Source organism: Aquarana catesbeiana, linkage group LG05 (assembly GCF_042186555.1).
Source record: "Aquarana catesbeiana isolate 2022-GZ linkage group LG05, ASM4218655v1, whole genome shotgun sequence".
In the NCBI taxonomy this organism is placed as follows: Eukaryota; Metazoa; Chordata; class Amphibia; order Anura; family Ranidae; genus Aquarana; species Aquarana catesbeiana.
Genome location: NC_133328.1, coordinates 573,650,627 through 573,722,715, shown reverse-complemented (window position 1 = coordinate 573,722,715; position 72,089 = coordinate 573,650,627). Strand labels below are relative to the sequence as shown.

General features: G+C 43.5%; 1 long non-coding RNA gene and 1 pseudogene across 1 annotated transcript; one reads left to right on the top strand and one right to left on the bottom strand.

Annotated features, from left to right (window-relative positions):
- Positions 1–17,025: 17,025 nt before the first annotated feature.
- On the bottom strand, positions 17,026–39,848 carry LOC141146147 (uncharacterized). Its single transcript, XR_012244729.1, has 5 exons — positions 39,750–39,848; positions 17,888–18,015; positions 17,719–17,790; positions 17,231–17,282; positions 17,026–17,110 (listed from the first exon to the last, which is right to left on the bottom strand). It is a non-coding gene; the product is annotated as an uncharacterized lncRNA (long non-coding RNA).
- Positions 39,849–41,152: 1,304 nt separating this feature from the next.
- LOC141146146 (large ribosomal subunit protein uL13-like) lies at positions 41,153–50,537 on the top strand (annotated as a pseudogene).
- Positions 50,538–72,089: the final 21,552 nt, after the last annotated feature.

Below are 72,089 nucleotides of genomic sequence, written 5' to 3'. Positions count from 1 at the left end.
CAAGAAGAAAGGCGCCGCTGTTTGCTGCTCAAGCCCCTCCTCAGAGAAAGAGAGCAGCTGCCAGCCGGAGATGACATCGAAGGCAGAGCGGCTGGTCTCTGCGTGGAGAGAGACCAGCCGCACAGTGATGTCACACGGGGGGGGGGAGCGAAGCGGAGGAGCGGTCCGTGCCTGACAAATTCTCCTCTCTGTGTCTCCCACTCCTGCCTGCTTTGATCTGCTCTGCTCTCCACCCGGGTGGCGCGGCTGGCTGCACACTGTCCTCTCCTCTCCAGCTGCCGCCCGGGTGTATGTATGTACACTAATGGAGGGGGGGCTGTACTAATGGAGGGGGGGCTGTACTAATGGGCGGGTCTGTACTAATGGAGGGGGCTGTACTAATAATGGGGGGCTGTACTAATGGGAGGGTCTGCACTAATGGAGAGGGGGTCTGTACTAATGGGGTCTGTACTAATGGAGTGGGGTCTGTACTAATGGGGGGGTTCTGTACTAATGGAGGGGGGTCTGTACTAATGGGGGGTTCTGTCCTGGGGGGGTCTGTACTAATGGAGGGGGGGTCTGTACTATTGGAGAGGGGGTCTGTACTAATGGGGTCTGTACTAATGGAGGGGGGCTGTACTAATGGTCGGGTCTGTACTAATGGAGGGGGGCTGTATTAATAATGGGGGGGCTGTACTAATAATGGGGGGCTGTACTAATGGGGGGGTCTGTACTAATGGAGAGGGGGTCTGTACTAATGGGGTCTGTACTAATGGGGGGGTCTGTACTAATTGAGGGGGGTCTGTCCTGGGGGGTCTGTATTAATGGAGCGGGGATCTGTACTAATGGGGTCTGTACTAATGGAGGGGGGTCAGTACTAATGGGGTCTGTACTAATGGAGGGGGGTCTGTACTGGAGGGTCTGTACTAATGGAGAGGGGGTCTGTCCTGGGGGTCTGTACTAATGGAGAGGGGGTCTGTACTAATGGGGTCTGTACTAATGGAGGGGGGTCTGTACTAATGGGGGGGTCTGTACTGGGGGGTCTGTACTAATGGAGGGGGGGTCTGCACTAATGGAGAGGGGGTCTGTCCTGGGGGTCTGTACTAATGGAGGGGGGTCTGTCCTGGGGGGTCTGTACTAATGGAGAGGGGGTCTGTACTAATGGGGTCTCTACTAATGGAGGGGGGTCTGTACTAATGGGGGTCTGTACTAATGGAGGGGGTCTGTCCTGGGGGGTCTGTACTAATGGAGAGGGGATCTGTACTAATGGGGTCTGTACTAATGGAGGGGGGTCTGTAATAATGGGGGGTCTGTACTGGGGGGTCTGTACTAATGGAGGGGGGTCTGTACTAATGGAGAGGGGGTCTGTCCTGGGGGTCTGTACTAATGGAGGGGGGTCTGTCCTGGGGGGTCTGTACTAATGGAGGGGGGTCTGTCCTGGGTGGTCTGTACTAATGGAGGGGGGGTCTGTACTAATGGAGGGGGGTCTGTACTAATGGAGGGGGGTCTGTCCTGGGGGGTCTGTACTAATGGAGGGGGGTCTGTACTAATGGAGGGGGGTCTGTACTAATGGAGGGGGGTCTGTCCTGGGGGGTCTGTACTAATGGAGGGGGGGTCTGTACTAATGGAGAGGGGGTCTGTACTAATGGGGGGGTCTGTACTGAGGTGGGGTCTGTACTAATGGTGGGGGGGTCTGTACTAATGGGGGGGTCTGTACTGGGGGTCTGTACTAATGGAGGGGGGTCTGTACTAATGGAGAGGGGGTCTGTCCTGGGGGGGTCTGTACTAATGGAGGGGGGTCTGTACTAATGGAGGGGGGGTCTGTACTAATGGAGGGGGGGTCTGTACTAATGGGGGGGGGGTCTGTCCTGGGGGGTCTGTACTAATGGAGGGGTGGTTTGTCCTGTGGGGTCTGTACTAATGGAGAGGGAGATCTGTCCTGGGGGGTCTGTACTAATAGAGGGAGGGTTACCTGGGGGGATCTGTACTGAGTAAGGTCTGTACTGAGGGAGGGGTTTATACTTAGTGCGGGTTCTGCACTGACGGAGGGGGGTCTATATGTAGTGGAGGGGGGTCTGTACTGAGGGGCGACTATAGTTGGTGGAAGGGGGGTGACCCTAACCCTAGTGAAGCCAATGCAGCTGCGGGCTCTCCTTTCCCCCCTCCCTCTCCTTTCCCCCCTCCCTCTCCTCCTGCGTGCTGCTGTACTAGTGAGCGGTGCTTGCCAGCACAGCTGCCCACTATGTTTCTTCCCCCGCCTTCATATCAACCAGGGAGGAAACAGAATAGAAAAAGTAGCAGAGAAGAGGATTGTGGGACATATAGTCCCGAGGACTGTCAGCCCCACTGTAACACGGAAACTGCAGCCCACACAGCAGGCTCAGCTGAATGGGAGAGAGAGAGAGAGAGCCAGGAGCCTGGGAAAGCTTTCAGGGAAGTACACCCAGGACTCCAGAGGGAGAGGACAGTGCAGAGAGAAGACCATCAGAGAGAGAACCCCACTGCCCTGCGCCACCAGGGGAAAGCCACACAGCCTAGCGCCATCCCTGGCAGAGAAAGGAATGGAGTCATTGCAGGAATACAGATCTGGGTGCTACCCAGCGGAGTCACCATGGGCAATTCAGAGTAAGCTGACTCCTGATCAGAGGAACCGTTGCTGTATCGCTGGGTCAGGTGAGAGGGCCGATCGGCCATTATGTACTAGTGTCCATAGGAACTGCAGTCTCTGACCATCTCTTGTAGTATGTCTGCAGTCTCTGACCATCTCTTGTAGTATGTCTGCAGTCTCTGATCATCTCCTGTACTATGTCTGCAGTCTCTGACCATCTCCTGTATTATGTCTGCAGTCTCTGAGCATCTCCTGTACTATTTCTGCAGTCTCTGACCATCTCCTTTACTATGTCTACAGTCTCTGACCATCTCCTGTTCTATGATTGCAGTCTCTGACCGTCTCTTGTATCATAACTACAGTCTCTGACCATCTCCTGTACTATGTCCGCAGTCTCTGACCATCTCCTGTACTATGTCTGCAGTCTCTGACCATCTCCTGTACTATGTCTGCAGTCTCTGGCCATCTCCTGTTCTATGATTGCTTTCTCTGACCATCACCTGTACTATGATTGCAGTCTCTGATCGTCTCTTGTATCATAACTACAGTCTCTGACCATCTCCTGTACTATGTCTGCAGTCTCTGGGCATCTCCTGTACTATGTCTGCAGTCTCTGATCATCTCCTGTACTATGTCTGCAGTCTCTGATCATCTCCTGTACTATGTCTGCAGTCTCTGATCATCTCCTGTACTATGTCTGCAGTCTCTGATCATCTCCTGTACTATGTCTGCAGTCTCTGACCATCTCCTGTACTTCATCTCTCATGCTGTTGAGATAAGGTTAGTAAATTTGTTAGGGATGTGTTGAGTAATTATTGTGCTAGGGGACAGAATGCCTGCTTTCCCCCATGTAATGTGCTCTCCCTCTTGTGCCCAGTGCTCACCATGTCATGTGCTGTGCATTGCAGAGCCCACTATGTTATGTGCAGTGCCCACTATGTCGTGCTGTGCCTTGCATGTAATGTGCTGTGCCCACCGTGTCATGTCATGTGCATTGCAGTGCCCCCCATGTAATGTGCTGTGTCCACTATGTCATTTGCTGTGCATTGCAGTGCTCACTATGTAATGTGCAGTGCACTGCATTGCCCTTCATGTGATGTGCAGTGCCCACTATGTCGTGCTGTGCCTTGCAGTGCCCACCATGTAATGTGCAGTGCCCGCCACATCGTGCTGTGCCTTGCAGTGTCCACCATGTCATGTGCTGTGCCCACCATGTCATGTGCTGTGCCCACCATGTAATGTGCAGTGCCCACCATGTCATGTGATGTGCCATGCAGTGCCCGCCATGTCATGTACTGTGCCATGCAGTGCCCGCCATGTAATGTGCAGTGCCCACCATGTCATGTGATGTGCCATCCAGTGCCCACCATGTCATGTGCAATGCCCACCATGTCATGGGCTGTGCCATTCAGTGCCCGCAATGTAATGTGCCGTGCCCACCATGTCATGTACTGTGCCTTGCAATGCCCGCTATGTAATTTGCAGTGTCCACCATGTCATGTGCTGTGCCATGCAGTGCCCACCATGTCATGTGCAGCTCCCACCATGTCATGTGCTGTGCCCACCCTGCCATGTGTTGTGCTCAGCTTGTAGTGTGCTGTGCCCACTGTGCAATGTGCTGTGCTGTTCAGCAGTGCCCACCATGTCATGTTCCTAACATGTAATGTGCAGTTGCATTACCCACCATGAAATGTGCTATGCCATGCAGTGCCCACCATGTAATGTGTTGTGTCCACCATGTAATGTGCTATGCCATGCAGTGCCCACCATGTAATGTGTTGTGTCCACCATGTAATGTGCTGTGCCATTCAGTGCCCACCATGTAATGCGCTGTGCCCACCACGTCATGTACTGTGCCATGCAGTGCCCACCATGTAATTCGCTGTACCCACCATGTAATGTGCTGTGCCATGCAGTGCCCACCATGTCATGTGCAGTGCCCACCATGTAAATTGCTGTGCAATGCCCACCATGTCATGTGTTGTGTTGTGCCCACCGTGTCATGTGCTGCGCCATGCAGTGCCTACCATGTAATGTGCTGTACTCACCATGTTATGTGCTGTACATTGTCCATCATGGCATGTGCCGTGCAGTACCCACAATGGAATGTGCTGTGCAGGGCTCACCATGTCATATGCGGTGTCCACCATTTAATGTGCTGTGCTCACAATATAATGTGCTGTGTCGTGCAGTGCCCACCAATGTGCCCAATGGAATGTGGTGTGCAGGGCTCATCATGTCATGTGCGGTGTCCACCATTTAATGTGCTGTGCTCACAATGTAATGTGCTGTGCTGTGTTGTGCGACGTGCAGTGCCCACCGTGTCATGTGGTGTCATGCAGTGCCCATCTTGTCATGTGCTGTGCCCACCATGTCATGTGCAGTACCCACCATATAATATTATGTGCCCACCATATAATGTGCTGTGCAGTGCCCACTTGTAACGTGCAGTGACCACCATGTAATGTGCTCAGCTGTGCCCGTCATGTCATGTGCTGTGCCCACCATATAAGGTCCTGTGCCCACCGTGTGCATGTGCTGTGTTGTGCCCACCATGCAATGTGTTGTGCAGTGCCAACCATGTCATGTGCTGTGCCCACCATATAATGTACTGTGCCTACCTTGTAATGTGCTGTATTGGGCAGTGCCACTGCCAACCGTGTAATGTGCTGTGCCCGCCATGTAATGTACTGTGCTTTGCCCACCATTAAAAGTGCTATATCCATGTATCCACCATGTAATGTGTTGTGCCAACCATGTAATGTACTGTGCTATTCCCCCCCCTGTGTAATGTACTATGCTGTGCCCCCCACAGACTCACCCCCTCACTCTCACCCCCCTCTCTGTTTCTCTTTCATCTCCCTCACCCCCTCTCTCTCTCATCCCCTCTCTTTCAACCCCCTATCTCGCAATCACCCCCTCCCTCTCTCTCTCTCTCTCTCTCTCAACCACTCTCTCACACCCCTCTTTCTCTTTAATTTAAATTTAACAAAAAATTGTTTGCGTTTTCATTTCATTTTTTTTTCATAAAAAGGCCCGCCAAAATCCTTAGCACCAGGCCCATGATGCTCTTAATCTGGCCCTGGTCTCTGGGCATCTCCTGTACTATGTCTGCAGTCTCTGATCATCTCCTGTACTATGTCTGCAGTCTCTGATCATCTCCTGTACTATGTCTGCAGTCTCTGACCATCTCCTGTACTATGTCTGCAGTCTCTGACCATCTCTTATATCCTGTCTGCAGTCTCTGATCATCTCCTGTACTATGTCTGCAGTCTCTGATCATCTCCTGTACTATGTCTGCAGTCTCTGACCATCTCTTGTACTATGTCTGCAGTCTCTGGGCATCTCCTGTACTATGTCTGGAGTCTCTGATCATCTCCTGTACTATGTCTGCAGTCTCTGATCATCTCCTGTACTATATCTGCAGTCTCTGACCATCCCCTGTACTATGTCTGCAGTCTCTGACCATCTCTTGTACTATGCCTGCAGTCTCTGGGCATCTTCTGTACTATGTCTGCAGTCTCTGACCATCTCATGTACTATGTCTGCAGTCTCTGATCATCTCCTGTATTATGTCTGCAGTCTCTGACCATCTCCTGTTCTATGATTGCAGTCTCTGATCGTCTCTTGTATCATAACTACAGTCTCTGACCATCTCCTGTACTATGTCTGCAGTCTCTGGGCATCTCCTGTACAATATCTTCAGTCTCTGACCATCTCCTGTACTATGTCTGCAGTCTCTGACCATCTCCTGTACTATGTCTGCAGTCTCTGACCATCTCCTGTACTATGTCTGCAGTCTCTGATCATCTCCTGTACTATGTCTGCAGTCTCTGACCATCTCCTGTACTATGTCTGCAGTCTCTGACCATCTCCTGTACTATGTCTGCAGTCTCTGACCATCTCCTGTACTATGTCTGCAGTCTCTGACCATCTCCTGTACTATGTCTGCAGTCTCTGACCATCTCCTGTTCTATGATTGCAGTCTCTGATCATCTCCTGTACTATGTCTGCAGTCTCTGACCATCTCCTGTTCTATGATTGCAGGCTCTGACCATCATCTGTTCTATGATTGCAGTCTCTGACTGTCTCTTGTATCATAACTACAGTCTCTGACCATCTCCTGTACTATGTCTGCAGTCTCTGGGCATCTCCTGTACAATATCTGCAGTCTCTGACCATCTCCTGTACTATGTCTGCAGTCTCTGACCATCTCCTGTACAATATCTGCAGTCTCTGACCATCTCTTGTACTATGTCTGCAGTCTCTGACCATCTCCTGTACTATGTCTGCAGTCTCTGATCATCTCCTGTATTATGTCTGCAGTCTCTGGGCATCTCCTGTACAATATCTGCAGTCTCTGACCATCTCCTGTACTATGTCTGCAGTCTCTGACCATCTCCTGTACTATGTCTGCAGTCTCTGACCATCTCCTGTACTATGTCTGCAGTCTCTAATCATCTCCTGTATCATGTCTGCAGTCTCTGACCATCTCCTGTATCATGTCTGCAGTCTCTGACCATCTCCTGTATCATGTCTGCAGTCTCTGACCATCCCCTGTATCATGTCTGCAGTCTCTGACCATCTCCTGTATCATGTCTGCAGTCTCTGACCATCTCCTGTATCATGTCTGCAGTCTCTGACCATCTCCTGTATCATGTCTGCAGTCTCTGACCATCTCCTGTATCATGTCTGCAGTCTCTGACCATCTCCTGTATCATGTCTGCAGTCTCTGACCATCTCATGTATCATGTCTGCAGTCTCTGACCATCTCCTGTATCATGTCTGCAGTCTCTGACCATCTCCTGTATCATGTCTGCAGTCTCTGACCATCTCCTGTATTATGTCTGCAGTCTCTGACCATCTCCTGTATCATGTCTGCAGTCTCTGACCATCTCCTGTATCATGTCTGCAGTCTCTGACCATCTCTTGTATCATGTCTGCAGTCTCTGACCATCTCCTGTATCATGTCTGCAGTCTCTGACCATCTCCTGTATCATGTCTGCAGTCTCTGGCCATCTCCTGTACTATGTCTGGGGGCTCTTTCTAACAGACTCTCTAACAGAAGCCCTCTTTGTGTGCATCAGAGAGACTCCCCTCCAGGTCTCATTAGTGTACGCTCTTCCTGTATTTTTTTTATTGTTAAAAGATCATGGGAGGATCCTAGGGTAACAAAGACTTCTTAGGGGAGCATCTCTGTGTTTGAGTCGTTGCCATAGAAACATTTATAAAGGGGAGGAGTTGGTAAGATGACCACGCCCATGTGGGGGCGCCAGAAATATTTCTGCACCCAGGCGCCGGTAACCCTAGGATCGGCCCTGTCTACTGCAAAAATTACTGCCCTCGATCTGACCTTCGTGGCGATACCTCACATGCATGGTGCAATTGCTGTTTACGTTTGACGACAGACCGCCGCTTGCGTTCGCCTTAGCGTGAGAGCAGGGGGCGACAGGGGTGCTTTTTTTTTTTTTTTTTTTCTTTTTCTTTCTTATTTTTTTGCTTTTTTTATCTTATTTTTAAACTGTTCCTTTCATTTTTTTTTTTTTAATCATTTTTATTGTTATCTCGGGGAATGTAAATATCCCCTATGATAGCAATAGGTAGTGACAGGTACTCTTTTTTGAAAAAATTGGGGTCTATTAGACCCTAGATCTCTCCTCTGCCCTCAAAGCATCTGACGACACCAAGATCGGTGTGATAAAATGCTTCCCCAATTTCCCAATGGCGCTATTTACATCCGGCGAAATCTAAGTCATAAAATGCTAGTAGCTTCCGGTTTCTTAGGCCATAGAGATGTTTGGAGCCACTCTGGTCTCTGATCAGCTCTATGGTCAGCTGGCAGAATCACCGGCTGCATTCTCAGGTTCCCTGTTGAGACAGGAGAGCCAGAGAAAAACACGGAAGACGGTGGGGCGGGGGACATTCCCTCCCACGGCTTGTAAAAGCAGTCTAGAGGCTAATTAGCCGCTAGGATTGCTTTTACATGAAAGCCGACCGCTGGCTGAAAAGAATGATACCAAGATGATACCTAAACCTGCAGGCATCATTCTGGTATAACCATTCAAAGTCGTGAATGGCGTACCTGAAGACAAAAAAATGGTTAACAATAAAGCACAGTAAACGGTAAAGTATAAAAAATTGCATACCTGAAAAGCAAACATGATAAAACATAATAACAATAAAACATTGCAGAATAGAATACAGTAAAAAAGAGCAGAACAATAGAGAGAGAGAATAGAGAGAGAGAGAACAATGAAACGACAACTATTTTTTTTTATTTTATATATTTTTTTTTTTTTTACACTTTTTTTGTAACTGTAACTTTTATAATGGTAACCGGTTCCAGGTTCGGGTCTCTCAAAATGCGATGGCATCTTGGGAGACCCTGTGAAAGTGTGCCTAGTCTGTGGAATGCTGTACCCTACGCTAATACTCAACTAATGAATGGTAGCGTTCAAAACATTCACCAATGCAAAGACCAGGATTGTCAGGACAGGAGGGACAATAATAGCGGGTGTCACGCCTATATCCGCGCTTGCTGCAGACACAACATCTTTTTTCGGGGGGTTCGTTGGGTAGGGGTACTCGGGAGGACATAAAGAAAATGCCTCTCATGCAGCCGACTGCATTTGGTTGGGGATGTGAATGGGGGAAGTACGGGCGCTGCAGAAGCGGTGGGTTCCCAATTAGGATTGGCAAATGCAGCAGGAAGGGCACTATGGGCACGACGGGCCTGTGTTTGTCTTCTTGGTGGCAGCGGGACACTACTTGTGCTTGCCACCTCACCAGCTTGAACTGCACTTATGGGACTCGCCACGTCACCAAGTGTTACTGCAGTGCTGGTTTGACTACGACCGGGGTGTACTAGGCCGCTGGCGCTTGCCAGTTCAATAAAAAGCTACAAAAAAAACTGTTAGCGATCGCAGGGATCAGGCCTGACTCTGCGAACGCTGCAGTTATGCGTTAAGTGTTTTGTAAGTGACAGTGATCGATCAATACTGCACTTGGGTGGGCTGGGCTGGGCCGGGCGGAGGGGCAAAATGCAGGTGCTAGCAGGTATCTGGGCTGATCCCGCTAACACTGCGTTTTTGGGAACCCTAAACTGCTGGGGACGCTAGTATAGATCTGATCGGATCAGATATTGATCCGTTCAGATACTATACCACTAAGGGAGGCGTATGCTGCGTGCGTGGGTGTTAGCGGTACTGGCGCTAATCTGACGCTGCTTGGGGCTGGTGCTTGCCAGTTCACCAAAATACTACCAAAAAAACTGTTAGCGATCGCAGGGATCAGGCCTGACTCTGCGAACGCTGCAGTTATGCATTTAGTGTTTTGTAAGTGTCAGTGATCGATCAATACTGCACTTGGGCGGGCTGGGCTGGGCCGGGCGGAGGGGCAAAACGCAAGTGCTAGCAGGTATCTGGGCTGATCCCGCTAACACTGCGTTTTTGGGAACCCTAAACTGCTGGGGACGCTAGTATAGATCTGATCGGACCAGATATTGATCCGTTCAGATACTATACCACTAAGGGAGCTGTACGGTGCGTGCGTGGGTGTTAGCGCTACTGGCGCTAACCTGACGCTGCCTGGGGCTGGTGCTTGCCAGTTCACCAAAATGCTACCAAAAAAACTGTTAGCGATCACAGGGATCAGGCCTGACTCTGCGAACGCTGCAGTTATGTGTTTAGTGTTTTGTAAGTGACAGTGATCGATCGATACTGCACTTGGGTGGGCTGGGCGGAGGGGCAAAACGCAGGTGCTAGCAGGTATCTGGGCTGATCCCGCTGACACTGCGTTTTTGGGAACCCTAAACTGCTGGGGACGCTAGTATAGATCTGATCGGATCAGATATTGATGCGTTCAGATACTATACCACTAAGGGAGGCGTATGCTGCGTGCGTGGGTGTTAGCGGTACTGGCGCTAATCTGACGCTGCCTAGGGCGACGCATATCACCGCCGGGCGATCAGGGGGCTAAACCTTTATTCGGTAATAAACGGCGGGTGCCCTGACACTAAAAAAAATAAACAAACTAACCAGCGTCACCCGTAACAGTTATACGGTGATCAGTGGTGAAAGGGTTAACTAGGGGGCCATCAAGGGGTTAAAACATTTATTCGGTAGTATATGGGGGTCCCTGACGCTATAAAACGCTGACGGCGAACATAAATATTTAGGTCCCTAACTAGCGTCACCAGCGACACTAATACAGCGATCAGAAAAATGATCGCTTAGCGACACTGGTGACAGGGGGTGATCAAGGGGTTAAAACTTTATTAGGGGGAGTTAGGGGGGTATCCTAGACCTACAGGGGGCTAATACTCACTGTCCCAACACTGTAACTGTCACAAACTGACACCAATGCAGTAATCAGAAAAAAAAAAAAACTGCTGGTGTCAGTTTGTGACAGGGGGGGGGTGATTGGGGGGGGATCGGGGGGCGATCGGGGTGTTTTGTGTGCCTGGCATGTTCTACTGTGTGTGTGTAGTGTCGGTGCACTCACATACCTGTCTTCTCTCCTCGGGCCGGAACGGAAATTACCGAGCCGAGGAGAGATGACATCATTTCCTTTGCTGCTGTTTAGCATACAGCAGCAAAGGAATGATTCGATTGGCCGGCGGCGATCGCGAGGGGGGGGCCACGAACGGATGGCCTCCCCCTCACCTCTGATCGCCGTGGGACAAAAGACGACCACCTCGGGCACTGGGGGGGGGTCCGATCGGACCCCCCACCCGTGGAAGGCAAATCACGTATATGTACATGATTTTGCCTGTCCATGCCACCTTGCCGACGTACATCGGCGTGAGGCGGTCGTCAAGTGGTTAATACTGCAATGGCTACTTTTGGGGGTTTAGGTGCCCACAGAAAGGAGGTGACTATGCTATCTATTCTCTTGAAATACGATTTTGGTACCCAAGTGGGGGCATGCCGTAAAAAGTACAGTATCACTGGGAGAAGTTTCATTTTAAGCAGACTAATCCTGCCTATTAAGGATAGTGGTAAGTTTGTCGATGCCTGAGTTTTTTGCTTAAGCAGTGTCAGTAGTGGAAGCAGATTAAGGGGAATGTAGTCGTGGACATTTGCTTCAATTTTGACTCCTAGATATTTAAAGGACGTGACCCATTGAAGTGGCAAATTGGGATGCGCTAATTCTTTGGCTCCAGTATCTATGGGGAGAACAGAAGACTTACTCCAATTTACCTTCAACCCGGAATACTTTGCAAACATTTCAAAATACCCAGCGCTGCTCGCAAGTAATCTCCCGGATCACTAAGAAATAAAAGCATATCATCAGCGTATAACGCAGGCGATTCCTTTATCGTACCTATTTTAATAGCCTGTATCTCCCCTGACGACCTAAGTGCAACTGCAAGTAGACATGTGCATTCGTTTTCGTCCGAATTTCAGGTATTTTCGTTATCGTTTTAACAAACGATAACGAAAGCGCAGATTCCGAAAAACGAAAGATCCAACATAAAGAAATGCTTTATTTTCGTTTTCATTGCGACAACAGTTTGATATAGATAGGAGATTCGACATGACGCTAACAATAACAATTTGTGTCTATCGAACCTGTGGTCGAATGTGCCTAACCTTAACTCTATAGTCTATCCACCATAGTAGTCCAAGATTATTCAAAAAGATTCGACATAGAGAGAAAAGATTCGACATAGAAAGAAAAGATTCGACATAGAGAGAAAAGATTCGACGTAGAGAGAAAAATTAAGTAAAATAAAAATAATGATGATGATGGGTGCACACATTCTGCATTTAGTGGTCAAGGGTGCAATCCCAGTGGAGAAAAACAACAAGATTGCTCAAATCTTGGACCTTTGCAGAAAGATTGCAGGGCATTTCCACCGCAGTGTAGGGGCTAGTCAACTGTTGAGGGAGGAGCAAGAACAATCAGGGCTCCCCATACATCGCCTGAAACAAGATGTCAGCACCCAGTGGAACTATACCCTGGAAATGCTGGAACGCATTTTGGAGCAAAAGACAGCCATCCACAATCTATCATCCCGCCACAGCATCGGGATTGATTCCACACTGGGACGTAATGACTGGTGTATAATTGGGCAGCTCGTTTATGTCTTAAAACCCTTTGGGAATGTGACGGAAAACTTGAGTCAGAGCAATGCCAGCCTAGGACAGGTCATACCCTTGTTTACCTACCTCATAGATAAGATGGGATCGTTCCTAGAAAACAGTGAGCCTGTTTGTGGCAGCCCACTTCATGCCGATGTAGCATCTTTCATCAGAAAGCTACAAGCTAACTTAAAAGATCAGCTAAATGACCGTGTCCGCAAAAGCCCTGAACTCATGCTGGCTTCCCTGTGTGATCCCAGGATCAAAGGTAAACTGGCACTCAGAGACAACAGCCTCTCCTACTGGAAAGAAAAATTGATTGAAAGGGTCCGGAATTTGCAGCAACAGAGATGTGCGATGGATGAGGCCGGTTTGGAAGATTCACCTGCCATGTCTGCTATTCCAAGGCCTGGCACTATCAGTCAAAAACAACAGAGTGGAGCATGTGCATGTTGGGTAGAGGCACTTGACAATCTGGTGGATGCAGGTCAAGCAGCAGGTAATCGAGAGGAGAGCAGTGCCTATGAAGCACCTTTGCTTCCTGCAGAGGACCCTTTGACCTATTGGGATGGTAAGAAAAGTTTGTGGCCTGGTCTTTGCCTGGTTGCCCAGCAACTACTATCCTGTCCTCCAACCACTGTGCAAAGTGAGAGAGTTTTCTCTATTACTGGAAATATCCTTAATCCACACCATTCACAACTAACACCCCATTTGATAGAACAAATAACTTTCCTCAAATTTAACCTCCCCAAGCTGGGTTACCCTACTCTTAACTTGTGAGACCTGAATCATTGTTACCATGTGAAGATAGGTGGGACTAGAGTGACTTGAGTGTGTGTGATTGCATGAATTAATGTTGTGTGAATGGACAGTGAAGATAGATGGGACTCAGAGGAACCATCCAAATGTTGAGGAAAATAATTTTTTTTATTTTCTTACCACTTGACACAATAGCAGTTGTCTACTTGACTTTGGTGTGACTCCAAGATTTAAATAGAATTATATTGTTTTAAGCAATACAAATTTTTCCCTTTATTCCTTCCACCAACCTTTTTGTAATGAATGTTGTGTAGAGTGACTAGAGTGTGCGTGATTGCATGAATGAATGTTGTGTGAATGGACAGTAGCAAGGGTTGAAGCCTTGACATGGCGCTACTGCTCACGTGTTGCTGTCTTTGTAAATACAAATAGCAACATGTGCTAATTTAACCATTTTTGTTTGAGGGTCTGGAAATAAGAGACAATGATGACCTCAACAGCATGACAGTTCCTCTTGATGGAGAGACTGTCAACTCAAGGATCAGAATATGTTACCAGCACAACATAGCACAAAGAAGCATACAGTTGGAAACATGATTCTATGCAAGATAGATTAGTTGGTCACTGCTGAGCTGCATCCAGATGCCCAGGACCCCTCCCATTTACCATCTCTGACCCTGGGGACACCAGGGCCCTCTCTGATCCTCCGCCTGTTTCATGACCATCTGCAATTGTCCAAAGTCACCAGTGTGAGTGAGTAATCTACCCTGTTGCCATGTTACTCAAGCCCTGGAAATGATGACTGCCTGTCAGGTCACCTTGAGGCTAGGTGACAGATGCACTCTGTAGGAATCGGAAGTGCACCGCTAGGTAGTGGACCCTAGGACTGACTGCTGTGGATTGAACCCTGGGAGGTTCAGGAAGCAGGTCTACTGGATCACTAACACAGATCCCACTGGGAGCTAGAGCATAGATTCCCCAGGGCGCGAAGTCTAAGAGCCAGCAGGTGTTCACCAGAGCCTCTAGTGGTGAGGATGGACTGCGCTGTAGTCTGGCTCCAGATCGTGGCCCACAGGGTCTCACAGCTCATGCTCACGGTAGACTACAGGAGAAGAGGAAAGAGGCAGCAGGCTGGAACAACAAGCAAGTAAGGGATAAGCCAAGGTCGGGGCCACAAGCAGACAAGGACAACAGAGTACACGCCAAGGTTCAGGGTCACAGGCAAACAGGGATGGTCAGGGACACACCAAAGGTAAGGGTCACGAGCACACAGGAATAGTAGAGAACAGGCCAAAGTCAGTTAACTGGAATCAGACATAGGAAACACAGCCAGTACACACGAAAGCTAACACACAATGGTTGATCAGCACTGCTGGCTTGCAGTGCACAGGTTAATATAGGGTTCCCTGATAGGAGCTGGGGTGGAGCCATGCTAGAGGAGAGCTTACAAAAGCAGTCAGGTGAGGGTCAGCTGGTCTCTAGAGATGAACACATGGAGACAGGTATGCTGACAGACAAACTCTATTGCATAACCATGACACTGCCCTTTGAACTGTTGCCCCTTGTGATTGCGTTAGCCTGTGAACCTCTGTCCGGTTAACTGTTGCCCTCATGATTGCAAGCCTGCAACCTATGTCCTGTGAACTGTTGAGGACTGTATAGTAACCCCTGCTGTAACTATCTGCTGTGTATTCTGGTGGAGGGAAAGCTGAACGGCGTGACTGTACACAATACATGGGATTACCCTTTGCACATTGAAATAATGTAGAGAGAAATCTCATCAATTTTCTAAGTTCAGCCTGATGGTTAAATGTAGAAAAACTACAATTATAAGGCCTCTAGTAAGTTAGTAACAATATATGGACTAGTTCATTTAGATAAACATCACACAAATCTAACAAGGAAAGCAAAACTCAAGAAAACAATTATTTCTGAACAAATTTTTTTTATTTTTAACATAAACAAAACAAACAAAAAATTAAAAAAAAAAAAAAAATTAAAGTACATTCTCCCCCAACCAGGTGACCAGTCGCTGTAGGGACATATTAATTCCAGCCAACTGGTCACCAAGGTACCGCGTAGCCTCCAGGTGTCTCCTGAGGCTACGTTGGTACCTCTCCAGAGCCACATAGTGACAGAGCTGCCGGCGATTGTGGAGGGCCAAAGATTGACACAGCCTCCGGGTTAAGGCATATTGTCTCTCTTGGACCTCCACAATGCGCCGCAGATAATCAGTCACATGTGGCTCAGGAGGGTGGGGGATGTGTACTTGTTCTGGAGCGGGTGGAGAAGGAAGCACTGGGAAGGAGGCACCAATGGGTGTGTCACTGTCCAGGTGGGGGGATGTTGATGAAGGGTGGAGGAGAACATGCTCTGTAGAAACCACCGGGGAGGAAGGACAGTCAATCCAACCAGACGCAGGCAGGTCCAGGCCTTCATCCACAGGGTGCAGCTGAAGGATGAAGACTTCACCTGTGAAGAAAAGAAAATACATTAGATAGATAATACAATACACATGGCTTCTTCACCGTAACATTATATAAAGGCAAAGATCTCCCAGCCCTTGTAGACAATCCTGTAACATCTTGAGATGTTTTCACTTCCATACCAGTTTTCCATTTTTGATATTTAGTGAGATGCACCTAATCAATTTGTGTGTAGGAGATAGTGGTGTCTGTGTCAATTCGCTGCGTCATACCAAGTTTGCAGAGCTGTGCAGGAAGGTGCAGTACTACTTTACTGTACTCTGACCGGGGCGGAGCTGAGTGTCCTTCCCGGCCAGAGTACAAAGGGATTCCCCTCTACACATCGAGCAGTGTAAAGGGGAATCTCCCAAAGATTATATCCGCTTGGTCGCACGGGCGGCTGGAGAAAATCTTATGGTGTAATGGACGCCTAAGTGCTAACTAATCTACCTCATCCAGACTGACTGACTTTGGCAAATATGGAAGATCAGTTGCACTTGCAGAAAAACATATCAGCTATACCAGCTTTTAACATTACACTCACCAAAGAGAAGCCATTCAAGCCATTGCATTTGGGATGACCTAATAAAAAGTTGTTTAATAAAATATAGCAGGCTACTTTTTAAAGTTGATAATTTTGTAAGGCCACTGATTGTTGAATAAGCCTTACTTCTGTTCTAGGCTAGGTAGGTTACTCATTCCTGAGCTAGGCTAGGAGGTATAACAGGTATAACATCATGAGAAAAGTGTTAATGCATGCATTAGGGGCATGCCAGAGATTGAACATGTCCAGGGACTGCCAGCCAATAGCTGGAGATTCTTTTCTGACACACCCCCTCCAGCCTGCTGTGTTATTCACAATGATTAACAGTGATTGGCTCAGACTGGGAATCTGAACTGCAGCAAGAAGGTGGCATGATCAGGGACATTGAGGAAATAACAAGCACAGGTCACACTAACAGGAAGACTGGAATCAGCTGCAGAGGGGAACTAATATAATTAATAATTCCAGCTAAACCAAAGCCTTGCAGAATAAATCACAAGCTATTCTAGACAAGGTATGCCATCAGCATTTCATATTTAAAATATATTTGCCTGGAAAATACAAAAAAAGTTATGCTTACTCCCTGGATCTGCCGCGTCTGGCTGTTCTGCCGCATCCCCAGCAGCCTCTACAGGGCAGGTCTCCTCCACCTCCTGCTCAGCCTCAGTAGCTGTTAATTAATGATAGAAAAGAACATTACAATCTGCAGTGTACAACAATCTCACACATTAGTACAAGAACATTGAAACATGTATGATCACTCAGCAGATACCAGCAAAATTATACTAACTTAATGTGGGCGTTGCTGCCTCAACCTCCTCCTCCTGAGTCTCCCCCTCTAACTGGATGACAAAAGGAGAAATGATGAACGTTAATAAACTTAAATAAATATACTGTAGTGTAAATAGATAAAATTAATTATCCATTAGCATGGCAATACAGGGCAGGTCACTAACATTTATCTACAAGGCAGGGACATGCATTCACCATTTAGAAAAAATCATTAAAAAAAAACAAATACGAGGCACTTACCTGTCCTGGTGCCAGCAGCCCCGGCGAGTGTTAGGTGCACCGCCACTGATCAGGCGCCTCAGTTAAGAGCGGCGACGTTCTGTCAGATTACGTAAGTTACGCAATCGCTTGCGTTAACTGACAGAGCGTCACAGAGGCTCTACCTGTCACTGCATAAGCGAGAAGCAATGACACTGGAATCAACAATGGAAGGGTGGACAAATCGAAAAGGAACCACTGTATTAGTGTCACTACTACAGTACTTACTGCACGTTGATGATGTGGAAGACTCCTGCTCCTCCGCCCTCTGCCTTCGGCGGCGCTGGGCCTGGAGACGATCTTTAAATAAAATCAAACTCATCATGGTAAATGACTATGTCGCGTCGCATGCTTGACAAAAAAAATGGCCTGCACACAATGCAATGCTGACACCAACCTTGATGAGCCAGCAGCTTTTTTATCTCATCCTCCCCTAGAGCTGCTAAGAGCTCCTTCTCATGGGGGAGGAGAGGCACCTGCTTCCCTCTGCAACCCCCCAACTGCCTGTGCTTACGCGCTATAGAACTGCAAAACAAAAAGAGAAGAGAAACGGGTTCCACAATTAAACTACAATTGTAATCTGAAAATGACATCAACACATGAAACACATGTAGAATGAACCCATAGAATGAAACAATGCAAATGGAATTTTTGGATTAGGCACATTTTTTCATGTAGCACAAGGTTTGCACATTTATTTATTAACCAAATTTATTGTATGAAAAAGGTATGATTTTTTGGTGCACAATAAATAATAAAAGACAGGATTGGGATTGTGCCGAGTAAATGTTCATTGTCCACTCCAGTCCACCTTTCTATTACGCGCTTGTGTGAACTGTGTATAGTGTAAAATTTCCTTTCTTGTTTCTTTTGCAAAGCATTAACCCACTTGCGGATCTGGACCCCCCATAGTAATTAAACATATGGCGGGTCCGCAAGCTGGTTAAGTCCAGCCACCGTAACACTTTTTTTATATATATATATATATATATATATATATATATATATATATATTTATATATATATTTAACTTTTTTATTTTTCAATAACAAAAAATGTAAAACCCAGCAGTGATCTATTGCCACCAATAAAAGCTCTATATGTGGCGGGAGAAGAGCATAAATTTCATTTTGGTAGTACATCGCAGGAGCGTGCAGTTTAAAGCTGCAACATGCTAAATAGCAGAATATGTGGGCGTAAAGGGGGCGTAACCTACATGTGGTCAGGTCAAGTGGAACTATAAAGCACTTACTGCTCAGTTTAGTGATAACTAACTAAGAACAAATAACGGGCATGAAAATATTCCTCTTAAAATGATCGTGGCGATAATATATTTAACATGTGCAACTGCAAACTATGCTTTCATGTGTAGGCTAGGCACACCTATGCACAAATTTGGTTTTTCACAGGAGGGAGGATAAATTGAAAATTATTTATTCCTTTTTTTTAAAAAAAATTCACTTAACTTTACTGACATCACATGTGATAGCAATAATATATGTTAATGTGTGTGTGTAAAATCAGTGCATTTTTTGAGCTTTTATCATTGTATAAATGACAGTGGTCCCAAAATGGTATCAAAAGTGTCCGATGTGTCTGCCATAATGTCGCAGTCACAATAAAAATCGCTGATCGCCGCCATTACTAGTAAAAAAAATTGTTAATAAAAATGCCATAAAACTATCCCTATTTTGTAGACGCTATAACTTTTGCACAAACCAATCAATAAACGCTTATTGCAATTTTTGTTACCAAAAATATGTAGCAGAATACATATCGGCCTAAACTGAGGAAAAAATTAGTTTTTTATATATTTGTTGGGGATACCTATATAGCAAAAAGTAAATAAAAACCGCAGAGGTGATCAAATACCACCAAAAGAAAGCTCTATTTGTGGGAAAAAAAGGACGTCAATTTTGTTTGGGCGCAACGTCACTCCACAGCGCAATTGTCAGTTAAAGCGTCGCAGTGCCGAATCGCACAAAGTGGCATGGTCATTTGGTTAATGGTCAAGTGGTTAAAATGTAAAAAAAATAAATAATCAGACACGTTACTTACCGTTTTATGTCGCTGAATTTTTTGCGAATGGCAGTCGGGTCACGCCGATGGCGCTAGGTCTCCTCGACCTTCCTGGAGATCTCCTCCCACTTCTCCCGCTTCCACTCTGAAGTGGTTTCCCTGGAGTGGGGGCCACACAGCTGCACCCAGCAAGGAAGCGTTTCCAACAAGGATCTGGGACTCAATGTGAGTCCACATAAGGTTATGCTTCCTGCTGGTTGCAGCTTGTGTCCCCCTCCTGCGCCCATTTTTGGATGCTTATGTTGTTGGGGATGTTGCTGCTGCCTCCATAGAAGGCCCAGGAATGTCGTCCTCCATGTTTTCATGGGTTGCTGGTGCTGCCATATCTGAGCCAGACACAGCGTCGGATTTTGCGGCCGCCATTGCACTTCCGATTGAGAAACAAATGTGAAAGTTTGGTTGGCTGACTGCTGGGGCAGAGTAGACCAATGAGCATGAACGATGAAGATTTGACATAGAAACGAAAACATGCAAACGTAAATCTTTGGCTTATGGTGTCTGTCGAAAGTTAGAAGATTCGACGGAGCAGCTAAACAAACAGTACGATGCTGCTATCGTACATTTCCGGTCAAATGCATCTCGGAAAATTCGACCGGAATGTACGATTGCGACGTCGTACAGTTTAGCTGCTCCGTCGAATCTACTTTGAAGATTCGACAGACACCATAAGCCTTTAATGACAGATTCGACCTTAATTCATTTCAATTTTCAGACGAATGCAAGTTTTTAACGAAAAACGAAATAAAGAAAAATGAATATCGGGAGTAACTAAATAAATGTATTTTTCGGACGAAAACGAAATTCCGAAATGAAATATTTCAGTGTGCACATGTCTAACTGCAAGCGGTTCCATGGCTAGGGCAAATAGCAAGGGGGAAAGTGGGCATCCCTGCCTAGTACCCCTTCCTACTTCAAAGAAATCAGATATGAAAGACCCCATATGGACCGCCACCCTAGGGTGTCTATATAACATAGAGATCCATTTCCTAAATTGAGGCCCAAAACCCATGGACTCCAGGACCTTGACCATATACTCCCAGTCAACTGAGTCAAAGGCTTTCTCAATATCTATCGAGACTACTACTCTAGTCCCGGAGTCCAGTGGTTCAATTTGAAGGTGGGTGAAGAGTCTCCTCAAGTTAGTATCTGTAGATTTGCCCGACATAAACCCTGTTTGATCTATGACGACTATGGAAGGTATGACGTTAGCTAGTCTGAGTGCTAGGACTTTCGTCGGTATCTTTAAGTCCGTGTTAAGGAGGGCTATGGGACGGTAAGAGGCACACTCCGCCGGATCCTTACCTGGTTTAAGCAGAAGGATCATATATGCCTCCAACATGGAGTCTGGCAGAGTGTCGTGCTGGTGACAGTGTTCCAGCAGCAAATTCAACCTAGTAGCCAGAATTTCCACATTGGATTCATATAAATCTGCTGGAAGACCATGGTCTGGGGGCCTTATGAGGATAAAAAGCAAATATTGCTTTCTGAATTTCCTTCACTGTGATTTTAGCGTCCAAGTCTTTACTATCACCCTCCGTCAACCTCGGGAGCCGGAGACCCAACAACAGAGAATCCAAGTCGGCTACGTCATAATGTGGGATAGGAGAGTATAATGTTGAAAAAACCTAACAAATTCTTGCATAATAAGTGCTGGATCCATGAGAGTTGCAACCCCACCATCTCTAATCATGGGAGTGTTAGTGATCGGTTGGTAATCAGCCACCAACATTACCAGAAGTTTCCCATTCTTTTCCCCTTCAGCAAATATAGTATGTGTCTGCTTTCTCAGTCGGAAATCCTAACTTTCTCAGCCATAATTATCAAGTATAGTTATGTGGTCCCTTCTTAATTTCAATATTTTGCACTGTGTCCCCTGCACGCACATTATATGTAGAGTTCCCAGAACAAACAATACAAGTAAATATTACAATTGGCGGAGCTGTGACTTCAAAAACTCCCTCCTCTGCTATTATACCAGAACTGGTCCCAGAAAAACTGAGAAAAAACAAGCTGGTATGTAGCTTAGTCCCTGAACAAAACAAAACTTGTGTGGTGGCTCCTCACCGTGGCGAACGTTTGGCAGTTCTATAGCTGAAATTTGCATATCCTCTTCACGCTCCGTGCCACATGAATTTGGAGCAAGTGTTAGTAGAGAAAACAACTTCGGGGTGACAATCCCGCAGCAGGGAAGAAGTGGTGATCCCCTTCCGCACAACCCAAGGGATGTAGTTCAATCATAGCCAGTAAAAATCATATCCCCAATACCAATACTTCAGGCAAAATTGCAGGAGTGTCATTCTTCCCTCCTTGGTCATGACATCACTTCCCTCTTGCTCCTGGGCTCTCAGGTCCATATATACATGGGGATTAGCTGATCCTCCGGCTGTCCTTTCCCTTTCACTCCTGAAGACGTGTGTACAGCCCAGATACAGGTTAAGTGATGGCGCTCTATAGCACATGTAGGAAAGTCAAATGCCTAAGCAAATTGATTCAATAACAAAAAAACAGGAAACAGGAAAACAGAAAAAAAATGAAGCAGGGAAATTTAGACCCCCTCTCACTCACCACGGTTCAAGGGAGGATGTTGGCAGTCTTTTTTCAAAGCTTTCTATCCAACCATTCACATGCTTCAGTCTGATTTTCAAAGAACTTCACCAACCCTTTGTATTGAACCCGTAGCTTACTTGGGTACAGCATACTGTATTTTATCTCTTTCTCTCTCAGGCATCTGCGCACATCATTAAAGGAGCGTCTCTTTTGCTGTGTTGCGGCTGAAAAATCAGGGAACAGCATTATTCTGGCATTTTCATGTCTTAACTCCTGGTGCTTCCTGGATTGGGTCAGTATCATGTCACGGTCACGATAGTTTAAAAACCAGACCAGAAAAGGCCGTGGGAATGCTCCAGGAGGTCTGCATCTCGTTGGGAACCTATGGGCTTTCTCCACCACATATGTAGGGGGCAGATCTTGAAGTGATAGGAGCGGTTTAAACAGGAGCTCAGCAAACTGTGTGGGCCTGTCCCCCTCAGCTCCCTCTGGCAGCCCAACTACCCGAATATTGTTTCTCCTTTGTCTGTCCTCAGCGTATCTGCTCTGTGCTGTAGGGACCGAACCAGGTCATGCAGCTCTGATAACTGGGCACCCTGTGTTTATGAGGTATCCTCCACCTCAGAGACTCTCGTCTCCACCGTGGAGAGACAGCCTATGATTTTATCCAGATCATGTCTTATAAGGGTGCATTTAGATGACAAGTGATCTATGCACCCCATCAACTCAGCCTTACTTGCATTTATGGCTTCTAGTATTGGTCTGGTAATAGCCTCTGGATCCAAAGCTGTTTCTGGCTCCTCTCCTGGCTCTCCCTCCACTCCAGGCTCCATTGAGCCTTGAACCTGAGCCATCCCTGCAGCCTTTGTCTTGGTGCGCTGTTCACACTGCTGAGGGGACAAGATGGCAGGGGCGGAGCTTCCGGCCGCATCCTTCGTGGAGCGGGTCTGTCTCTGCTCCTTCTGTGCCTTCAGGATCTTTTTAGTGGTGGCGGTTGCATCCTCGGATGCCGGAAATCTTCCCCCACCGTACTGCAGGTCCGGGTACTGGGTAAAATCGCTCCGGTGAACGAATGAAGTCTGGATGAGCGGAGCTGGTGTGATATGTGTGTTGCCCTGATCACATCCGGCCGGAAGTCATCCATACTTTGCTGTTTTTAATTATTTGTACATGAGCAAATATCCTTTGTGACTGACACAGCCATAATGTTATACTTTCACTTCCACATTTCCAAAGCATTACTAAAGACATGATTCATACTGATGTGGTATATAACACTAACTAATACCCATAATTAAGACACTTTAATCATTCAGAAGTGAATTTCTCTATAATCTCAGTCCATAATCTCAGTCCACACAAAGTAGTATTCAGGCCATTTCTTCATCTTGCCTCTTGGACTGAAGAAGTATTTTTTCTTAACCATAGTCCTGAGCTTTTCTGTTCCCACTCTTCCTTTTACATTTTTTCAAAATTAAACTAAATTAAAAGCACAACTGGACAATTGAAAACACCTCATAATTACTATGGCAGAGGTACAAATCTGGGAACTCCAATCCAGAGATCTCATCACCAGAATCCAACAGACACATCTGTTAGATGACTAAACTCCAACATCCGCCATAAATTGCAAGATCAGATTTGAACGGACCGAATGACCCTTTACTTCATCTTTTTATAAGACTTTCTGTAAAATAATAAAAGAAGTGTTCCACATATAACATTTCTAGACCAGGTGCTGTTTTTTTTCACAAATGCAGGCTTGGAAACCAAGGATTGAAGACATCGAGGGGCAGCCCTTTTAAGCTTGGAAGATTGTGTGGGAATATAACTTTTATTGAAGGGGATACATACAGCGTGCCCTAGGCTCTGTACAGACTTCTGAAAGAGGCAGTAGGCCCATCACATGATTTGGAAGTCCTGCACAGAAAAAGTAGTGCTGACAATGTTACAAAAATATATCTTTAATATTATTATGAAGGGTATTTATAGCACCAACAGTTTGTGCAGCACTATACAAAATATGGGGAGGCAGTACAGTGACAATAAAATTCAAGACAACAGGGTTATCGGTGCCCTACCTGTGAGAGCTTATACTACTGAAATTGAGAAAATGCCGCTTACTTAGAAAATGTAATCAGGGTTCATTGTATCACTTTCAACTTTTCAATTCCAGGAAGAAAATGCAAACAATGTTAAGTCCTATATGCTGCAGTCCTAATTGATTAACTATTAAGGAGTGACTGTCTCTGTTATTTCCAGTCCATTTAGTCTCACAGCAGAGCTTCTCCTTGGGTTGTATGAGATGTATCAATGTATATTAGAAACGGTCCTGGGAAATTAGCCATGCTAAAATAGGTTCATTTAACACTGCAATATGCAAATAGTAAATGACACTTGGAATGCTGCCTAATAATGAAAGGGAATAGGGTTTTCTGTAAATGATGTATCTGCATGGTTCAGAAGGCCTACAATATTTTCTGTCCATGCCACCAAATGTTCATCTTTGCCTGAACTGCTTTTCAAAGGAAAGATTTATATATACGAGAACTGGAAGGTATGGAAAACTTTATTTGCAATTAGGACTGTCTACAATCACATCTGAGTTCTTAAGAAAAGAAGAATATGCTGTAATGAAGACAGATGGAAAGGGTGGTCTTTACCCCTGACATTATTATGTAATTTATAGGGTATTTGGAAAGTAATAAAACCATACCAATTGAGTGTTCTTTTTAATCTTTCTTTAGGTGTATCTAAAGCCAAATGTTTTATATTTGTTTTTTAAAGCATATGAAACAGTTGTAACTTGCCATGATTTTAGATTTTTTTTTGTGTTAGCATGTGGTCACAACCATTTTAACACCTGATGTGTTATATATACTGCATGTAAGCTATTTGGATTTGAGCACAGTTATTTGCTCAAATCTGGGTTTGGCCTGAAAGGGCCAGCTTGAACATATGCTGCAGTATACATGAACCAGAAGTCTCTGTTTTATGCACGTTTGTTAGATATGTAGGTGTATAGCAGTGGGGAAATGGTTAATTTCTGATTTTTTGTTTTTGCTGCCATTGTCCCTTTGGGGAGATTTCCCTTCACTTCCAGTCCCACAGACACAATAGGAACAAAGTAAAATTCTCTTCAGTTATATGAAAAGACAATCAAACACACAGGTGCACACAATAAGGCTCAAAATGCACCGCTCATTGCTATGGATGATTAATCCTCTTAGGTGTTTTAGATATCAATATTACAGCTTATAGTCCTTAAATCCTAAACAGCAGCTACTGAAAATAAAGCAAATATGTAGAACAAATTATGAAAATAAAAAATGCAAAAAAAATGCAATTTTAAAACATCATAGCAGCGCTTATGTCACTATAAATTTCTTATGACATATATAAACAATTTCTTGTGCACACAAATAGTAGGCTAAATGAATGAATTAAATAGTCTGTGGAAGTGGTTTCAAGTGAGAAAAACACAAGTTTTCTTAAGGTGAACAAAGGGAGTTCATCAATCCGTGCACCAAACCCTAGGCTTGTCACCACGTGAACAGAGACACTCCACTTTGTGGATAAACTCACCAGAAAACTGGTAAACTCAAGCATCCAAAATATAATTTGGCTTTAGGGCTGGAGTTGATCAGCTTTGGTCCACTTAAGTTGGATTTGCCTTCCCATACAAGTCTACAGGAATGCCAAACCCACTGGAAGCAAGTCTCATGCAGATCAAAAGCAGGTCAACTGCAGGTCAAAGGCACCTGTCAATGAATTCTGAATGATCTCAGAAGTATCTCAATTTGATATGAAACTAATGCCATCAACCCAAGGCTACAGTCTGTTCAAACAGGCCTTTAGATATACTTGAACTGAAGAAATTGGTGCCAGCTCCATGTAGGTACAGATTTGCTATTAGATACGGTAGGCCTGTGCTCATAGGCTTCAGAGGGTGGTTTTTCCCTGTATAGGTATTTACAGTTAGCCATCTCATGTAAGGCGAGTAACACAATATTCAAACTTATTGCAGTATTTTAAGCCAGGTATCACCAACTAGGGTAATCTGTATGATATAGGAGAGCCTATAAGATGGATGTTTCTTTGAGCACCAAAGGTGGTGTAGCACAGGCTCCTTGTGATTAAAATACGGTCTTGGCTCCGAGTCTTCCCTTGGGGGCAGATGCTTTCCGGGTTGTGGATCTTGTCATGGAAATAATTTCAAATGAACATACCTGCAGAATGTAGTATCAGTAGATACCAGGTTTCAAATTTAATGTGGCAAGGCACAGCATGAGGGAAAGGCTTTGACAGGAAGGCTTTTGAAAGGAATTCCCCCCTCCTAGAGCAAATTGGACCATGCTTTATTGGGGTTTTTTGCCTTCCTCTGGATCAACTGTGAGTATACGGTTGTGTAAAAAAAATTTCATTCTAAACTGGATAGACTTGTGTCTTTTTTTTAACCAGACTATGTACCAACTGTAAGTATTAAGATATTTGTTGTAATACCCTCTGTCCCCAGTGTTAGGGAACATGAGCAATTCCTGAAAAGCACCCCATTTTGCCACCAGTGTGTACAGTGCCTCTTTCCATTACCAATATGTAGGAGAAGTTGCAATGACAGGCAAGCAACATGGAAGCAAATAGGAGATTAGGACATAAGGTTTATATATACATCAAAAACACTTTTTCCTGACAAACTCCATAACAGCATATGTATGGGTTAACCCCGCCTCCACTCCTCCCCTATAGGACCCCACTCCTATAAATCTTTGCTCTGAGCAAGGACCAGGACCAGATTGGTTGAAGTCTTACCTTGGATAAAGTATCTACGTTCGAGGCCTGGTTGTTCGGCAAGCTGTGACCCGGAAGACGTGTGGATTCTCCTGCAGTCCCTAGCTATTAGCAGGGTGGAGAATGGTGATGAATGCAGTGCCATGAAGAGTTAAAGCCTGGCCATTGGCAGGAAAATCGGCAGTATGGTCTAGAAGCCTAGCTGTTAGCAGGTGGCCATAAACGTGCCGTGGACCCATGCAACAGTGTCTTCTGTATCCAGACGTGGTCACGGGGATGCCGTGTGCAGTGATGTATACTTTTATATTACATATTCCATGGCAGCAGTTTTTGTGTTTGTCTGTTTTTCTTCCCTGGCTCTAGTGTCTTTCAACCTATGATGGCTGGAGCTCATTGGCATTCCAAGCCGCTACTCTCTCTTCCGGCCTGGCGCCCCTGGGTTACTCCTGCCCAGGGACTCAGCGCATGCCTTATGTGTTTCATCATCATCTGACATCAGCAAATGTCTTTACGCCTCTGAATACGTCAGATGATGATGAAAGCGTAAGCAGGACCGAATGACTGGTTCAGATTTTTAGAACATACTGCACTATGTTGTGTCCTTGTATCTTTTGGGGGAGGATTATTTTGCATACACCTATCGCTGGGTGTACAAATACCCTAATAATCTGGGGATTGTGATCCATATCTTCCTTGAAGAGTTATGCCCCGTACACACGGTCGGATTTTCCGATGGACAATGTCCGATCGGAGCGTGTTGTCGGAAATTCCGACCGTGTGTGGGCGCCATCGGACATTTTCCATCGGATTTTCCGACACACAAAATTGGACAGCAGGAGATAAAATTTTCCGACAACAAAATCCGATCGCGTCAATTCCGACCGTGTGTGGCCTGTTCCGACGCACAAAGTGCCACGTATGCTCAGAAGAAATTCCGACACGGGACAGCTCGTTCTGGTAAACTTAGCGTTCGCAATGGATACAGCACTTTCGTCACGCTGCAATGGAAAAAATGGTTTAATACAGCGCACTCTCTTCTTCTTTATAATGTGACAAGAATTAAGTAGTTTTGCTGCTCATATTCACACACACTTCTCACAAACTTTTATTTGTGTTTTTTTAGTGGGATTCCCTCAATATATTGTTATTAGTTGTCACATCTGACAGTTTTATATTTTTTATGTTTTTTTTATTTTGTTTTTAAGCCTTTTTTTTCTTTAATGTTTGGATTTTTTCCAAGGCTGATCTTTGTTCAATGTTATTTTTATTTTTACTCCAGAATATTTTTGTGTGTGTTTTGTGTGGCAAGTTACCCCAACACCATTGATATCTTTTATTATTTAATCTCAAGGAGATTGTTTGGTGTTGGTGTCCCTTGTTCATTTCACATTGTATATTAGAAATGTACCTGAATCCTCACAAACAAACTGTCATTTTTGAAGTAAAACACATAGGAGAGTATAATTCAAAACAAAAATCCTTTATTAAGGGATCAGAACCAAACAAAGAGGGAGGCAACACTGGATCAACAGGAGAAATTAGAGAAGCCTGGGACCCCCACGGCAGACATCAATTCTTCAACATCAAAATTGGTGGCCTGAGGAGTCCATATGTAAGGGAGTGCAGTCTGGTCCGGGATTCGCAGAGATCCGGATAGCAGCAGATGACATCTGTGTCCCCAGGCTGTGGTACCACAAGAGGCTGCATTTTTTGGCCGACCAGACTGGACCCAGGGCAATCACTGTCTGGTCTTCCTTTCACACTTCCTTCCGGGCTGTGGCTGTGCAGTTGGAGATGTGGCAGGAGGAGGAGTAGGACCTGGAGGAGGAGGAGGACTGGGGGGACCTGGAGGAGGACTGGGAGGACCTGGAGGAGGACTGGGAGGACCTGGAGGAGAGGGAGGAGGAGGACCATCCCAAAGCTGTGTGTGAGGTGTAATTTGGCCCCTCATACCTTTCTCCAGAGCCTCTGATATGAGGGCCTCACACATGGCTTTTTGGCCCTCCTCCATCCTCTGCATTTTATATGCTATGAAGGCAGCAATGTTCTCCTGCCTGGTCTGTGGTGCTCCCAGGACCTCTGTAGCCCTCCAAAAGAATCTGATAGCCGCCTCCTCTAGGGCACTCGTCCTACTGCCACTTTCTCTTTTCAGGGGGGGTGGAGGGACCTTGATATCAGCCAGCCGGCTCGGCCCGGCCACCTCCTGGCTGAGACTTCCCTGTGTATGAAAAAGGGACATAGTTGTAATGTTTTGCATCATCAATCACAATCCTAAATTAGTACTCCAAACTAACATCTAGTTAACATCATTGATTGGACAAGCAGAAATATTTAGAGGAATGCTATACCTGGCTCAATCTGGGCTCCTCCACATGCGGCCTGGAAGGCCCAGGTTGGGCGTCAGAAGCCTCAGCCAGGGGGGAAGGAAGTGTGGAAGGAAGACTGGAGAGGGATGGCCTGGGTTCAGTCTCGCCTGCCAGAAAGTGCAGCCTGTCGTAGTACAACATCCTGGGGACATAGATGTCATCTGCTGCTCCGGATCTCTGTGAATCCAGGACTTTCTTGCGCTCCCTCAGATATGTGCTCCTCAGGCCACCAATGAAAATCTTTAAATAAGTGATGTCTGCCGTGGGGATCACCTGCTTCACAATTTCACACAATTGCTCCAGTGCTGCCTTCCTCTTTGCTTGGTTCTTGAAATGGGGGTGGGTAATCTCCCACAGACAGGGCAGCTCACTTAGCATATCAATGAATAGTGACATGAAGTCAGTATCTCTCATTAAGATATCCATGTTCACTGCAAGACACAACACAAGACAAAGCCTAATGTCAGACAAAACTCTCCTAATCTTGTTACAATATAGGCCTCAATCTAGAAGCAGTATAGGCACAAGTTTGTCTCTTACCTTCGTTCTTACGATCGGCGCGTCCAATGCTCCTTCCTCCGCTCACAGATCGTACGTAATACACACGCGTGTTACGCTTTATACACACTGCGCATGCGTGTAACTCCGCCCGCCCCTGACGTTCTTTCTAGTGTATTCCCCGCCCCTTTTCGTTCGGCGCAGTGGGTGAAGAGCATGATGGCAGAGTTACAGCAGGTGCATGCTAATTATAGCAACGAGGAGGAGGAGGAGGAAAGGCCGGATCCAGGCACGTCCCGATCCAGAAGGAGACGTTTTAAGGCCACAAATATGTCGTTTGGGGAGATGTTGGAGATGGTACACATCATGAGGAAGTCCGACTATGACGGAAAATATGGGCCTTACCCCAACCCCAACATCCGAAAGGCAAAAATCATTGGTAAAGTGGTCAGGAGTCTAGAGCGGAATTTCTGGGTACGAAGGTCTAAAGATCAGCTCAGGAAGCGGTGGTCGGACCTGAAGTTGAGAGAGCCAGAGCAGTACCGAAAGATCCGGAGAGTGCTGCAAAAAAGTAAGTAGTTGTGCTGTGTTCCTATTCTTTCTGTCTTTATTACGTTCGTTCTGCTCCATATGCTTTTATTAATTGTAACGTTTAAAAGGGCAACTTTAATGTTCATGGGCCCATTATTCGTTCGTATCAAACATTTTTATTTCGGCCTCTAGAACACCATTGTTTAGGCCATATGCATTTTCACACATTTTTTGGGGCCTACTTGGATGCCAAAGATTTGTTTGTGTAGATGGGTTTGTTACTAGAATGAAATGACAACTAGATTGTGTGTAAAGAGAGGACACTGAGCAGCTGTTTTCACATCTGGACACTGGAGCACTAGTGTGGGACCCCAGAACACCATTTTTATTAGGGGGGCACACAGGTGCTCCAGTGTATACTATAGGGGGGGCTACATCTGTGAAGCTTGTACCAAACATGTAAAGTATTGCAGCTTGACAAAGGGCAATAAAAAAAATATACATCTTGGAACTCGGCTAAAATAGACAATTGTACCCCACTTCCAAGCAATGTTTCCTATTTCTAGTTCTGCCATCAAATATCTGTGTGCTAATTATACCATTTTTGTTTTACATAGGGGAGATAAGACTCGGAGGACAGCCCTCATCCGAGGAGACCACAGACCCCCCACCTATGGAAGAAGGTGAAATACCCCCAAACGAAGAAGAAGAGCAGGAGGAAGAAGAAGACGTGGTGGAGATTGGCACCACAACAGGTGAGTGTCTGCGACCACAGGCTCAGGTAAAAGAGATGGATGGTGGCAGATTTTTGAGACCTTTTTTTTGTTCTTTATCTCTTTTTAGGTGATCGTGATGTGAGGGATCCTGAACGCTTTACTTCAGAAAGTGCCCAGATACTTATCGGGGAGATCATGGGGTGTAATCTCCAATTGCAAAACATCCAGAACCAAATCAGTGATGTTATTAAAAAAAATAATAACATCATTGATGTTTTGGGGCGAATTTAAACCCCACAAAATCAACTGTTTTATTAATGTGGTCCAATCTTCCAAAAATTTTTAAAATGTTTAGAAAAGCCAAATTTGGAGGATGCACACAGTGTGCCAACATGTGCTATCTGCCATCACGGGAGATCAATGGACGCGTTTTGGGGGTGCAACACCTTCCTCAATTATAAAGTCGCATTGAGGAAAGGCTTTCTCCCCCAAAACACGTCCCTTGATCCCCCCTGATGGCAGATAGCACATGTTGCCATTCGTAAATTGGTGTGCATCTTCCAAATTTGGCTTTTCCAGGGGTGATTTCCCCCCATCTGAACGCTAGATCAAACCCAGTTCCTAAATACTGATGTCTGATCTAGCCTTCAGGTTTTACCTAATGTGAACTTTGTAAGTTCAAGTTTTTTGGCTTTCTTGTTGGTTTTACACAGGCCTGTTTTATCTGAAATGGATATTTTGATTTTTCATAATGCTACTGCAAACATTGTTATACAACAAACATGTTGGTTTGTTTTAAAAACCTTTGGTAAATGCGCATGTGATTGTGCAGGTATAAAAAAGTGCCTTACTCAAGAATGTGTGGATTATTGTCTCAACACTACAACACTTTTGGGGTGATGTAATTGTTGTTTTATGCACAAATGGGGGTTATTTCCTAAGGGCAAATCCTCTTTGCACTACAAGTGCAGGTTCAGTGCAGTTGCAAGTGCACTTGTAGTGAAATGTGTTTTTGCATTTAGGAAGTACCAGCCAACACTGTTTTTTATAAGGTTACCCAATCACGACATTTTCTGCACTCAACACATTTCTGGCAGGGTCAGCTAAAACAAACACAAGCAGTAAATGTCCACCAAGAATTTCTTTTGGGTGTTTTTTATTTGAAAAAGGTGTCACAGATTGTCTGGCATATTGATAGCCCCCCTACCCGCAAAGAACTCCAGGTATCGTAACCGGACATCACGGGCATTCAGGGAGGGCAAGCCAGGACGGCCGCTTTCAAGTGCCGTCATTGTTGATGTATTTGGGATTCCGGCCTCAGGCCCAACTGAGCCAGCATAGTTGGCTGAATGTTTTTGTAGAAAATTATGGAGAACACAGCAGGCAAGTATTATATGGTTCAGTTTATACTCCGCCATATGGATGGGTGTCATAAATAATCGGAACCGGCTGGCCAGGATTCCAAATGTGTTCTCCACCACTCTTCGGGCTCTGGCCAGCCGGTAATTAAAAACCCTCTGTTCCGGGGTGAGGGTCCTCATCGGGAATGGCCGCATCAGGTGGTCCCCCAGCGCAAATGCTTCATCAGCAATGAACACAAATGGGAGACCTTCAACATTGTCCTCTGGAGGTGGCAAGTCCAAGCTGCCATTCTGGAGACGCCTGTAGAACTCCGTCTGGGCGATGACTCCACCATCGGACATCCGGCCATTCTTCCCCACGTCCACATACAAGAAGTCGTAATTAGCCGACACCACCGCCAACATCACTATACTATTAAACCCCTTGTAATTATAATAGTACGACCCCGAGTTGGGTGGTGGGACGATGTGGACGTGTTTCCCATCAATTGCCCCTCCGCAGTTAGGAAAGTCCCACCGCTGGGCAAAGTGGGAGGCCACAGTCTGCCATTCCTGTGGCGTGGAAGGAAACTGCTGAGGAAAAAACAATAAACATTACTATTTTTTCACAGAAACCTGGCAAGCAGATTAGACACAAACATTATGGGTCAACCTCCAGATAGCATTTATTAAGGGGAATTTAACAACAACAAAGTATAAGGTACACCTATCATATTCCCCCTCCCCCCCTCATGGGCCATTTTTAACATTATAGGGGGGGGGGGGGAACTCTTGGACAGGTAACCCTCTTCACTTCATTGAGAGATGAATGCCTAAATACAGGGTATTACTTGGAACAGCCCCTCCTTAGTTACACTATTGGCAGCCCACTGGACAGGTAAGAAGTGTCATAATACAAAGATATAAATACACACTGTACACATTTGAGCACATTTGGACATTCTGCTATTACCTATCAAGATCATAATAGGATACAAGAACTTTAAACAGTACCATTGGAAAGTATACAGGCAGGCCCTTGCACTACATGCTTTGGGGAATTAATCCATAAATCTGAGCACTAAAGAGATGGGTATAGTGTGTATGGGTTTGGCAAAGTCAGCAGATAGATGATTGAAGATAGAGAATTGGGATCAGCTGACTTAGCAGTTGGGGGAGGGAGGGTTACAAAAAATTTGGGGACACCACAAAAAAAAGCCTCTGCCACTCTGCCTGAATTTAAATCAAAAATAACATTTCAAAACATTTTAGGGGGTGTTTGGGGTAAAGCACTACTATGGAGCTGATAAAATACATTGTTAAGTGACTACATGAGGTGAATATAGGGCAGGAGACACCATGCTGGGGAGGCTATTGAAGGGCAAATATGTATGAAGGACCTAAAATAATAATTACATAAAAATCCAGCATGCATGAGGACAAAGGGGACATTCACAGCATATTACAATCATGGTAATTATGGAATGAGGGAAGAAATACAATATATTATCAAACATTCAATACAATAAAATGTGATATAAAAGGATAAAAATCTTACCTTCATATACTCCTTCTGCAGGACCTGGATGATGGCAGAACAGGTCTCTGGGATGATGATACCCAGAGCCTGGGGGGAGATGCCTGTCGAGAACTTCAAGTCCTGCAGACTTCTCCCTGTGGCCAAATACCGCAAGGTAGCGACCAACCTCTGCTCCGGAGTGATGGCTTGCCTCATGCAGGTATCCTGCCTGCTAATATAGGGGGTCAGCGAAGCCAACAAACAGTGAAATACGGGGTCCGTCATCCGGAGAAAGTTCCTGAAATCATCAGGATTATTCTCACGGATCTCACGGAGCAAAGGCATATGACAGAACTGGTCACGCTGAAGCAACCAATTCTTGGTCCATGAACTCCTCCCCACCCTGTTCATGGACTGGACTTGTGTCAAGGTCAGGACCCCAACACCAAGCCCCCGCACAGCACGAACTCTACGAGGAGTACGCATACGAAACATGGCTAGAAAATGGTCGGCTGCTCAGAACGAAGTAACAGAACGCACTGAAGAACAGCAAGGCCTGTGAAGAGCGACCTGAAAAACAGCAACGAGCGGACAAGATCGCACAGAAAACTCCAATACGAACTGACTGCACGCACTGAAGAGCAGATACAAACCCACAAGCACAAACTGAACGGCAGAAAACGATCTGAAAGCCACGAGTCTGAAAAAGCGCGAATCGTCTCTCACCAAACTTTTACTAACACGAGATTAGCAAAAGGAGCCCAAAGGGTGCCGCGCTTGGTTCTGAACCGGCCTTTTCTAGTCTCATCGTACGTGGTGTACGTGACCGCGTGGTTGTCGATCGGAAATTCCGACAACTTTGTGCGACCGTGTGTAGGCAAAACAAGTTTGAGCCAACATCCGTCGGAAAAAATCCTAGGATTTTGTTGTCGGAATGTCCAAACAAAGTCCGACCGTGTGTACGGGGCATAAGAGTAGTGTCCGTTGTGGAAGTCTGGTTGTTTATCTATCTTGCCTGGTTGTTTCCACGTGCTTTGGACCCTTTATAATCTGAGGGTCAACACGGTCTGGTAAACAGGATTGCCCTTTATTCACAGCAGTGACGAGTGCATACATCATCCTATCCACTCTAGTTGGTGTGGGGATTTCATCATCTTCATCTCTATCATCTTTATCCTTCATCATTGGCGGACTTTATATGTTTTGCTTTTTAGGATATTGGCTTATATTTATCCACTTCAAGGTAGGGTTTTACCCACTTCCTGATGAGGCCATTTTTTGCGATATGGCACTGCATCGCTCTAACTGAAACTGTGCAGTTGTGCGACGCTGTACCCAAATAAAATTTGTTCTTTTTTTTCCCACAAATAAAGCTTTCTTTTGGTGGTATTTGATCACCTAGGCACTTTTATTTTTTGCAATATAAACCAAAAAAGACAAACAATATTTTTTACTTTCTGCTATAAAACATTCCCAATAAAAAAACGTAAAAAAATCAAATTTCTTCATAAATTTAGGCCAATATGTATTCTGCTACATATTTTTGGTAAAAAAAATCCCAATAAGCGTATATTAATTGGTTTGCACAAAAGTTATAGCGTCTACAAAATAGGGGATAGATTTGGGGACTTTTTATTTTTTTGTATTTACTAGTAATGGCGGCAATCTGCGATTTTTAGCGCGACTGCAACATTGTGGCGGACAAATCTTTTTTTGAGTGACACTTTTTGGGGAGCAGTGAAACCAATACAGTAATGATCAGTGCTATAAAAATGCACTGATTACTGTATAAATGACACTGGCAGGGAAGGGGTTAACACCAGGGGTGATCAAAGGGTTAAATGTTCCCTAGGTAGGTGCTTACTAACTGTGTGGGTCAATGCCACACTGAAGGAAAAGAGAGATCTGTGATTCAGCTTAGCTGAATCACAAGATCTCTCTTTCCCTTTCTGACAGATTCGCCGTTTGCCTTGTTTTCACAGGCAGATGGCTGATCCATCTCTCCTGTGAATGATCGGTGGGTCCCAGACCCGCTGATTGGCTCCTGCTGTGTCCAATCACAGCAGGAGTTGTGCACTGGTGCCCCCTAAACGGCGTGCACAAAACCACGTACAGGTACGTGATTTTGTGCACACGGGCCGCCCTGCCGCAGTAAATGTATGCAGGGTGGTCCGGAAGCGGTTAATTGGCGCTGCACCCTTTGTAATCTATTATTGTATGTGGGTGTATGATCAAACCTATTGGTGCTGGCTGCCAGTGTGCTTTATATATATATTTTTTAACCAAGCACATATATTATTTCTGTTTGTTATTGTGGTTCTTGATATTGGAGGTCCTCAGCCGCTCCTTCAGAGTCATCTCCACTCTCTTGAATGCTAGAAGAATGAACACAAAGTTTATGGGAGAATCTAGTCAAAGTTTGAGCAATGCATGTCTGCTGTTGACAGATCATGTAGTGATCTAGTTCTCAATATTCTAGGCTTTCTCCAGTCAGATTTAGATCTGGCTCTATCGGAAAACTCCCTCAGAGTACAAGTGTCAGCTTTATCGGCCTTCACAGGTGTATCCGAGTCTAGGCATCTTTTCCTGTCCAACAATTCTTCAAGGGAGCAGCTAGACCTCGGAGTAAGCGGAGGTTTTCAAAATGGAGTCTCCCTTTTGTCCCCTCTCAGGAATTTGAGCGGAGTGTTCTAGGGCTGTCTCCGTTAAAGACATCTCTGTCAAGTTTGCCTTTTTTCCTGGCTATTACGTTGGCATAAAAAGCCTCGGAGATTGATTCATTGGTCATGGGGAACTCTTCTTAATGTTCTTTCCAGTTCGAGTGGTGCTGTTACCTATGCTTGACTCAATTCCAAAGAGTGCATCGGTCTTTCATGGGAACCAAGAAATTGTTCTGCCAACCTTTAGAGTATTAACTTGCATCCTTGCATTTAAGCTGTGGCTTAGTTGGTTGGCTTAGTTGGTTAAAGCACATGTCTAGTAAACAGGAAATCCTATATCCAGGGAAGCAGTGCCTTCCTTTGGATATAGGAATCTCTCAGATATTGTGATGTTGTTATATCTACAAGCTACAGCTTCCTTCAGGCTTCAGAATGCCTGTTCATTCTTTTTGCCGGAAAGGACAAAGGGAAACGTGCCTCAACTGGGATGATTGTGGCATGGATTGTCTAGGCCATCCGACAGGCTCACAGGTCCAAGGGCTTGGCTCCTTTGGAGGTAGTGACCACTCACTTGACCAGGAGTGGGTCTACATCTTGGGCAGCTTCGCAACATGTGGTTCCCAATGTAATCTGTAGGGCGGCCTTGTGGTCCTCAAGCAATAAATGTATGGCTCATTATTGTGTAGAGCCTGCTTCTTTATCATCTGTATATTTTGGCTTGCAGGTCCTGTCTGTTGACGGTACAAATTAAAGCCTTTGGTTCAGCATTGCCCGTCCATAGGGTGTATGGCTAGTTAGTTCCCATGCATATGCTGCCATGGAATCTGTCAGGAAAACGGAAACTTTCCTATCAAATACTTACCGTAATTTTCCTTTCCTGATAGACTCCATGGCAGCAGAAGTTCCCTCCCAATGTCTTGAGTAGGCTAGTTACAAAATGCGACCTCTGGCTCAGAGCAAAGATTTATGGGAGTGGGGTCCTATAGGGGAGGAGGGGAGGAGTGGAGGCGGGGTTAACCTATGTGTATGCTGCCAAGGAACAACTTTCTGTTTTTCATTTTTTGTAGAATATAGTAAATCTGAACTTTACCCTTACCTTCAGTCTTGCACAGTTGTCTGGTCTCCTCTCCTGTAATGAACTTCCAGCTCTTCAATCATGGAGGTTTAGCATCACATTACCTAGAGTGGTCTGCATGCAAATGCATTCTAGTCCCTCTCCTGAAGACTGACATGTTTTGAATTCCTCCCAAGAGCTAGACCCCACTTGCATCAGGGCTGAGGGGTCTTGAAAGTAGATGTAATTGTTAAATGTTACTCTTTCCCAAGCATAAGCTTGGGTGTGTTCAGATGCTCTTTCAAATCCATGCTGAAAAGTCCATCAGCAAACTGTCAACTGTAATGGGCCAAACATCTGCAGTGGAGGCATTCCCCAACCCACAGCCGTGCATAAACAAGGGGCATGTATACATGCGACTGCTTCACTGGGAATGCCTTGGTTGCAAATGATTTATCCATTACAGGTAACAGCTTCCTTGAAGGCTTGGCCAAATGGGTTTGGAAGAGCATCCAAACGTGTCAAAGCTTTTCTTGAGAGGAGCACACAAGCAAGGTGCTGTAATGTTTTTCGAACACTATGTACAGCACCTTGCTGACACCTGGGTCTCGAATTTTTTTTAACATGTTGGGAACTAGGTAGAGCAAGATATAAATCGGTTACACTCCAGCTTAAAAACCCTACACCAAAGTAATAACACCAAGGCTGTTTTGAAAGGAAAGGAAAACCATTTTCGGACTAGCTAGCCCTTCTAGAAAATGTTAGTCTTGGCCTGTTTGCCAATTCATCTGTATTTTCTAAGGCCTTAAATGAGTTTAATTGAATTGTTAAATGTTACTCTTTCCTTATCCTACAAAAACTGCAGTGTTTTATCTTTATTAAGGCTATGACTTTATTCATTGGTGAGCTACCAATCACAATACTTCTTGCCATAGTGAGACCACAAGATTTGAAGCTCAGAACTAGACAGGCATACCATCAGCATTGTACTAGCTCACACTCTAGTCTTGACATAGGCTAAAGCTCTGGCAGTGAAGCATGACAGTTAAGTACATTGAGTTGGACAGTAAGTCATTGAAAAATCCGGTCCACATCACATCCACTGTTCTGTTGAGTTTAATTAGAGATCATATAACTTTAAAGACATTTGAAGACTGGCATACATTAGGGTTGTCGAGTTCTTTGGATTGTTAAACTCTGTATTCAGGTGCAGTAAGGTCTCTCATAGTTTATTGCTTCTTTTTTAAATCTTTGCTGTAAAGCTAGGAAGTGGAACTATTTATCTAACAGGATTTAAAGGTCACGTTAGAAAAATATAACAGAGTAATTTACCCTTTAACTATAAAAAAACATTTTTTTTAATGGTTTCTATTGGAGAAGCTTTATTGATTATCATATTTAATATGAGCAAAGATTATTAGTACCACATCCTGACATTGTATAAATAAAAACAGCAAAAGGCAAAGAAGAAAGAGAAAGGAAAAGAAAACTTGCACCAGTGGACTTTTGGGGTACCCAAATCTATTGATTTAAATATACAACAATTTTTTTTGGCCAACAAAATTACTATTAAAAGAAATTGTATAAAAAGGTATAGCAGTTACAGTCAAAAAAGCTGACTGGGATTATAAAAGATTGATCAGCCATCCATTGAAATTTCCCCGAGGAAGTCATGTGTCCTGGTGATGAAACTCGTTGGGGCGGGGCTTGAATAATGTCAGCACTCTGTTTACAAAACCCAGAAGTGCGGTAACTGTAGGAGTTGGTTGGAATTCGGGCAGTGTTTTGAGTGCTTATAAAGTGGTGTGCTTGAGCACTTTTTAATGTGAGTGCATTTATTGAGAGTGGGTTTTAATAAAATGTTTTAAAGTTTAAAGCACTATGTAGCTTTTGTATTTGCCTTAATGCTATAATCCTGGTATAGTGGATGATATATGAAGCCTGCTGGACAGAGGATTATATTTAAAGGAGACCTGATGCCTCTTGCAGTGGTGGAGAAACATAGGAGTTGGAGTCCAGAAGATCCAGTTTACAGGGCAAAAGGTGATTATACATTTAAAGCGGTAATAAACTGGTGAAGAAAAAAAAAGTTTCCTCCTGTAAGGCAATGTGATAATATTATAATAACAGTAATAACAATTAATAAGTAAAAAAGACCAACCTGAGGTGACCATATTCTGGACCTAGTACTGACAAATGGGGATTGACTGTCTGATGTTGACGTGGGACCAATGTCTTCAGTTTGATATTAAAACAAGAACTGAAAATCATATACAAAAACAAAAGTTTTAGATTTTAAAAGGCCAAATCTTGCTGAAATGGGGACATTTCTAAAAAATGAATTGAAATGTTGTAGTAAAATGACAGGAGTTAGTAATCAGTGGGCACTATTTAAATGTCTACCATCCTGGAGGCAGCTAAATTAGTCAGGCAAGTTAGTAAGAACAAACGGAAGAAAAAACAATATGGTTCACTAAAGAGGTAAATAGGATAGTAAAGGAAAACAAATCAGCATATAGAAGATTCAAGGAAACAGGAAATGTAGCTGACAGAGAAAAGTATAAAAATAGACAAAAGGAGGCCAAACACATTATCAGTGCTGCCGTGGCACAGAAAGAGAAGGAAATTGCTAAATCTATTAAGAAAGGAGATACAACTTTTTTAGGTACATTAGTGACAGAAGGAAAAAATACAGTGGGATCACTAAAATGAAAACTGGGCACAACCCATATGTTGAGGTAGACCAGGATATAGCAAACAATTTAGACAATTACTTCTGTTCAGTCTTCACAGAAATAAATTGCACTAACAATAACAAGTTGGGGAATCATGCTTTTTCTCGGCCGGCAGGACAAGATGGCGAACTCTAATGCCCCGTACGATCGGACTTTCTGCCAACAAAACCATGGATTTTTGTTCGAAGGATGTTGGCTCAAATTTGTCTTGCATACACACGGTTGCACAAATGTTGGCCAACAATTACGAACGCGGTGACGTACAAGACATACAACGAGCCGAGAAAAAGGAAGTTCAATAGCCAGTGCGGCTCCTTCTGCTTGATTCCGAGCATACGTGAACTTTTGTGCGTCGGACTTGTGTACACACGATCGGAAATTCCGACAACAAAGTTTTGTTGGCGGAAAATTTAAGAACCTGCTATCAAACATTCGTTGGCGGAAAGTCCAACAGCAAATGTTTGATGGAGCATACACATGGTGGGACTTTCTGACAACAAGCTCACACCCAACATTTTCTGTCGGAAAAAATCAGACCGTGTGTACACGGCATTAGGCTAAGGCTCCACCAAAGGCCAAGGCCGCACTAAATGGCAAAGCAAAGGCCCCGGCACAGATCAGGAAGATACCTTCAGAACTAATTAAGGGAGGTCTTCCAGGATTCTACAAGAACTTGGGTGGTGGATTCAAGGCTTCAAGTCATGTTCTGGTCCTAGATGGCAGAGTTTTGCTTGGATGTAAGGTGGTCGTCGTGAAATGTGAAGGTATAAAAATTCCTGGCAACTTTTACCACAACAAACTCAAATACCTTGCTTTCCTGTGTAAACGTATGAACACAAAACCTTCCCGTGGGCCATGCCACTTCACAGCACCTAACCGCATCTTCTGGAGGACTGTAATGCTGCGTACAGATGATCAAAGTTTCTGACAACCAATCCATGGATTTATTTCCAACGGATGTTGGCTGAAACTTGTCTTGCATACACGCGGTCGCTCAAATGTTTTCGGAAATTCCGATTGGCTAGAACACGCTGACGTGAAACACATAGGATGGGACTAGAAAAAGTAAGTTCAACGGCCAGTGCGCCACCCTTTGGGCTCCTTCTGCTATTCTCGTGTTAGTAGAAGTTTGAGAGATGATTCGCGCTTTTCAGCCTTGTGCTTTTCCGATCGTTACTGCTCTTCAGTTTGTGCTTGTGGGTTCGTATCTGTTTTCAGTGCGTGCAGTCAGTTTGCATCTGGTTTTCAGTGCGTGCTATTTCTAGTACGTACAGTGGGGAAAAATAGTATTTAGTCAGCCACCAATTGTGCAAGATCTCCCACTTAAAAAGATGAGAGAGGCCTGTAATTGTCATTATAGATATACCTCAACTATGAGAGACAAAATGTGGAAACAAATCCAGACAATCACATTGAAAGAATTTATTTGCAAATTATGGTGGAAAATAAGTATTTGGTCACCTACAAACAAGCAAGATTTCTGGCTCTCACAAACCTGTATCCTCTTCTTTAAGAGGCTCCTCTGTCCTCCACTCATTACCTGTATTAATGGAACCTGTTTAAACTTGTTATCAGTATAAAAGACACCTGTCCACAACCTCAAACAGTCACAGTCCAAACTCCACTATGGTGAAGACCAAAGAGCTGTCGAAGGACACCAGAAACAAAATTGTAGACCTGCACCAGGCTGGGAAGACTGAATCTGCAATAGGCAAGCAGCTTGGTGTGAAGAAATCAACTGTGGGAGCAATAATTAGAAAATGGAAGACATACAAGACCACTGATAATCTCCCTCGATCTGGGGCTCCACAAAGATCTCACCCGTGGGGTCAAAATGATCACAAGAATGGTGAGCAAAAATCCCACAACCACACGGGGGGACCTAGTGAATGACCTGCAGAGAGCTGGGACCAACGTAACAAAGGTTACCATCAGTAACACACTACGCCGCCAGGGACTCAGACGTGTCCCCCTGCTTAAGCCTGTACATGTCCGGGCCCGTCTGAGGTTTGCTAGAGAGCATTTGGATGATCCAGAAGAGGATTGGGAGAATGTCATATGGTCAGATGATACCAAAGTAGAACTGTTTGGTAGAAACACAACTCGTCCTGTTTGGGGGAGAGAGAATGCTGAGTTGCAACCAAAGAACACCATACCTACTGTGAAGCATGGGGGTGGCAACATCATGCTTTGGGGCTGTTTCTCTGCAAAGGGAACAGGACGACTGATCCGTGTACATGAAAGAATGAATGGGGCCATGTATTATGAGATTCTGAGTGCAAACCTCCTCCCATCAGCAAAGGCATCGAAGATGAAACGTGGCTGGGTCTTTCAGCATGACAATGATCCCAAACACACCGCCTGGGCAACGAAGGAGTGGCTTCGTAAGAAGCATTTCAAGGTCCTGGAGTGGCCTAGCCAGTCTCCAGATCTCAACCCCATAGAAAACCTTTGGAGGGAGTTGAAAGACCGTGTTGCCCAGCGACAGCCCCAAAACATCACTGCTCTAGAGGAAATCTGCATGGAGGAATGGGCCAACATACCAGCAACAGTGTGTGACAACCTTGTGAAGACTTACAGAAAAAGTTTGTCCTCTGTCTTTGCCAACAAAGGATATATAACAAAGTATTGAGATGAACTTTTGATATTGACCAAATACTTATTTTCCACCATAATTTACAAATAAATTCTTTCAAAAATCTGACATTGTGATTGTCTGGATTTGTTTCCACATTTTGTCTCTCATAGTTGAGGTATACCTATGATGACAATTACAGGCCTCTCATCTTTTTAAGTGGAAGAACTTGCACAATTGGTGGCTGACTAAATACTTTTTTGCCCCACTGTATCTGATTTTCAGTACGTTCTTGTCCGCTCGTTTCTGAATTTCAGCTCGTTTTTCTCAGGTTCTTTCTGATTTTCAGTGCGTTCTGTTAGTTTGTTCTGACCAGCCAACCGTTTTGAAGCCATGTTGCGGTTACGTAGTCATCATAGAGTTCGTACTATGCAGGGGCTTGTTGTTGGGATTCTTACTTTGACCCAAGCCCAGTCCATGAACAGGGGGAGGAGGAGTTCATGGACGAAGAATTGGTTGCTCCAGCATGACCAATTCTCGCACATGCCTTTGTTGCAGGAGATCCGTGAGAATAATCCTGATGATTTCAGGCATTATCTCCAGATGACGGACCCCGTTTTTCACCGTCTGTTGGCTTTGCTGTCTCCTTATATTACCAAGCAGGACACCTGCATGCGGCAAGCCATCACTCCTGAGCAGAAGCTCGTCGCCACCTTGCGGTACTTGGCGACGGGGAAAAGTCAGCAGGACATCAAGTTCTCGACAGGCATCTCCCCCCAGGCTCTGGGGATCATTATTGCAGAGACCTGTTCTGCCATCATTCAGGTCCTGCAGAAGGACTATATTAGGGTAAGTTTTCTCCTTTAACGTCACATTCTATGTATTTAATGTTTGCTAATGTATTGTATTTCTTTCATCATTCCCTAATTACCATGATTGTAATATGCTGTAAATGTCCCCTTTGTCCTCATGCATGCTTGAATTTTTTAAAGTTCCTTTTTGTCCTTCATGCATATTTGTCTTCACTAACCTCTCCAGCATGCTATCCTGGGCCCATACACACCTAGCCTAGTCACTTAACAATGTATTTTATCAGCTCCATAGTAGTGTTTTACCCTAAACACCCCCTAAAATGTGTCCAAATGTTATTGTTGTCCTTAAATTCAGGCAGAGTGCAAGAGGCTTTCTTGGGGGGCCCAACCCTCCCTTCCTCCAACCACTAAGTCAGCTGATACCAATTCTCTATCTGCTAACTTTGCCAAACCCATACACACTATACCTACCTCTTTTGTGGTCAGATTTATGGATGAATTCACCAAAGCATGTAATGAAAGGTCCTGCCTGAATACTTTCAAATGGTACTGTGTAAAGTTTTGTTCTCCTATTATCTTGATAGGTAATTGCAGAATGTAAAAATGTGCTTCAATTTGTACAGTGTGTATTCATATTTTTGTATTATGACACTTCTTACCTGTCCAGTGGGCTGCCAATAGTGTAAGTAAGGAGGGTCTGGCCAAAGTAACACACATTATTTATGCATTCAGCTCTCAATGAAGTGGACAGGGTTACCTGTCCAAAACATCTACCCCACCTCCTAAAATTTTTAACTGGGCCATCAGAGGGGGTGAGGAATCTGATAAGTGGACCTTAAATTTTTGTCTTTAAATACTCCTTAAAATAAATGTTTTATACTTATGTTGGCCAAGAATGTTTGTGTCTAATCTGCTTGCAATGTTATGTGCAAAAGTACTAATTTATTTTTTTCTTGTTTGACTCCACAGTTTCCTTCAACACCACAGTAATAGCAGACTGTGGCTTCTCAATTTGCCCAGTGGTGGGACTTTCCCAACTGCGGAGGGGCAATTGATGGGAAACACATCCACATCGTGCCACCCCCCAACTCAGGGTCATACTATTATAATTCCAAGGGCTTTAATGGTATTGTGATGTTGGCGGTGGTGTCGGCGACATACGAGTTTCTCTATGTGGACGTGGGGAAGAATGGCCGGATGTCGGATGGTGGAGTCGGAGTGGTGGCTTGGGCTTGCCACCTGCAGAAGATACCGTAGCTGGTCTTCCGTTCGTCTTTGTCGCTGATGAAGCATTTGGGCTGGGTGATCACCTGATGCAGCTGTTCCCGATGAGGACACTCACCCCGGACCAGAGGGTTTTTAACTACTGGCTGGCCAGAGGCAGAAGAGTGGTGGAGAATGCTTTAGGGATAATGGCCAGCCGGTTACGTCTGTTCCTGACGCCAGTCAACATGGTGGAATATAAACGAAACCATATAATACTTGCATGCTGCATTCTACACAACTTTCTCAGGAGAAATGCTACAAACTATGTGGCCTCAGTTAGGCCTGAGGCCAGATTTCGAGAACAACAACCCTGACGGCGCTTGAAGCTGACCGTCCTGGCTTGCCCCCCCAAAGCGCCCGCGAGGTCCATCAAAAATATATGGAATACTTTGCAGGTAGGGGGGCCATTGATATGCCAGCAAATGTTTGATAAACATTTTTAAAATACATTTTTTTACTAAAATGAAATAATATTTCATTTGATTTACTGCTTGTGTTTCTTTTGGCTGTCTCCTAGGTTCTCCAATGGGGTTTTCTTTTTGGTCATTTTCTTAAATAGTGCAAACGTAATTTAGTTGATACATGAGGTGACAATCTCTTCTTCACACAATGTTTTTGTTGTTAATGTATGTAATGCATTAATGATAAAAAACACATCCTTTTCAGCACCATGAATTAATTGTTTTGAGTGCCCAAACTGGCCTGATTGAGTCTAGTTTTACAGCACTGTGGGGGTTATTTACTAAAGGCAAATCCACTTTTCACTACAAGTGCACTTGAAAGTGCACTGAAACTGCACTGAAGTGCAAAGTGGATTTGCCTTTAGTAAATAACCCCCATTGTCACTGTAAACACCAAATTACCACAAAACCGGTATTGAGTTTTGAAAGAAGAAGCCACACTTTGTTGAGTAGAAAACATTTTACTCAAAGCACATTCACATGTGCATTAGAAAAGGGTTTTTGAACAAACCAACATATTTGTTGTATAATAACATTTTTCTGTTTGACAGTACAAATAGCCTTTTTTGGGGTTAAACAGGCATGTTTAAAACCATAAACATACACAACTCAGGAACTTACAAAGTTCAACTTTGACAAAGTGAAAGCAATATCATACATTAGTATGTCCAAACTGTGTTGATTATTGCCTTCATCAGATGGGGTGATGTCACCCCGTGAAAGCCAAATTTTGAAGATGCACACAAATTGGGAATCAAAATGTGGATTTCCCTCCTGATCCCATGCCTCATGTCAACATGTGCTATCTCCCATCATGGGGGATCAATGGACGTGTTTCGGGGGTACAACCCCTTCCTCTCATCTACTTTAGTTGCCAGGAAGGGGTTGCACCCACAAAACGCGAACCTTGAAATCCCGTGCTGGCAGATAGCACATGTTGACACACTGTGTGCATCTTCAAAATTTGGCTTTCTAAAAAAATTTTTAAATTTGTTAAAATCAGAAAAATACAAACACACTTGAATAATTTTGTGGTGTTTTAGATTCTGCCTAAAACATCAATGATGTTTGTGAGTCTTTTTTCCACATCGTTGATGTCTTCCTTGATCTTCTGTAAATCATGATTGCACACCATGATCTCCCCGATGAGGACGTGTGCACTTGCACTTGTGAAATGAGATTCTTCTTCCACAACATCCACATCACCTAAAATAAAAAAACACACCATGTATTATAAATATGCAGGCATACATCTATTACCTGAAGATGTGGTCTCAGGCGCTCACCTGTTGTGGTCACTATTTCACCCACTTCATAAACCTCTCCTTCCTCCACATCCTGAGGTTGTGGTGTTGTGACTTCCCCTTCTTTATGAGGTTGTGGGTCCCTGGTGCCTCTGATGTCCCGAGTCTTTTCTCCCCTATGTAAATTAAAAAAAGGTATACTTGGCACACAGATATTTGAGGCCAGAAATAGGAATATAAAACATTGCTTGGAAGTGACGTACAATTGTCTGTTTTGGCAGAGTTCCAAGCTGAAAACATGATTTTATTTTGCCTTTTTAAAGCTGGAATAATTACCTGTTTTGTGCAAGTTTCACACATGGAGACACCCCTAGTATCCACTGGAGCACCTGTGTGGAACACCCTAATATAAAGTTTGTTCTGGTGTCCCACACTAGTGCTCCTGCGTCCAGATGTGTAAACAGCTGCTGAGTGTCCTCTCCTTACACTGAATCAAGTTTGCATTTCATTCTAGTTGCCAACCCATCTAGACAACAATGTAATAAACTTCTTTTAATACAAATAGGCATGAACAAATGTAGTTAACCTGCATCTGCCAAAAACATTGTATTAGTGGGCGAACAAACGATGTTTACTATGAACGATTACTGTGCCCATGAACCTGAAACGTGTCATTTTAAACTGTACAACAGTAAAGAAAAGCACATGGAGCAGCACGAATGTAATGATAATAATAATAGGAACACATGACAAAATACTTTTTTGCAGCACTCTCTTGATTCTTCTCTACTGATCCTGCTCCCTCAATTTGAGGTCTGACCATCGTTTCCTCAGTTGATCCTTGGATCGCCATACCCTAAAATTCTTCTGCAGACTTTTCACAACTTTATCCATGATCTTGAGCTTTCTCACATTTGGGTTTGGGTAAGGTCCATGCTTCCCCATCATAGTCGGCCCTTTTCAAGATGTCCACCATCTCCACCATCTCTACAAAGGACATATTTGAGGCCTTAAATCTCCTCCGGGATCGGGACGTTTGTGGCTCTGGGCTTTTGTCGTCCTCCTCATTGCTGCTCTCCTCTGCATGCACCTGCTCTTTCTTCGCCATGTGCTCTCCCACTGCGCCGAAAGAGAAGGGGTGGGGGATATACTAGAAAGAATGTCAGGGGTGGGTGGAGTTTCACGCATGTGCAGTGTATATAAAGCGTAACATGCGTGCGCTGTACATATGATCTGTGAGCAGAGGACGGAGTAGCGTAGGTGCCGAATTTGAACTTGAGGCATCAGTGGTCTTTACTACTTCTAGATTGAGGCCTATATTGGGACACGATTAGGAGAGTTTAGCCTGACATTAGGGTTTGTCTTGTGTTGTGTCTTGCCAATGAAATAGATCGATTCAATGATCACGAATTCCTACCCCAATTCATTGATATGTACAGAGAGCTGCCCTGTCTGTGGCAGGTAAAACACCCCTTTTATACTAATAAAAAAGGCAGGCAGCACTGGATCAATTGCTGGAATTGGTGAAGCCGCAGATCCCCACGGCAAACATCAACTATTTGAAGCGCAAAATTGGTGGCCTGGGGAGTGCATATAATAGGGAGTGCAAGAAGGGCTAGGATTCCATGAGCTCAGGAGCAGCAGCAGATGACGTTTATGTCCCCAGGCTGTGGTACTACGACAGACTGCGATTTCTGTCAGACCAGACTGAAATCAGGCCATCACTCTCAACCTTTCCTTCCACACTTCCTTCCACTCTTCCTTCCACCCCAGCTGAGGCTTCCGATGTCAAACCTGGGCCTTCCACCCAGGAACAAGGTGTGGAGGAGCCCAGCTTGAGTCAGGTATAGCATTGTTCAACATATTTCTCAAAATTATGTTTGATTGATGAACAATAAACTAAAACTATGTCCCATTTTCATACACAGGAAAGCCTCAGCCAGGAGGAGACTGTGGAAAGTGGCAGCCAGGAGGTGGCGGAGGAAAGTGGCAGCCAGGAAGTGGTGGGGGAAAGTGGCAGCCAGGAAGTGGCGGGGGAAAGTGGCAGCCAGGAGGTGGCCGGTCCCAGTAGCCTGACCGAATCCCAGGTTCCTCCCCTCCGCCTTCCAACAAATAGTACCAGGAAGGGGAGGAACGTGCAGGAATCAGCGCTTTCTTTGATTCAGGAGGCTACTGCGGCCCTCATAACCACCCCCAATCTTCAAGAGGCCTATGCCTGCATGTTAGTCCGCAAAAAGCAGGAAATGGAGGTGGGCCAACACCTCATTGGTAAGGATGTGATCTATCTGACCCTAAATAAGGGGTTGAGGGGCAAACTCACAAGCAAAATCCACCTGTGTGAGTTGGACTATCCTCCTCCTCCTCCACCTCCTGTCACAACTCCAACACCAGAACCACAGCCTGGAAGCAAGGGTGGAAGGAAGACAAGAGAGTGATGGCCTGGGTTCAGTCTGGTCTGACAAAAGACGCAGGCTGTTGTAAGACCACAGCCTTGGGACATATATGTCATCTGCTGCTGTTCCTGATCTCTTGTAGTCCTGGACCGGATTGTGCTCCCTATTAAATGGACTCCTCAGGCTACCAATTTTGCCTGCCCTGGGGTACAAAGGCTTCACCAATTTTACCAGTATATCCAGCGTTGCCTTCCTCTTTATTTTGTTATGACCCCTAATAAATGCCTATTTTATTTTCACAAATATTTGGCTATGTGTTTTAGTTTAAAATAGACAGTTTGTTTGTGAGTAGGCAGGTACATTTCAAAAAGACAATGTCAAATTAACAAGGGACACCAACACCAACCAATCTCTTTGAGGTTAAAAATACAAGATAATAATGGTGTTGTGGTAACTTGACACACAAAACAAACAAAAATATTAGGGAGATAACTATAAAAAAAATCAAAAAAAAATCAGGAGATCTTGATAAAAAAAAAAAAAAATAGATCACTATAAAAAAAAAAAAAATTATTCAGGAGATCTGGCAAAAAAAAAAGATTATTCATGAGATCACAAGAAATAGTAAAGAAATCAGTTTGACAGAACTCTGTGTGAATATCAGCAGCAAAACAACTTCATCATTCTAGCATTTTAAAGAAGAAGAGAATGCGCTGCATTAGTTTTACCAGACCAAGCGCTGCCGTCTCGTACTTAATTCAGAGCATGCGTGGAATTTTGTGCGTCGGAATTGTCTACACACGCTAGAAATTACGACAACGCATTTTGTTGTCGGCATATTTGAGAACCAGCTCTCAAATTTTGTTTGTCGGAAATTCCGACAAAAAATGTCCGATGGAGTCTACACACAGTCGGAATTTCCGACAACAAGCTCACATCGAACGTTTGTTGTTGGAAATTCCGAACGTCTGTACACGACATAAGAGTTATACTGCCACATAAGACTATGTGAGGACAGGCTGCTCTGGAGCGACTGAGGGTCTTTGATGGTATCCTGCCTCCTTACAATAAGAGGTAGCGTATGGTGGTCCCAGCTGCCCTGAAGATTATACGCTTGAAGCCAACACGCAGGGGCCTTGCCCATGAGGTTGGCTGGAAGTACCAGGAAGTCATTGTCACCCTGGAGGAGAAAAGGAAGGCAAAAGCCAAGCTGCACTATAACAAAAAGAAGCTGGTCATGAAACTGAAGAAGCAAGCAGAGAAGAATGTTGAAAGTAAAATTTCAAAGTACACAAACGTCCTGAAGAAATACGGTGTCCTTGTTCAAACATGCCCACAGACCTGGAATAAAATATTTGGAAGTTGGGGAATCATATTGGTTTTAGTAATTACTTTTCATTTATAGGATTTCTTGAGACAGAAGTAGCAGAGGAACTGGGTCGGTTAAAGCTTAATAAAGCAATGGGTCCTGATGGTAAGGTATTCATCCCAGAGTTCTAAGAGAACTTCAAGATATAGTTGTTGGACCATTAACCAATCTTTTTAATCAGTCTCTTCTAACAGGAGACATTCCCCATGACTGGCGGACAGCTAATACTGCTTCTATTCACAAGAAGGGCAGCAAAGTAGAAGCTGGCAATTACAGGCCAGTGAGTTTAACATCAATTGTAGTCAAGTTAATGGAATCACTCCTGAAAAGAAGGATCAACGATCACCTAAAAATACACAACTTTCTGGATCCAATGCAGTATTACTTTACTGAGGGCAGATCATGCCAGACTAATCTGATTGAATTCTTTGAGTATATTACAATGTAGTGTGGTGCTGTGGACATAGCAAATCTTGATTTCAGCAAGGCATTTGATACAGTTCCTCATAATGATCTAATGCAAAAGTTGTACAAGCTAGGTCTTAACCCCTGGGTGATTCAGTGGATATGAAGTTGGCTAAAGAATAGACACCAGAGTGTGATTGTAAATGGGGTTCACTCAGAACAGAGAGCAGTCACTAGTGGTGTACCACAAGGCTCTGTACTGGGTCCCGTTCTATTTAATCTATATGTAAGTGATCTAACTAAAGGTTTGGTGGGCAAGGTATGTCTTTTTGCTGATGATACAAAGGTGTGTAATAGGGTTTATATCCCTGGTGGTGTCTGTAACATGGAACGTGATTTGACATTGCTGGAAGATTGGTCAAAGCGGCGGAGACTGCAGTTCAATATTTTTAAATGTAAAATCATGCACCTAGAAAGAAAGAATCCCTTGAGAGAGTACAACATTGGGGGTACAGTGTTGGCCAGCACTACAGGATGATTGCAAAATGAGCAAACAGTGTGACCAGGCAGTGGGAAAAGCGAATAGAATTCTAGGATGCATCACTAGAGGGATCACCAGCAGAAGAAAGGAGGTTCTGATTCCCCTATAAAGATCTTTAGTGAGACCTCATTTAGAATACTATATCCAGTTCTGGAGAACTAATTTACAGAAAGATATTGATAAGATAAAACAAGAGATGGGTAACAAAAATGGTGAAGGTTTGGGGGATAAAACATATCGAGAGCGACTTCAGGAACTTATTATGTACAGTCTGGAGGAAAGAAGGGATAGGGGAGACATAATTGAAACCTTTAAATACATCAAGGGGGTGAATACGTTTCAGGAGGGCAGTTTTTTCAATATGAAACCATAATCAAGAACACGGGGACATGACCTCAAACTTACTGGAGGTGAAGTTTAAAACTAATCTTAGAAAGTATTATTTTACTGATTTAAAAAAAAATGGTTTTATTGATAGGATTAAACTACTTGCAAAGGTAGTGAGACAGTCAACAGTAAATGGCTTCAAACATGCTTGGGATAAACATAGATCTATATTCAGACAACAGAGTTAATGAAAAAAAAAAACAATAAAAACAAAAACAAAAAAATGGTCAGATTGGATGGACTACTCTGACTTATTCTGCCGTAATTTTTCTATGTTTCTATAATATGCATTGCATACTAGCACATTATGTGCTTTCTTTTCTTGTCAGCCTGACAATGCAGAGTCATTAGATTAACATAGGCACCTGTAAGGGGTACTGCTATCAACAATTCAGGTTAGAAAGCTATGGTATGGGTGCTAGTTATGATGAAGACACAGGAAGTCAAGCTTCCAAAAAAGTCTCCACAACCCTTTAAACTTTAAGCTCAGCAATAGGGGTAGCCGTGATGTAATAAGGTTAAAAAATTTGTTTGGGACAATCTATTTTTTTATAGCTGCTTTTTGTAAGCTGCTATGGACTGAGAATTTGGATTTTTTGCTCAAAGTGGAGTTGGGTTTTAATGTCTCACCCACTAGTGGCTTCCCCATTGCAGAAAAATCATGAACCCATTTGTGATGTTGGCTGTATGTATTTACTCATCTAAAATGGAACCTATGTTGAGGAGAATAGGCTGCCTGTCAGGATCTCGATCTGAACCTGGACACTCTGTGGCTGTGTTTCTTCTTGCTGTGCCACCTGAGATACTGGACAGTGCCCTGCCTGATTGCTTGGACAACCTTGCTTTGTGTTTTGTTTCAGGTGAATCTTGAACTCTTTGCTTCTTCCATGAACTTCCTGATTTGAGCCCTGTCTCTGCACTTCTTACTTGCCAGATTATTATGCTCCTCTCCAGAAAATATCTTGTTCTTTTCACATGTCCGTTTCCTCACAACTATTTGTTACCGACCTTTGGTTTGTTTCTCAACTATGCTTCTGCTTGATCCCAACCTGCAACCATTTGTTACCGACCTTTGGCTTGTTTACTGACTTCCTGCTCCATCTGCCACCAGACCCCAGCTTGCTCACCTTCTGGTGGGGCAATCCTGAGCACCTGAGCACCATGATCTTGCCCTAGCGCGTAACCAAACCCATGTCCACCATCAGGAACTCCAGTGAAGACCAGTTATTGTTTGGGCCCTGCACCTGGGTCAGTCTGTGTCATCTGCCAGGGAGGCCTGCTTGTGTACAATTCCTGCTGGTCAGTGTGAACCTCTCTTCTGCTATAGCTAGATCTCCAAGCCTGGTCCCTGATTGTTACACTGTCATTGTTGACCTCCCTCTGAAAATGCTGATTCCATGGTAGTCTCTGTCTTCAGTAGTTTATAAGGCACTGATCTAGAACAAGCAGGAGTTGGTGAAGTCAGGGTGAGGTTAGAACTTCTGATCTTCAGAACTGCTCCAGACGGTGACTTAGAAAGAACCAAAGCCTTTGCATCACCATGATAAGCCAGTCATTTAGCACTTTCAGGACAAGCGTCAGATTAGCGCCAGTACCGCTAACACCCACGCACGCAGCATACGCCTCCCTTAATGGTATAGTATCTGAACGGATCAATATCTGATCCAATCAGATCTATACTAGCATCCCCAGCAGTTTAGGGTTCCCAAAAACGCAGTGTTAGCGGGATCAGCCCAGATACCTGCTAGCACCTGCGTTTTGCCCCTCCGCCCGGCCCAGCCCAGCCCACCCAAGTGCAGTATCGATCAATCACTGTCACTTACAAAACACTAAATGCATAACTGCAGCGTTCGCAGAGTCAGGCCTGATCCCTGCGATCGCTAACAGTTTTCTTGGTAGCATTTTGGTGAACTGGCAAGCACCAGCCCCAGGCAGCATCAGGTTAGTGCCAGTACCGCTAATACCCACTCACGCACCGTACACCTCACCATGCCTCTCAGCAAATAGCTTGGGGTGTCTACTTTCCAAAATGGGGTCATTTGGGGGGGTTTGTGCCACCTGGGCATTCCATGGCCTCCGAAACTGTGATAGGCAGTGAAGAGTGAAATCAAAAATTTACACCCTTAGAAATCCTGAAGGCGGTGATTGGTTTTCGGGGCCCCGTATGCAGCTAGGCTCCCAAAAAGTCCCACACATGTGGTATCCCCATACTCAGGAGAAGCAGCTAAATGTATTTTGGGGTGCAATTCCACATATGCCCATGGCCTGTGTGAGCAATACATCATTTAGTGACAACTTTGTGCAAAAAAAAAAAAATTTGTCACTTTCCCGCAACTTGTGTCAAAATATAAAATATTCCATGGACTCAACATGCCTCTCAGCAAATAGCTTGGGGTGTCTACTTTCCAAATGGGGTCATTTGGGGGGGGGGGGGGGTTTGTGCCATCTGGGCATTTTATGGCCTTCAAAACTGTGATAGGTAGTGAGGAGTGAAATAAAAAATTTACGCCCTTAGAAATCCTGAAGGCGGTGATTGCTTTTCGGGGCCCCGTACGCGGTTAGGCTCCCAAAAAGTCCCACACATGTGGTATCCCCGTACTCAGGAGAAGCAGCTGAATGTATTTTGGGGTGCAATTTCACATATGCCCATGGCCTGTGTGAGCAATATATCATTTAGTGACAACTTTTAACGCAAAAAATAAAAACCGTAGAGGTGATCAAATACCATCAAAAGAAAGCTCTATTTGTGGGAAGAAAAGGACGCAAATTTTGTTTGGGTACAGCATTGCATGACCGCGCAATTAGCAGTTAAAGCGACGCAGTGCCAAATTGTAAAAAGTGCTCTGGTCAGGAAGGGGGTAAATCCTTCCGGGGCTGAAGTGGTTAAGGACTAGGCAATGTAGTAGATGGTTCCCAATTAAATGTTGTTTCTGAACTTTACGCATTTGACAGATTTCAGAAATGGCTTACAGAGTATTTAAGACTGGTAATTTATCCACCTATGAATTAATAGAAGGACATTTTAATTTTTATTTCAATTATAAAGCTTTAAATAATTAGTTATGCATTTTAAATACCATTTAGATAAAATGGCACTAATTACTTCCTATTTCATATGAATTTCATATTTCATATGGAAAGCTATTATTAAAAAAATGTTGTCTATATATAACTGAAGTCCAGACACTTCTATTTTTTTGTTGAACCAGCATAAAACATAAAAAAATAAAAATAAATATATATATATATATATATATATATATATATATATATATATATATATATATATATATATATATATATTTAGATTATTAATTAAGGTTTTTGTTTTTTTGTAGATTTAATTAAATGGTAAGTCCACTCAGCTCTGATCTCTTAGCGGTTAGTTTCTTTATGGTGAGTGATTAATTTACTTCATTGCAATACTGTGGGAGACTGATTGCTCAGTTGGGGCCGCTGCAAATTTTTGCGTAGTGCCTCATTTTAAAGAAAAGTATGTTAAGAGTTTAAAATGTCATGTTTTATATTTTTTTCAGTATTTGTATTAAATATATTTTACAAATATTCACATAGATCCGAGTGCTTCCTTAATACCTTTGCCATTTGTTAACAGCATTTAAATAAACACCCATAAGGCTCCATACCTGCTAGCAAGTGTGTGTGTGGGGGGTGCCTCCTCTGACTCATTCTGCTGTGTACATGTCATTTGATCTCCTGATATTTAGCTCAGTTCGCAACATAGGCTATTTAGGCTATTAGCAGTAAGTCATTTTGTGAAGAACCGCAGAGTAGCCTTGGGCATACCACCTGCTAACAATAAGCAATTATGACAAGTAAATGTGAAATATTATTTTGCACTATTTGACATTTACACCATTAAAATGAAATAAAAGAACATTTTTGCAGATTTTTTCCTCTGATTTTTAATTCAGTGGCTTCCCACAAATTTTAAAAGCCTAAAATACTTATTGTGATAAAAATACTGCTAATTTCCTTCTGTGACTGAGGCCCAAAAATGACCCCGTATGAGAAATGATGTGCATTGGATATGAGTCAGAGCAGAGGGATCTTCGTTATCTATGGGCTCCTACTTACTACCCCCACCAAACTGTCCTATGTGCAGTGGCAGCTGGTGCTCAAAATTTCCGCGGGGGGGGCGCAAACAAACTGAAAAAGTTTTGAAACAAAAACATCAATTGCAGCCACTGTGCCCATCAAACGAGGCCACTGTGCTCATCAAATGTTGGCACTGTGCCATCAAACGCTGCCACTGTGCCCGTCAAACGCTGCCACTGTGCCCATCAAACGCTGCCAGTGTACCCAGCATATGCTGCCAGTGTGCCCATCATATGCTGCCAGTGTGCCCGACTGCCCATCATATGCTGCCAGTGTGCCCATCAAACGCTGCCAGTGTGCCCAACTGTCCATCAAATGCTGCCAGTGTGCCCAACTGCCCATTGTACGCTACCAGTGTGCCCATCAAATGCTGCCAGTGTACCCAACTGCCCATCATATGCTGCCAGTGTGCTCATCAAAAGCTGCCAGTGTGCCCATCAAATGCCAGTGTGTCCTCTGCCCACTCGCCGTCTGCCTGGCATCTGTGGGACATCGAGTGACAGCGACGAGCGGGGTCCTTCATGCGTCTCCTCTCCTGCCTTCATGCCTCTCTTGCCTTCATGCCTCTCCTGATTGGCGGAGAGGCGGTTAAGTGTTAGGAAAGCGAATAGTCCCATGTGCCCCCTATGGATGGGCCACCACTGCCTATATGAGAGAGTGGGACAGTGATTTGGCTTCAGAAAGGGAGACAGAGATCTGGCATAATTGCTTTCAGTTATCTTATAAACGCATTTTAAATGTATCTCTGATTGAAACGGATGTAAAAGATTTCACCAGATGATATCTGGTCCCATATCATCTCACAAAACTTTACCCGAGTTCCTCACCACTGTGCTTCAGGGGGGTGTCATCTCTTTGAAACTATGGGGTTGATTTACTAAAAGCAAATCCACTGTGCACTGTGGATATCCGAGGGGGACATGCATGGAAAATAAAAAACAGCATTTTTGCTTGCACATGATTGGATGATAGAAATCAGCAGGGATCCCCCTCATTTCAGATCTTCCCCTCAGATCTAGGGCAACTGCACTTCCAAGTGCACTTGTAGTACACAGTATATTTGCCTTTAGTATCAACCTCTATGTACCGTACATGATGGGAATATCCTAGACTTACAGTAGGAAATTTTGGAATAGAGTCTTTGCCTTACTGAGAAAGGTCACTGGAGACTCGGTACCACAATTCCCGCACGTTGCTCTTTTGAATGAGCCACCTGAGAAAGTTTTCCATGCCACTGAAAGGCTAATATACTTTATTCTCTTGGTGGCTAAATCAACTATAGCCAGACTGTAGAAAAAGACTTTAGTGCCCATCTCCCTAATGAGGCAGAAGGTATCTTGGATTATCATCCACAAAAAACTTGTCAGTTTTCCTAATGATACAGGCAAACGTTTTGAAAAGATCTGGAGCCCATGGGCTTGTTATATGTGTATTGACTTTAATCTTTCAGGATTCCTCATCTACAGTCCTCTAGGATTCTTCACTCTCTTTTATTTCTTTCATTTCTCGCTACTGTCCTCTACCCTCCTTTCTACTCTTTCTTCCCCCTTCCTCTGCTTCTTATTATTCTTTTTTTTTTTTCTTTATCTCCAGTATTATGGGTTGATTGGGGTGCTGTTTTCCGCTGTAGACACACGCTTTGTAATGCCACCTATGATGTCTCACATATAGTAAGTGGGCTTTCATGGCCCAGCCTCTATGGTCCTCTCCTGAGTCATTTTCGAAAGCAATGTTGTGTCAGTGTTGCACATTTGTTATACTGATGCTGACCGTATTTGTCACAATATTTTTTTTCCTTCTTGAAGGGATTTGTCTACTGTATTTTATCCTAAATTCTTAATAAATATTTTGAAAGTAAAAGATAATGCTAACTTAACCAAATTTCTTATACAGATGGATTCACTGGCCATCGAAAATGCATTTCACAGTATTTATAAAGGATAGAAGTGTAATGTGACAAATCATAATGGAAAAAAATCCTCCATGTTTGATATACTGGCATGATCCAGTGCCTTGTATGTGAGTGTGCTACTTACATTTTTATTGTGATATTAAACTCTGACAGAAAGCTCTAGATTTCCTTTTTTTTTTTTTTTTTATATTGCTGAATGAGAATATGCAGCACTGAAGGGAGGTGTTGGAGATAAGGAACAGAGCAGAAGCATTAATTTGAGCTCACCCCTATTAGGGGACTGCTTACGTAGACCCACTGGTGAAACAGAGGTCTAAGTATAACCACTTCAGCCCCGGAAGATTTTACCCCCTTCCTGACCAGAGCACTTTTTGCGATTCGGCACTGCGTCGCTTTAACTGACAATTCCACGGCCGTGCAATGTTGTACCCAAACAAAATTGACGTCCTTTTTTCCCACAAATAGAGCTTTCTTTTGGTGGTATTTGATCACCTCTGAGTTTTTTATTTTTTGTGCTATAAACAAAAAAAAGAGCGCCAATTTTGAAAAAGAAAGCAATGTTTTTTACTTTTTGCTATAATAAATATCCCCCAAAAATATATAAAAAAGCAATTTTTTTCTTCAGTTTAGGCCGATATGTATTCTTCTACATATTTTTGGTAAAAAAAACCCGCAATAAGCGTATATTAATTGGTTTTCCCCAAAGTTATAGCGTCTACAAAATATGGGATAGTTTTATGGCATTTTTATTATTATTTTTTTTATTAGTAATGGTGGCAATCTGCGATTTTTATCGTGATTGCGGCATTATAGCGGACACATTGGACACTTTTGACACTATTTTGGGACCATTGTCATTTATACAGCGATCAGTGCTATAAAAATGCACTGATTACTGTGTAAATTTCACTGGCAGGGAAGGTGTTAAACACTAGGGGCGATTAAGGGGTTAATTGTGTCCCAGGGAGTGATTCTAACTGTGGGGGGGATTGGCTACTTAGGACATGACAGCAATCACTGCTCCCGATGACAGAGGGCAGTAGATCTGTCATGACACAAGGCAGAACTGGGAAATGCCTTGTTTAGGAAGGCATCTCCTCGTTCTACCTCTCCACACCGCAATCATGGGCTGCCGGCGAACATCGAGTTCCCGGGACCCGCGGGCAGGGCCACGCGCCCGAAAGGTGGCACATTTAAAGGGACGTACTTGTACACCCATTTGCCTGCCTGTGTCATTCTGCCGACGTATATCTGTGTGCGACGGTCAGCAAGCGGATAAGGTGAGCGGCCATCCAAATGCTGGTGAAGGTTTTTTTATGAGCACTGCTTCATTACTCTACAAAGAGGTGGAAGATCTTAGCATCCTGTTTTGATTATTAGCATGATGAACTGTTGAGCTATCACTTGTATATCTTTCTTTATTTTTGATTGAATTCCACTGTTTATTATTTTTTGGTTTGTAACATATTTTGCTCTTGAAGATTGATTGTTGGGCTGCTACAATTTTTTCTTATATTTATACACATTCACTTGTAACACTTGTTAATGTGTTGCTAGTTGTGCTGCACTATGCACAGGGGTTTATTCAGATTAAAGTGAGTGAGAACACTTTTGAGTGTCAAGCAGCAACTATATTTATTTATATTCATATGATGTTAGTATACGAAATATGTTTTGATTGTTTTATTTGTTTGCGCTGATTAAGATTACATACGGAGTGATATATTTCAAGCATTTCCTTCTTTTAATTTTGATGATTATGGCTTAAAGCTAGTGAAAACCCAAAATTTAGTATCTCTGAAAATCAGAATATTGTGAAAAAGTTCAATACTGTAGACTCATGGCGTCACACTCTAATCAGTTAATTAACTCAAAACATCTGTAATGCCCTGTACACACGGTCGGATTTTCCGATGGAAAATGTGTGATAGGACCTTTTTGTCGGAAATTCCGACAGTGTGTAGGCTCCACCACACATTTTCCATAGGAATTTCCGACACACAAAGTTTGAGAGCAGGCTATAAAATTTTCCGACAACAAAAGCCGTTGTCGGAAATTCCGATCGTGTGTACACAAATCTGACGCACAAAGTGCCACGCATGGTCAGAATAAATCAAGAGACGAAAGCTATTGGCTACTGCCCCGTTTATAGTCCCGACGTATGTGTTTTACGTCACCAGGTTCATAACAATCAGATTTTCTGACAACTTTGTGTGACTGTGTGTATGCAAGACAAGTTTGAGCCAACATCCGTCGGAAAAAATCCATGGATTTTGTTGTCGGAATGTCCGATCAATGTCCGACCGTGTGTACAGGGCATAAAGGTTTCCTGAGCCTTTAAATGGTCTGGTTCAGTAGGTTACACAATCATGGAAAAGACTGCTGACTTGTCAGTTGTCCGTAAGACAGTCATTGACACCCTCCACAAAGAGGGTAAATCACAAAAGGTCATTGCTACAAAGCTGGCTGTTCACAGAGTGCTGTATCCAAGCATTTTAATGGAAAGTTGAGTGGAAGGAAAAAGTGTGGTAGAAAAAGGTGCATAAGCAACAGGGATAACCGCAGCCTTGAGAGGATTGTGAAGCAAAGACCATTCACGAATTTGGGGGATATTCACAAGGAGTGGACTATGGCTGGTGTCAGTGCTTTAAGAGCCACCACACACACATGTGTCCAGCACATGGGCTGCAACTGTCGCATTCCTTGTGTCAAGCCACTCCTAAACCAGAGACAATCGTCTTACCTTGGCTAAGGAGAAAAAGGACTGGAATGTTGCTTAGTGGTCTAAAGTCCTCTTTTCAGATGAAAATAAATTTTGCATTTCATTTGGAAATCAAGGTCCCAGAGTCTGGAGGAAGAGTGTAGAGCAGGGGTCTCAAACTTAAATGACCTGAGGGCCACAGGACAAGTTTTCACATCCAATGGGGGCTGGATGCAAACTTTCCTTTCCCCCAGCATTGATGTCAGTGGATGCACTATTAACTCCCAGCACTGGTGTCAGCGGACGCAATATCAACCACCAGCACTGGTGTCAGCAGACGCAATATTAACTCCTAGCATTGGTGTCAGTGTACGCACTATTAACCCCCAACACTGGTGTAAGCAGACGGACTATTAACCCCCAGCACTGGTGTCAGTGGACGCACTATTAACCCCCAGTACGAAGACATTTTTCAGTCAGATTGTGCCTCGAGCTGCCGAGGAGTGTTCATCTAGGTGAGGGGCGAAATTTAACATGAAGGGCACAGATGTTTTCAATGATGGCCAGTGCTGCAAAGATGGGGGCAGAATTTTTAACGATGCTCAAACAAATCTGCTAAACAAATCTTTATCTGCTATTCTTCCTGGAGGGCCTATTTAGCCAGCTAAGTGTTTAAAATTCCGCCCTCATCTTTGCAGCAGTGGCCATCCTTGAAAACATCAATCCCTTCATGTTAGATCAGCACTGGCCATCAATGAAAACATCCGCCCCCTTCATGTTAAATTTCGCCCCTCACCTACGTGAACGTGCCTTGGCACAATCTGACTGAAAAATGTCTTCAGTCAGCTATTGTGTGCAGGGGCCGTCTTGCCGACACAACAGCTGATCATAAAATCAGCTGTTGTGGTATTATGTACGGTGCATGCGCAGTTCGTCCCGAGCACTATTCGATAGCGGGCACTTCTCAAAAGAACTAGGTGGGCGGGGCAATGGGCGGATCCTCCCTCTGCTCTGCTCTCCTGTGTTGTGCATGCTGGGGGAGAGGAGACGGAGAGAGAAAGCTCCCAGCCGCTGCGTACTGCCACATGTTACACACGCCTAGGATCGGCCCTGCCTGCAGGCCATTTGCAACTGTTCCGTGGGCTGTAAATGGCCCACAGGCCGGTACTTTGAGACCCCTGGTGTAGAGGCACAGAATCCAAGTTGCATGTCAGTGATGATTTGAGGAGAAAAAACAAAGTAACAGACGCCTTTTAGTAAGACTGTTTTAAATTTAATAGCCAAATGCATTAAAACACTCACATGTAAGTATCTGTTATCAGGCACAGGGGAGTCCAGTGTAGTCACATTCGATCTCTGCAATCAGGATGGTAGTGGGTTCTGTTTGTCCATGCAGCTGGCGTCCTGTTCCACAGGAGACTTCCGGTATTCGGTCGGGATCCAGAGCGAGGCTTGGAGCGCAGCCGGACAATCACAGAGAGGGCTGTAGTGCAGAGTTCAATTAGGTGACTGTACTGCCGTAAAGCAACGCGTTTCCGAGCATGCGCACCAAGGGAATACACGAGGTGCGCACTCCTTTCTCAAGCTACAGTGTATAGGCTGTATGTGGTCTATTTGTGTGCCTTGGTGGCACTGCCACCTAGTGGTGAAGTTCGATATAGCTAGCTGTGTGAACACAGGAGCAATATAATCATAGTGAAGGATCACTATGATAATGGAGAAAGAAAAAAGTGTGTATACACATGAATATACTTCACTGTAAACTTTTACAAGAAATAACATATAATAGTGGTATTTGATATTTTGATACAAAACCAAAAAACATAACAAATATATATATAAAAGACCATATATAAAAAGTGACCATACACTTAAAATATTAATTAATAAAATTCAAATGTCAATTAATCAATAAATACATCAATCGAAATACTAACATGTCAATATAGATATTTATATATTAAAAACGTAAACACCAAGCCCAAAAGCTATATTATACACTAGAGTATAAATTATATATGTTTATTAAATAAAACTGGATGGTACTGGGCTTAAATGTTATAGGTATTATGAGGTAATTTTTTATGGAATAGCGTTATTTTAATTTTGACTAAGGATGGGAAGTTTTGGATATAATGCAGGTTGTTAAAAATAGAGATAATAAAATAAGTAAAATTTAATACAATTTAATAAAAGTTATTGGCGTTATGATGATGGGAAATATGTCAATGTGCTATGAATTCACATTATAGGTTTACATAGATCGATATATATATTCTAGAGGTAGTATTTTTTTTGGGGGGGGGGGAGAGGAAATAGAAAGGGGGGTGAGGGGGGAAGATAGGTGGAAAAAGGAGGGGGGGGAGAGAAAAACAGGGTGGGAAAGGGGGGAAAAATATATAATTAGATAAGGAAAAGGGAAGGATGGAGAAAAGGATGGGGGAAAAAAGGAGGGGGGGAAAAAGGGGGGTTAGTTCGATTACTTACGAAATGGCCCACCAACCCAATGATCTTAAACATGACTATTTTGCCTTTAAGAGATCAACATGTAACATCACCTAGGGCAAAGCAGAAAATTGAAAAATATGTTGAATAGCATGCAATGACATTTCACAGAATAGTGGAAATTTCCACCTCCTCATTGATTCCTGCAGGATTTAAAGTGTCTAATGAATAAATCCAGTAAGTCTCACGTTCACACAATTTGTGAAATCTTTCTGCCTCAGAAAGATTTTTTGGCATGTGCTCTAAAATCCAAACTTCGAGACCCTCTGTGCATTTATTATGATGTTCTGCGAAATGGAGTGGAACACTATGTTTGTCCTTGCCTACCTCTATTTTTCGATGGTGTTCACCGAACCTCTGTCTAAGTGGACATATGGTGAGCTCCACATACATTAGGTGGCAAGGACAAATAAGGCCATAGACTACAAAGTTTGAACTACAATTATAGAAATCCCCTAGGATATAGGTTTTTCCCTTTGTTGTGAATTGCTTTTTGCCATGTTTGACAAAAGAACAAGTCTTACACAAAGGCTTTCTGCACATGACCCTTAAAGGAATGAAGCAGGCATGTGCCAACGTAGTCCCTTATAATGGCTTTAGTTTGCTAGGTGCAATTTTGTTTTTTAAATTCAGGGCTTTTCTATAAGTTATTCTAGGGTGGTTAGGTAGAAGAGGTCTAAGGTGTGGGTCACAAGCAATATTTGCCAGTGCTTCTTGAAGATTGTCTCCATTTTGGAAAAGTCAGTGTTGGTCGAAACTTCCTTTTTGGGTAACAGGGGGAGTGTGTTGTAAATAATGTTGATGAGCCTGGTCTACCAAAGATTCTGGATAGCCTTTATCCTTAAGTTTATTTCTTAGTAAGCGACTTTGGTCTATGTAGTCTGATATTTTAGTACTTACTTCTGTTATGGATTGAGATAGGCTGGCATTTTTAGATCTTGATCTATACCATATAAATAATGAAATACACGCAAAAAATTACTTTAAGCCGACGGCAGGGAATTCTTTGCTCCATTACAAGAGCTGTCATTATCGAAAATGGAAAGACAATATCCCCAAAGGACAATTTTGTCGACTACAAAGAAACTGAAGGGAGGGGACCATAAAGAAAAAAAGAAATGGAAAAGCGGACTTTAAAGGCTGCCACTATAATCCCAGTAAGGAAAAGATGTTACTCAAAAATGTATAAAAATATCAAATTTATTTAAATATCACATTAAAACATGCAATGAGAAGGGATACATGGACAAATCATAATGTTTGGTCTCCCATATGAGACTGAAGGCTCCTGAAACCACCTGTGCAGATGGCCTAAGAGGAGTCAGGTATGCTGTAATAACAGTAATCTTCTCACTGAAGGCCAGCTTCGCTGTTCGTATCCTCAGGAGATCCTATTGGTGCTGGGAGGTACATTACAATTAGTATGTAGACTTACAAATATTTTTTATTTTTATAATATATGTATACATATTGACTTATTGCATGATGGAGTAACAAAAAACATTATAATATGTTTAATTACATAAATAATTGTAGTCAAGAGTGGATGTTTTTGAAAAATGTACCTTGATGAGAAGGCAACTGGGAGGTATGATGTATCCAAACCACCATGAAGTGGGAACACAAAGGGAAGGGGAGTGTAAGGGAAAGGGGGGGAAAGGGAAAAAAATCTAAAAGAATTCGCTTGACCGGCTCCGATGGATGATGAGGAGGAATATCAAACAGCCTAAAGATGAACCTTGTCCATATATGACAGCCTACCAGAAAGTGAATATGTAAATATTCTAAATTAATTCAAAGTACTTGAATAGACCTTAATGAGTCTGGTGTATATTCTGAGTAATATATATATATATGTTTCTTCATAGCTATTTTCACACATAACACTACATAGTGTGCGGCAAAAGAAATATTTGTATTTGAAAGACAGGTATGAATAGACCGTCAGAAAAAAATTATAAATAAATTATGGTATAGGTAATATGTATTCAAATTAAGATTTAAAATACGATATATGGCACTTAAGGGAGGGGGGGATATGTGCGGTCAGTATATGCAACTGAATATTTGTGATAACACGATCATAGAAGCTTTGATACAGGCATTAGATTGGAACTCACTTTAGTGTACTGCTCAGGGATAGATGTTTATATTAGATGGTAGTTTAAACCAGCCCTCAAAAATTCCACTCGCCTGCTCGCATTTTGCGAGTGGAAGTTGAGAGTTGGCGAGCTATGGCTGCCTGGGAGAGGGGGGAGCGAGCAACGGGGTTGTATGGGAGCAATCGCAGAGGGGAAGAGAGGAGAGGAGGTGGCAGGATGACCAGCGCACTGGGAACATCACTAGCGGCTTACATTTCAATTGCTGTGTGTTCCCCACACTGGCTGTCACACACAGCCCCGCCTCCTTGTCCAGGACTTTGAAAGACAGATCACCCATCCAATCCCGGGACGGGTGATGCATATCAAAGTTCCCCAGGGGCTGTATGTGACGGCGAGCAATGGGAACACAGCAATTGAAATGAAAGCTGTGATATTCCTCGGCACTCTTATCATCCAGCCGGCAATTCCTCTCTTCCCCTGCACAGGTAGGCTGCATTGGCGGGCACAGGCTGCATTGGTGGACACAGGCTGCATTCGTGGACACAGGCTGCATTGGTGGACACAGGCTGGCTGCATTGGTGGACACAGGCTGGCTGCATTGGTGGGCACAGGCAGGCTGCATTGGTGGACATGGGCAGGCTGCATTGGTGCTCACGGGCAGGCTGCATTGGTGGACACGGGCAGGCTGCATTGGTGCTCACAAGCAGGCTGCATTGGTGGACACAGGCAGGCTGCAATGGTGGACAGGGGTAGGCTGCTTTGTTGGGCACAGGTGAGGCTGCACTGATGGGCATGGATAAAGTTGTTGTTAATATATATTTTTATAACTTAATTCTGCATAAAACATTTAAGTGTCATTTCATGAGATCATTAATGAGGGTGTGTTTTGGGGCGGAATTCGGGTCAGGGAAGTGGTTAAGTGGGGCAACTGGTGGCGAGTAACCCTTGAGGCCTGGCTAGTAGCTTGGGACTTGAAATTTTGAGCCCTGGTTTAAGAGATAGAGAGATCCCATTTATTTTCTTGGTGTAGAAATCCTATTTGAAATATATATATAATGGATCTTATTAAAAAGAGCAATTTATATTGGTAGGAAGAATTGGGAGGTATTACTCCCCTAATCGGGAAAGAACCCCCCAAGACATAAAATGAGTATTCCGTAAGTTTACCTCTATAGTGAAGCCTGCAGGCCCCCGGATAGCCGGTTTGTGTGAACAAAAACACCCACGCAACAGGGCGTGTGAGACGTACATAGGGATTGTCTTGTCATCCCCCTTATGTAAGCCAAAGATGGCTACTGAGGAGAAGACCCTTGCACGCAAGGATTGCGGCTGTGGAAGTAGCGGGTGGGTACGTCTCTGGACCCGCACGGCAAAAGAGGAAGCTGCGCATGTCCAGAAATGGCGGGGCTGTGTAGCCAGTGAACTGGTACCTGGCAATGGAGACTCACGCAACCAGCGTGTGAAACCACACCCCCCCGTCCACATAGTGGGTATGGGGGGAACATGGAGAGCAAATAGGTCCCGCCCAGCCAAGAGGCCCATCTCAAGGTCCATCATTCACACTTCTCATCCACATAGACCAAAACAAACAAGGAGCACATGCATGGGAATGGTCCATGCATGGAGACGGGACACCCCAACAAGCATACAAACCATGTCTACAACCTAACATAAAAACACTCACGGCCTGGAGATAAGTCTCTCGTACCCTGTGGCTGAAAAGATATGTTATAAATCTGTAATTGTATTGGAGAAAAGTGTAAATAAATAATAAAAAAATAATAAAGAAAAAAAAAATGTGTATGTGTGTATATATATATATATATATATATATATATATATATATATATATATATATATATACACATACATACATACATACATACACAGTAGCTCACAAAAGTACACCCCTCACATTTTTGTAAATATTTTATTATTATTATATCTTTTCATGTGACAACACTGAAGAAATTACACTTTGCCACAATGTAAAATAGTGAGTGTACAGCTTGTGTAACAGTGTAAATTTGCTGCCCCCTCAAAATAACTCAACACACAGCCATTAATGTCTAAACCGCTGGCAACAAAAGTGAGTACACCCCTAAGTGAAAATGACCAGATTGGGCACAATTAGCAATTTTAAATAGATAAACTTCGAATGGAAAAACGATATGGTCAATTTCATATAATTTTATATAATTTCTGCTAAATCCGTCGGCCATTTTCTTGGAGATCGACGATGGAATAATCCACATCATGCATAAAAATTAATTAAAAAATTAAAAGTTAAAATAGTGTGTGATAATTCAAACTGCTATTGCACAGGGATCATATTTAGCTCAACTTCAGAGTTTTCACACACCGGAAATAAAGTGCAAGGTGTGGCAAATCAAGTTAATAATATATAAATAAATATATTCATTAAAAGTTACTTAAAAAACAATTTTTAATTACATTTTTATGTATGATGTGGATTAATCTGTTGTTGACCTCCAAGAAAATGGCCGATGGATTTAGAAGAAATTATATGAAATTGACCATATCGTTTTTCCATTTAAAGTTATCTTTAAATCTTAAATCTATTTATACACTTTTGAAAATGACTACAATACCTATTACACTGTATACCTATTACACTATATAACTTCTGTAAAATGGCCGATCAGTTTATATTCAACATAGGGAAATAGTTCCACTGTTTTTTTATGTTTAGGATTCTCTATTTATATATATATTACACTGCCTAATCACTTAGAAAATAGCCACGATCATTTATTCAGAAATCGGCTACAAGAAAATGGCTGCCGTAGCACTTCCTGTCCCTAGTGTATAAATACAATCAGTCAATAGCCAATCCGGTTTCCCTGATGAAGTCACGTGTCATGACATAACACTAGGGTGTGACCGGATAGAATCGCAGACCGAAAGTGACGTGAGGAGGCATTTAAAGTGCTGTGATTTTACCTTATTGCACCTATATTTTCATGTAAAAACCCATTTGTCTTAAATAAATTACTGTTTGGTTTTAACATACTACACTATGGAGGGCATTTTTATCCATTTGATTTCCATGCTAACTGGAGCCTATAGCAATATGGCAAAGGTTTGAAGCCTGGCATCTGGAGCTTGATATTGGATATCAGTGTTACTATATGTGCTTTGAGAAGCTGATAACACCTCACCTATGGCGATATATTGTATCCTATAGGAACCTGAAGGCTGGATATTCCCATATCTTTGAGGCTGGATATACATTGTTTGGAGGTGAGAGTTGTGGGAGCACATAACAGTTGTGTGAAGACACTGAATGAATATTATTTATTAGAGATAGTTTAATCATCAAGAATATTTTTGCACATCATTTGAACTTTATTTTGGTGCATCACTATTGTACTTATTTCATTATATGTGACAGTTCATTACTGTGTGAAATCACTTTTTATTTAAATTCTAAAAGCATATAATATAATGGGTAGGCGTGATATAGTTCTCTTTTTATAGAAATCATTTGATGCTAAGAGGGTGGGGGGTTCAGGGGGGTACAGGACTGGGATGGATTGTCTAGAGAAAAGGTTTATAGCTAATACATTCCATTAATACTGGAGATTGTGTGGCTTGTAAGGTAACTATACATTTTGTCTCTAATCTAAATAATTGGGGATCTATATTACCCCCTCTATCAGAAGTCGGAAAATGTTCCAATGCATAGAATTGCATAACCGATTAAATCAAAATTGTGGTGTAAACCCACATGTACACTAATGGCTGATTCTATTTTCCCATTTTTGATCATGTAGACGTGATCCCTAATGTGCTTCCAGAAAGGTCTACCTGACATAAAAAGCCTTGCATTTGCATGCCATTATATATACTACTTCAACAGTTGAGCAGTCTATGTAATGTTGTGGGGTCCATATTGAGCCATTTGCAATATTATATGACTGCCTGTTTGTATCCACTCAGAGAATTTGCATTTCCCACATCTGAAAGTTCCCCATTGACTCGATCTTCTCTGGGAGGATATGCAACCTTTTGGGAGATGGCTTCTGATAAGATGATCTTTGAGGGATTTAGCTCTTTTATATGTGATTGTAGGTTTCTGGCTGATGTATTTGGTCACAATGGTATCATCGGTAAGGAGGTGCGAATGACGTGCCAAAATATCACGCATTTGTTAATGTTGCTGCGAGAATTTCATTATTAGCCTAGTTGGTTGGGACTTTATCTTTGTTTTTTTTAAATGAATTAAAGAGTGTTTAGTTCTTTGCATGGCTTTTTTAAAAGCTTTCTTAAGGCATGTTTTTGTGTAGCCTCGTTTTAAGAGTCTCTCTCGTAGTTCATTGGTTCGTATAACAATATCCTCTTCTCTGGTGAAATTACACCTGAGTCTAAGGTATTGCCCATATGGAATGCTTTGTACCAGGGATTTTGGGTGCGCTCTAGTTGCGTGCACTATGGTATTTGCTGATGAAGGTTTTCTGTATAGATCAGGGAATACATTTCCATATTTATCTACTTCAATTTGCACATCCAGAAACATGATTTTTTCATGACTGCATTCCATTATGAATTTAAGGTTGAAATCATTATGACCTAGTTGGTCCATGAATCTGTGTAATTACTCCCTAGTGCCATCCCAGATCATGAAGATATTGTCGATGTACCTGTGCCACGATATAACGTGGCACAGTTCCATCAATGGGTCCTCGCTTAAAAAGATTTATTACAGCATACCTGACTACTCTTAGGCCATCTGCACAGGTTTTTTCGTCCTGCCTTCATTCTCATATGGGAGACCAAACACTATGATTTGTCCATGTATCCCTTCTTGTTGCATGCTTTAATGTGATATTTAAATAAATTTGATATTTTTATAAGTTTTTGAGTAACATCTATTCCTTCCTGGGATTATAGTGGCAGCCTTTAAAGTCTGCTTTTCCATTTCTTTTTTGATTCATTTATTCTACAATATTGGATGTGGTGGCACGCATTGAGGTTTGTTTCAATTTTTACTCAAGGGAGGGGACCATGCCACAGCATCCTCTGGATTCAGCACTGTCCAGGGGGTCTGTGGGAGTTATTTGAAAGTCCTCAGAGCATCCTGTGGCCACCAGGAAGCAAAACAGGAAGCAAACCAGCGTGGGAGGAAATTATGTCACCGGACAAGAGATGGCCAGGCTTGGCTGGTAGGCTATCAGGCTGGGAGATCAGGCTATGCGCTCGGAGCTCCAGCTCCTTCTACAGTCCCATAGAAGGAGCTGGAGCTCCGAGCATGTAGCCTGATACCCCACTAGCCAAGCCTGGCCGTCTGGTGACATCATTTCCTCCCACGCTGGTTTGCTTCCTGCTTTGCTTTCTGGTGGCCACAGGACGCTGTGAAGACTTTGAAATTACTCCTACAGACCCCGTGGATGGTTACTGAATCTGGAGGATGCTGTGGCATGGTCCCCTCCCTTCCCTGCCTTGATGAGCCCTTTGATGAGTCTTTTATATTACATCATTTTGTGGCGCTTCCCTTCTCTCCTCCTTTTTTTTGTCTTTGATGCAGAGCTGGCTGTACTCCGAGGATAGCTGCCACCTCCTATCTCCTATTTTACATGGAAACATATACATAATGTATATACTATTTATGGATTAATGGACTAATCTTGGACTATTCATTAACCATTTTATACATAATACCCCTTGATTCAGCTCTCACTTTACGCCAGGATATATTGTTTTTGACCAGTTTTATGGAGATGCTGATTTAATTTTCCAGCAGAACTCGGCACCTGCCCACAGTGCCAAAAGTACCAATACCTGGTTTAATGATCATGGTATAACTGTGCTTGATTGGACAGCAAACTCACCTGACCTAAACCCCATAGAGAATCTGTGGGATATTGTCAAGTGGAAGATGAGAGACACCAGACCCAACAATGCAGATGAGCCGAAGGCCGCTAGAAACCTGGGCTTCCATAACCTCAGCAGTGCCACAGGCTGATCGCTTCCATTCCACGTTGCATTGATGCAGTATTTCATGCAAAATGAGTCCTGACCAAGTATTGCTATGATTGGTATAGTGTATACTATTCCGTACATAGATATACTTTTCAGCAAGCCAACATTTCTGTATTAAAAATGATTTTTCCTATTGGTCTTATCTAATAATCTAAGTTTCTGAGATACTAAATTCTGGGTTTATACTAGCTGTAAGCCATAATCATCAAAATTATGTGAGTAACACATCTATATAAAGTATATGAGTTTCACCTTTTGAATTGAATTACTGAAATAAATTAACTTTTTGATGATATTCTATTTCTTAAGATGCACCTGTATATAGCAATGAATACATTGAGGGTAGGTATGCCCGGAGGTAGCTCATTCCTCTTCAAAGCTGATTTGCAAAATGTCTCAAATATTTGTAAGCGTTAATATTATAGGAAATTTTTATTACTGCTTATGGCTGCTGTTATGTTTTAGAGTGAATAAAAGTTTAGATGTAGAACATCTATATACTTGCCTAGCACACGAGTGCCATACATCATCCTAGTAGCAATAACGAGGGAATTACAAACGAGAGCACAGTACATGTGTTCCTGGAGCATACATAAATGTGTGCCTCTAAACGTTTGCCATGATTGATTTCCTGCCAGATGTAATGTGATTTATTTAACTTTCGCATCTGATAAGTGGGATGTCACAGTAAAAAAAATTATATATATATTGTAGCGGTATCTGTAATTTATCTTCATAGTAAGTGTGTCATTTGCAATAATTTATCCCAATAGTGAGTGCATCATTGAGTGGCAGGCTGCTGTCTTAAATCACACACAGTGCATTAAGCCACTAAACTGTCAAAGGCAACTAGATGCAGCATAGGCACAGAAATTGCCAGAACCAAAAGACTTTCCATCCCCAGAAACATATTATTATAGGTTATCACAGTGTTTTACCAGTGATTGTTTGCTATTTTTATTAGTGAATAATAA